Genomic DNA, 60,948 nt, shown 5'->3' with positions numbered 1-60,948 from the left:
CAATCCATCTGGACAATAAGTAGCTGGACTCTATGCTTGGTATATGTTTGCAAGGAAAGAATCTTAATTGAATTTGAACTGTAATACTGCATCAAGGTGGAGGAATCCACCAGGGGGGAGGGGTGGGGAGATTCCCAGAGCCTATGAAACTGTCACATAATGCAAAATAATTAATAAAAAATTTTAATTTGTCAATGATTGTATTCTGATGCCTTAATTCACCTTTTCAGTGAGGTCAGGACTCTCAGGAAGTTCTTGATGCCTCTTGGTACACAACATTATCTGCATGTTGGATAATTTGTGATACTAATCTGGTCTGTGTGGCTGTTCTAAAAATCCTAGGTGGTCTGTTTTTTTCTGGACACTTCTGTTATTCCAATACTGGATAGTGTCCTTAATCAAGTTTTGTCCTAGGTCTGATGCTGATGTTTCACTCCTGCAGTTTTAATTACTATTCTTCAGCTTTATTGGAGCTTTGTTCAGAATAAACTGGGAAAGTGCTTAGAAGAGATTAGTTCAACCTTAACAATCCTATTCCTGGAGTTGGAGTAGGTTCTGAATTCTAGTGCTATGTTCACCATGTCAGAATTCCTCATTCTACCTAGAGTTCATAACCCTTTAAAACCTGTGCAGACTGAGGCCAAGGAACTCTATTTGGCATTGAAGCAGTTCCAGAGCTCTGTGCACTGGCACTGCCTTTTACAAACCTAACACTGAGTTCCAATGCAGTCTTGCAGTTTCTTACTCCCTGCCCATGGTTGTTTGGATAGTGATCGAGAGGAGCCATCAGTCTCCCAGTCAGGCACTAGGTGGTTGATTCCCAGATCTCACAGTCATTAGGTCCTGTTCAATTGTGGAGAATGCACAAGAGCATCATATGAGGCTACCAAGGATGCCTGACAAAGCAAGTCCACACCCCAGAGCCCCAATCTTTTACCTGGTCGTAGGTCTGACATCCATAGTGACCATTAGAATCATTAGACGCTACCCAGTGTTGGCCTTTACTTGTCTAACACTGGCTTCCCAAACACAGTCCCTTTTGTCTGTCCAGGGTTGGAAGTGAGTGGTAAAGGCAGCCCTTGAGATACCCAAACTGTCACCAGGCTGGGTCACACCTGGATCCCACAGGTACCAGGCCCCACCAAGTCCCAGGAGTGCATGCCAGGTCCACCTGGGGTTGCTGATGACAGGTACTAGAGTGAATTTGTCCCAAGAGGAACAGGTCCCTACCCAATATAGACAAGTCCAGAGGCTCTGACTATGAATATCAGTCTTGGGGCCAAGCCTTTTGGCTTTATCAGGTGATTGGTCTCATGGTAGCAGACCAAACTCTGAGCTCCAAGACATAATCCTAAGCTTCTCCTGCCTATTCCACACAGCTGAAGCATTAATCCACTTTGTGATAACATATGGGGAGAGGAGGAAGAGGCCACCCAGCTAGGGAACGACCAAATATTTAGTCTGCAGATGTGAGCCTAAATCTTATTGCAGTGGACTAAGTAGGAAGTGTCCTCTGTTCACACTGCACTATTTGAGGTTTGTTACATATTACTTCCACCAATGCACAAAAAGCCAGCATGTTGATCTCTCACCTGGCTTCTCTAGCCCCTGTGAAAATGAATTGGTGTGTGAGTAGCTGTTCAAATTATCATGTCTGGGGAAAGGTAGTGACCACTCAGCTGCCATATTCCACCCCATTCTTTCTCAGATCATTCTGTTTTGTGAATGAAAATTTCATTTCTCCAATATAAACTCTTCTTCTTTTTAAAAAATTTTAGTTTTGTGCTTTCATCCACTAGATTATAAAGTCAGTATTGTTTAAAAACTGAATAGAAAATAAAACAGCACTGTGATAAATTTGGAAAAAGGATTATCATCCTACCATATAAAATAAGAAACAGTGACAGGCATTTGGGCAAATAAATAAATATCTTCATCCAATCTTGGAATATCTGTGTTGAGACACAGCTCTAGATCCCAATCCCAGTTTCTTGGTAATATTTTGCTCCTTGAGAGACAGTAGTGATGGGTCAAGTAGTTTGGTTCCTGCCACCCATGTGGGAGATCTGAATTGAATACCTGTTTCATGACTTTAGCCCAGTCTAGCCCTCACTATTTGCAGGCACTGGAAAGAAAGCCAACAAAGAAAGATTGTTCTAAGTTTTCATAAACAAATATTGTACATACTTATGAGATACAGTATGACATTTCAATAAATGTGTATTCAATGGGAATTATTATTTCCCTCTCTTTTTCATTGCTTAACGTGTTGAACTTTATGTTCTATTTATTTTTCCAATTAGAAAATATGAAACATCATTCAACCATTCATTAATATATGGGTAAATATTATGGTGTGTAAACTTTCCTTAAATAAAGTAATTTGAAGGAAGAGGCAAGAGCTCCAGCTGGGAGATTCAATCTTGTGGAAAAGTAAAAGTAACCAAAATACAGAAAATGTCATGACTATCAAGTTCAACTTTTTCAGGACTCAGAAAACAAGAATGGCCTCGGGTGATATACTCACAGGATTAACCAATTCAAGCTGTTGTCCCATGGCATCACCATGCCCTCTTCTGCATGTTTGTTTTATTTTGTTTTGTTGTTTTGTTTATTTTTGCTTATAAACTGATTCAATTTGTGACACCTCAACCAAGCCTAGTCTGTGCACAGCAATGATCTACCCAGTCCAATGTTGATTCTTTTTCTTGCTCTTTCATTCATCATAAAGCTTTTGTTGGGAATCAATAGCTACACTCCTCTGGTCTATTCTATGGGCAGCAAGAGACTGTAGAATGCCTAGCCTTCCTTGGTGGGGATCCAAGTACTAAGTGAGTGGGAAATTTTACTTGTTAACAAATCTTGCCAATACCAGACATGGCATTTCTGAGAGTTAAGATCATCCACTGCATATGGTTCTATGCTCTGCTTTGATCACTTTGCTACAAGCTTTACTCATATGCTTCCAAATTCTCCATGAACATTATTTTTTAACACTATGCTATACTTGGCCATGTGGCCTGTCATGCATCTTCTCACAGCAGTTGATGTCAACTGTGGAGCTTATGTTCATGCAAATATGCAGAACAGATAAATTCATAGATTTGCATGATACCTGAAAACACTGAATAAGACACAGCAAACATGAAGTCTTCCCTGGAAATCCTGGGAACTGCCATATTGACTGGAGGCTCAACCTAATCATCAAATCCTTCACATCAAGCATTAACAGCATCTCTGGAACAAGTATACTTGAGTTAGAAGCCTGGCTGCACCTCTTACAAACTGAATGACCCTAGGCAAACAGCTAACTTTTTTGCACCTTAAATTTTGCACCTGCAGCACAGTTTGTTTTTAATATATAAAACTTTTCTGGGAGACGGAGGAAGATGGCCGACCATAGAGAGCTGGTGTAGGGCAGAGTGGGGACAGAGGAGAACCGATCCTGCAGAGAAACAAACCAGGAGACACAGAATTGTGGGGATAGGTGTAGGAAGGTCACTGGAGTTCGCTGAAGTAAGAAGATCTACACAGCTTGGAGAGACAACCATAAAAAGGAAAAAAGAGGAGACAGCACGCCACAAGAATTTTGTCGAGTCGCGATCCCAGCCAGGGGGAAGGCGGCGGAATCTCAGCCGTTCTAGGGAAGACAAAGGCGGTTGGAAGGACAGGAGTCCACACCGACAGGGGCACCGACCACTGGAGTGCAGGAGACCCTAAAGGAGGCTACTGGATTGAACAAAGGGGGCATCAACCCACGAAGATAAGCAGGGGGGGGTTGCCCAGAAACGTGCCTCCCAGCAGGTCAGCAGCTTTGAGAGAGTGCAGAGGGGACTGGAGCTGCGCTCTGGGACTGGGTTACAGTAATCCCCAACTCAGCTTCGAATGGTTGACTAGCTGCAAGAGACTGCAGTGGAAACTGTTGCTGGGCTCAGCCTGAGCACTAGGAGCGGGGCAACACTGAGCAGAGCCTCCCTGGACAGAGGTGCAAGCTGGTGGGAGCACGGCTACATGACTCCTATGGCTCTGCTCCCAACAGCAGAACACCTTTGAGAAAGTGCAAAAAAAAAAAAAAAAAGAGAGAGAGAAAGAATAGCCTTGTAAAGGGGGCAGGGCAGGACTGTGAATTCGAGTAGAACCCCTGCTGTGCTCAGCTCAGTAGGAGACCCTGAAGCAAAGCTGGTTCTGCAGAACCATGGGGCAAGTTCTCCCAGCGGATAGAAGCTGAGGCTGCTAAACAAAGCCTGCTGGCCTGACAGCGGACCCGCTTAGTACATCTCCCAGTGGGACAACTCTTTTGAGTGGGAATTCCAGGGAGAAGAACTTGACGGATCTTTCCAACCCAGCCTAGGGTGTAGATTCCAAACCACAGGAGGCAGGGGCCAAAGACAGAGACCAGAGACCCCCGCAGTGTGCAGCACGGGTCCCCAGCCCAAGAGGCAAGACATGGCTGGGCAGACCTGTAGCTTGAGGGGGCGCAGGGGCCCTGAGCCCAAGAGGCAAGACAAGACTCTGCACAACTGTGGCCTGAGGTGGCACAGGGGCCCCAGCTACACGCGGCTCCCATCCCAAGCCCAAGAGGCAGGATGCGGCTCTGTAGACCTGTGGCCTGAGGTGGCACAGAGGCCTCGAACCCAAGAGGCAAGACGCAAGACGCGGCTCTACGGACCTGTGGGCTGAAGTAGCGCAGAGGTGTTGAGCTAATCAACACCCACCTCACCATCATCTGCTGTCCCCAATAGAGTAGGAAGAAGGATACTTAAGCCAACACTCCATACAGCAGTTGCTGGGTCGCACTTCCTATAAGCTACAGCACTGAGGGCAACGGCTCCAGACAAGCAAGTCAGAGGCTAAAATCCCAAAACAACAGGAGGCAAAACACAATGAGGAGAAGTATCAGAAAAAGCAATGACCCAGAAGAAAGATCAAGCACTCCCTCCCAATACAACCAAAAACTGATCTCAATATCTGAGATGCAAGATGAAGACATAGAGGAAATACCAGATAAGGACTTTAAGAAACTAGTGAAGAAATTCATCAGAGACAGTGAGAAGCGTTGGGAAGAGTCCAAGGTATTCAAAAACCATGTCACTGCAGAAATAAACCAAGTCAAAAAGGGAATCCTCGATATAGAACACAAAATTGAAAGCCTAACTAACAGAATGAACACAGCAGAGGACAGAATATCAGAATTGGAAGACATTCAGAATGAAAGGCAGCAGTTCATCAAACAGTTGGAGACAAATCTGGAGAAAGCCAATAGGTCCATACAGGAAATGAAAGACAACCTCAAAAAATCAAATATTAGAATAATAGGCCTTCCAGAGGGAGTGGAAAAGGAGATAGGCTTGCAACGGGTGCTCAATGAGATAATACAGGAGAACTTCCAGAATACCGGAAATATAAATCCAGCACAAATCCAGGAAGGTCACAGAACTTCCAGTAGATACGATCCAAACAAATCCTCACCCAGACATGTGGTCCTCAAACTGCCTTCAAGCGAATACAAGGAAACAATTCTAAGACAGGTAAGAAAAAAGGACAAGATTACTTTCAGAGGAAGGCAAATCAGAATCACAGCAGATCTGTCAGAAGAAACACTCCAGGCAAGAAGAGAGTGGGGTAAAACCTTTCAAATCCTGAAACAAAACAACTGCCAACAGAGAATAATGTATCCAGCAAAACTCTCATTTGTATTTGAGAATGAAATTAAATATTTCAACAGCAAAGAGAAACTAGAAGAATACACCAGCACGAAACCAGCTCTAGACAACCTCCTCAGGAAGGTGCTAAACCCAGAGAGAAAAAATGAAAACCAAAATCAAGGATGGCAAATGGGAAGACCCCCTACTAAAATCCAGAAGAGGATAGTCAACCAGGCAGATATTCTAATAGTCGCAAATACACACTTGCACACTTACACGCACTCATGGCAGCCCAAAATCAATTTCTCTCAATATTATCTCTAAACACAAATGGCCAAAACTCACCAATCAAAAGACACAGATTAACAGACTGGATCATGAAACAGAACCCAACAATCTGTTGCCTACAAGAGACACATCTAACCAGAAAAGCCTCTAAGAAACTGAAAGTAAAGGGATGGAAAAAGATATTTCATGCCAATGGACGAGAAAAAAAGGCTGGGGTAGCTATTCTAATTTCAGATGATATAGACTTCAAGCTGACAGACATCAAAAAAGACAGGGAAGGTCATTTTATATTGGTGAAGGGACTGATACATCAGGAAGTAATCACCATTGTGAATATATATGCACCAAATTCCAACGCACCTAGCTACATGAAGCAATTACTTACAGACTTAAGAGGAGACATTGATATGCACACAATAATAGTGGGTGACCTTAACACCCCGCTAACAACAATAGACAGATCAACAAAACAAAAACTCAACAAAGAAACAACAGAGCTCATACAAACAATAGAACAACTGGACTTGGTAGACATCTATAGAACTTTTTACCCCAAGGCCACAGATTATACATTTTTTTCAGCAGTGCATGGCACCTTCTCCAGGATCAACCACATGATAGGACACAAAGCAAACCTAAATAACTTCAAAAGGATAGGAATCATACCATGTACCCTCTCAGACCACCATGGAATGAAATTGGAAATCAGCAATTCAAAATGCCCCAGAAAATACAGAAACTCTTGGAGGTTGAACAATCTGCTATTAAACGAACAATGGATCAGAGAAGAAATTAAAGATGAGATCAAAAAATTTATGGAAACCAATGAAAACTCTGACACAACATTCCAAATCTTATGGGACATGGCCAAAGCAGTGCTGCGGGGTAAATTCATTGCAATTGGAGCCCATGTCAAGGCCCAAGAGAGGTGTCAAACACGGGAACTAACCATACACCTCCAGGATTTGGAAAAACAGCAGCAGAAGAGCCCCACACACAACAGGAATCAAGAAATCATCAAAACAAGTGAGGAAATTAATCAGATAGAAATAAAAAAAAACTATACACAAAATCAATGAGTCAAAAAGCTGTTTTTTGAGAAGATAAACAAAATAGACACCCCGCTGGCCCAACTGACAAAGAAAAAACAAGAGAAAGCAAGAATTAACAGCATCAAAGAAGAAAAAGGCAACATAACAACAGACACTGCAACCATTAAGAACATAATTAGAAATTACTACAAAGCACTGTACTCCAACAAATCAGAAGACCACCAAGAAATGGAAAAGTTCTTAGACTTCTACCACCTGCCAAAACTTAGCCCAGAGGCAACAAACGACCTGAACAAACCCATAACTGAAGCAGAGATTGAATCAGTGATTAAAGACCTCCCAACAAAGAAAAGCCCAGGCCCAGACGGCTTCACTGCAGAATTCTACAAACATTCCAAACAGAACTGACCCCAATCCTCTACAAACTCTTCAATACAAAAGAAAAGGAAGCAACTCTTCCAAACTCATTCTATGAAGCCAACATTACCTTAATCCCAAAACCCGACAGAGACCCAACTGAGAAGGAAAACTACAGACCTATTTCTCTGATGAACATTGACGCTAAGATTCTCAACAAAATCCTAGCCAATAGAATTCAAAAAATCATCAGACAGATCATTCATCCAGATCAAGTAGGATTCATCCCTGGAATGCAGGGATGGTTCAACATCCGGAAATCCATAAATGTGATACACCACATCCAAAAATTGCAAAACAAGAACCACATGATAGTATCAAAAGACGCAGAAAAAGCTTTCGACAAAATCCAACACCACTTCCTGCTGAAAACCCTAACCAAGGTAGGCATAGATGGAAAAATCCACAACATAATCAAAGCAATATATGAAAAACCCAATGCCAGCATCATACTGAATGGAGAAAAACTGGAACCCTTCCCACTGAAATTTGGAACAAGACAAGGATGTCTGCTTTCTCCGCTGCTGTTCAACATAGTCCTAGAGGTACTCGCTGAGGCCATAAGACAAGAAAAAAGAAATCAAAGGAATCCAAATGGGAAATGAAGAAGTCAAGCTTTCACTATACGCAGATGACACGATTCTCTACATAGAAGACCCAAGAGACTCAATATAGAGACTGCTAGATCTTATACGAGAGTTTGGAAGAGTGGCAGGATACAAAATTAATGAACAAAAATCAACAGCCATAGTGTATGCAAATAGCCCAAAGATGGAAAAAGACCTAACCAGCAAGATACCATTCAAAATAACAGAGAAAAGTATGAAGTATCTGGGAATAAATTAACCAAAAATGTAGGAGACCTATTTGAATAAAACTACAAACTGCTTAAAAAAGAAATTGAAGAAGACCTCGAAAGATGGAGTAACATCCCATGCTCCTGGATAGGTAAAATCAATATCATTAAAATGTCTATACTGCCAAAAGCACTATATACATTCAACGCAATCCCAATCAAATTGCCAAAACATTCTTCACAGATCTGGAAACAAGGATTCAAAGGTTCATCTGGAAACACAAAAAACCACGAATAGCTAGAACCATTCTGAAGAACAGGAAGTTAGCAGGGGGAATCACAGTCCCAGACCTCTGGACATACTATAGGGCAGTGGTTATCAAAACAGCCTGGTACTGGCAAAAAAAAAGAGAAGAAGATCAATGGAGCAGAATAGAAACACCAGATGGGAACCCACACAAATACAGCCAAATAATCTTTGACAAAAAGACAAATGACAACCCAGGCAAATGGGAAGGTCTGTTCAATAAATGCTGCTGGGACAAGTGGTTGATAGCCTGTAGAAACAAAAAGATAGACCCACATCTCTCACCATACACTAAGATCGAATCCAAATGCATAAAAGATCTAAACCTACATCCAGAAACCTTCAAACTTTTGGAAGAAAATGTCAGAAATACTCTGCAAGATCTAGTGGTAGGCCCCGATTTCCTAAAAAGGACACCAAAAGCATTAGCAATCAAAACCAGAATAAATAAATGGGACCTCATCAAACTAAGAAGCTTCTGTATAGCGAAGGAAACAATCAACAAAGTAAAAAAGCAACCCACAGAATGGGAGAAGATCTTTGCGCATGACATAGGTGATAGAGGGCTAATTTCCAGAATATACAAAGAGCTACAAAATAACCAAAATGTCAAAACAAACAAGCCACTCAAGAAATGGGCACAAAAGAACAAACCCAAATGGCAAATAAACATAGGAAAAAATGCTCAAGTTCCCTGGCAATAAGGGAAATCCAAATTAAAACATCAATGAGGTACCACCTAACACCAGTAAGACTGGCCCACATGAATAAAAGCACCAACAACATTTGTTGGTGAGGTTGTGGGGAAAAGGGAACCTTACTCCACTGCTGGTGGGGCTGCAGGTTGGTACAGCCTCTATGGAAATCAGTATGGAGAACATTCAAACAACTCAAATTCAACATACCGTATGATCCAGCAATAGCACTCCTAGGAATATACCCAAAACACTTGTTTTATGAGAAGCCAACATGCACTCCTATGCTCATAACAGCACAATCATTAATTGCAAAAACATGGAAGCAACCGAAATGCCCATCAGCAGAAGACTGGATAAGAAAGCTATGGTTCATCTACTCCATGGAATACTACTCAGCTATTAAAAAAAACAAAATGCAGTTCTTTGTGGCCAAATGGGCCAAACTGCAAACCGTAATGCTAAGGGAAATGAGCCAATCCCAAAAGGTCAGATACCACATGTTTGCGTTAAGAGGATATGATGTTATGTATAACATGTTATTTTATGTATATTATGTTATATGTTGTATATAAACTAAAACTGAATTGACAACGAGGTGATCACAGAAGATGGTTAAGAAATTGCAATTGTTTTTAACATACTGGTTACTCAATACTATAACTATTAGTTACACAACGAAGTTAATTGTTGCTGAGGGTACATTGGAGCCTTTAATTGATCGGGTTGATAGTCTGATGGTTCTGCCCTTGGACCGGACAGGGTCTCCCCAGGAAGCTGAGGAACTAGATTGGACTATGGGATGTTGGACTCTGTGTTTGGTTTATGCTTGCAAAGAGGGAATCTCAACTGTACTTGATCAGTGGACATGCAACAAGGTGGAATATTCCACATGGGGGGAGGGCGGGGGGAGGAGTGGGGTGATTCCCAGTTCCAATGAAACTGTATCACATAATACAATGTAATCAATGAATAAAAAAAAAGTTAATAGTTTTTAGAAGGGTGATCAAAGTAACATTATTTTACAGGGGACATTCAGATGAACTCAGAGCTTTTTAAGCCATCACTCATAAAAGCAATGTCCCAAGAAAGAAAGCAGGCCAGCTATCGGAGAAGGATAGGGAAAAACTTCAAATGGCGGAGTAGAGGGAACAATGACACTCATGCTCTTTTACTGTTTTTCTCCAACATAACATTTTGTCTTGCAGCTGAAATGATATGTGAAATAAAAGAAGGAACCTCCACTCCCTCCCTGCCCCAAGAATGAATGGGGCACAGGAGAAGTTTGGTCCATATTTCAAGCAATATTTCACATTATAACACCAACCAAAAGTTCTTACAGACCTGACCAAGGCAATACCGTTACTAATCTTTGGGAAAACCAAAAATGAAGTAGATTCAGGCAAGTGTTATCTCATTTTTTAAACAGGAGGAATGAAAAGTGCATAACAAGAGTAAGATTCTAGCCAAACTGTAGCACATTAAACTATGTACAGGATATATGAATCCCTCGAAAAAGACGGAAGGAACTTGTACCTGCCAGACCTTTATACCTAGAAAAGAACAGGCCGAAACACCTCTCCCTTTCTCTTTATCTCACTCACTCACCCCCTATCTTCGGAAACCATTATTACAAAAGTAGAACTGTGAGACCATAGACACGCAAATCTCTCACATTATTGGCTGGGGGACAAAAAAGACCTAGAAAAATCTACAAGAAATCAGTGAATTCCATCAAAAAAAAATAAATGTTGACTCATGAATCGATAAATTGGTGTCACTGAGAATGAAGGTTCCTTCCCCTCAAACTACACCCGGTTCTCCAGGCCGGTCCACGAAACCTAGAAATCTATGTCCTAACAACAGGATACAAAATTGAACAAATAAAACTTAAAACAAGCTGAAGTATCCAATTAGGTCTGAAAGCTCTCCTTCCCAAGTGAGGGATGGCAATGTTTTCCTGGGCAGTAGCTTATGTAACAATCAAAGTCCAGCAGGCTCTGGCTGGCTGAGCTTCATTACAGTAACTCACAGCAGATGCTGGGCGCCCCTGCACAGTCTCCAGCCCAGGCACGTCTGTCTGCACATCCTGGGTGGGTGGAGGGACAAAGGCTTTTCCAACCCTAAGGTCCCAGGACTCCAACATGAAAACCCAGTCCCAGTCTGAGACCCTGGGTGACTGCTACAAGGAGGAAGTCGCAGGAAAAGGGGTGACTACCACTGTTTCAAAACCACTGATTCTGTGACAAGCCAAATACAAAAACCTTTGTGTTATTCCTTCTAATTATCAGAAGGCACCGATCCTCCAAAAAAACATAGCTGGAGGAACACAACATGCTGGCTGACCAAAGCATGAGTTCAAAACAGGCAGAAAAATCCAGCATCTCCCTACCACGACAAAAGAAACTAGAATTGCCAAATCCGATACACAAAACATTTAATCTATAACAGTTAAAACCTGGCCTCTGACCAACTCCAAAAGAACTTTGTCTTATTTCACTTGCTCTTGAATATGTCTCTTTCAGAGATAAATGACTGTGCTCTTTGCCAGTTCTCTCCTCTGTTTGGTGTTTTGTTTACAGCTGGGCCTGTGACAAGCAAAGAGTTGATGCATCTGCTTGAATGTGTAATTTACCTCTCTGGTCAACTTAGCTTTTTTTTCCTTGACAATATTATGTCAAGCAATCACATCACAACTGGCTCTGATCTCTTTGTTGTTAGCTAATAAATTAAAGAGTATTTATTAAAAAAAAAAACTTTTCTGTAGTATGTTTGTGAAACTACGTAAAGTTTTATCTTTGCTTCCATGGATATGGTAGGAGCCTACTAAAGTTAACAAATAGGAATTTATGAGTGAACCATAGAGAACACAAGATCCAGAGAAGGAGGTCTCCACAGGTATTCAAAGCCCAATTCGCTGACTCCCAAGTCCTTCCCTTGACTATACATCAGGCTGTAGATAAACAATGGAGGTTGAGCCAAGTGGGACAGAAGTCAGGGTCCAAGAGGGCATGGGGATAGAAGCCAAATACAAAACTGGGGCAGAGGTAAGGATCTTCTATTTGCTGGTTCATCCACTCCACCCCCAAATCATTATCTAGGAAGAGTTGTGTATTTTTCACTCAATGATGTAGAAAAGGCCTAAGATTTAAAGGAAACAGAAGTCTGTCCTCAATGACACTATAACATGACACATGCTGAGGGGTGGCTGTTTGGAAGGAGTTTAGATTGGTGAAAGAGCCAGACATGAAAGAAGACACACCCCTGCAAGAGCTGACACCCAACCGATTTTAGTTGAATCATCCTCTGTGTTTTATGCTCTGAATTTCAGGCATTACACACACACATACACATACACACACACACACACACACACAGAGAAATATTATTCAGTTATTAAAGGAATGAAAGTCTATAATTTATATCAAAATGGTTGCAGCTGAATGACAACATGCTTAGTGGAATAAGCCAGACACCATAAGACAAATTCTACATGTTCTTCCTTATACATGGGAGCCAATTTAAAAAAATAAAAATAAAACAACAGAAACAAATAATGAAAAAAAATGCCTGTGTATACCACTTTTTCCAAAGGTATAATATTTTGCCCAACTTATTTTGAATCTTTGGTGGGCAAGCTGTTAAAGTTATATACTACTATGATTTTGATGCTCTGCGACTCTCATGAAGTCTGTATATTGTTTATATTGTATATATCTGCATATGATACATATTGCATATATCTGTATATATATACCATTAAATATATATATTGCAAATATCTGTATATATATCATGAAATATGTATATACTGCATATATCTGTATATATTATTGCACATTGGCAAAGTTGGCATATTTTTAATCATTTATTATTTATGGTCTTTGCTTATGCTCCTGCTGAACTGTTTTTCTTTTTGCTTAATGAACCCTTTAGTCAGTGAAGCATAAAGCCACCGACTATAAAAATAATTAAAGGTATTGTATCTCAAACATTTTTAAAACAGTTTAAATAGTTAAAAGTGAGGGTGAGCAACTTGAAGATGAACATATTGCATTTGTCCACTTTTGTATAATGGCCATGACCCAATTGAGTTCTTATTTAGTACTGTTCCCCCATGGACTCCTATACATCCTTATATTTTGTGTTAATACTCTTCTTTGCTGGTTGGACATTTTATTTCTCCAATATGAAATTTTCAAGTGAGAGTAATAAAAAGTTCATGGAAGATGTGTATTAAGAAAAAAATCAAGGATAGACATTGTGCTTCAGAATGTTAAACCACCATTTTGAATGCTCACATCCCACAACAGAGCATCTACTTTGAGTCCCAGCTACTCCATGCTCCCAATTCAGTTTCCCAGTATGCACTTGAGAGGCAGCAGATGATGGCCCACATGTGTGGGTTCCCACCATCCCTGTGGGAGGTTCAGCTGCAGTTGCTGGATCCTGACTTGGGGACAAAGTAGACAGGGTGTGAACCAACAATACAAAGGCATTTCTCTCTGTGTGTGTGCTTCTCTTTCAAATAAATAAAAATGTGTTATTTTAAAATATATATATCATGCCTGTATTTCAAAAGTCTTTGCAACAAAATAAACATATTTTCATTCTACTTTCTTCAAAGTTTTTGAAGTATGTTCAAAGTTTCATTGCACTGATTCTGTTACTGTATCTATCTACCTGGCTGTGACGTCAATAAAGATTTTTCAGATGAATGAGTGGCTCCAAGAATGAACAGTCCGTCAGAGGATAGGGAGAGAATTAACCTACTTTTATTAAAGAAGAAATTGAGGACCTGAGAAGGTAAGTTTCTGGCTAGAGAGGCAGTGAGGTTGATCTGGGGCTAGAACTTCTTGAGGTCATGTCCTTCGATCCATTTGCCAGCAGAGACACTTGAGCAAAGCTGGGAAGTGTGCAGGGCAAGCCCCAGGGAACTTTTAGAGGCTTCTAGGATAGGCTGTGATAGGGTCCAGCAGAGGATGACTAAAATCCTGTTCCAGGTATGGATGTCTGTTTTCCCTACAATTCGTCTCTTTGCTTCTTGGTAATCAGGTTCTCATCCCTGAATTTAGGGAGACAGTCTCTAGAACCAATATGAACTTGGTAAACTAGACTGGATTCCCTCAAGTTGGGGTTCATGTCTCTATTTCTTACAGCTAAGCCCCACTACCCAGCACAGGGCCTGACATAAAGAAGTTATCTATAAAATAATTCTAAGTAATACATACAGAGGAAAGTAGGTGTGTATTATCACTGTGCTTTGCTAAGACTTTTCTTTTGTTGTTTCTCAAATTGCATTCTTCTGTGTTAAGCAACTCTGCATGATGATATCCAATCCCTGCTCTCAACCTTTACCCTCCCCTCAAATAGATGGTGCAATCCTCCCAGAACCTGAATAAATTTTGTTTTGGGAGTGAGACAGAGGTATGCTCACAGGTCCGGTAGCTGCTGAACCATGAATGTCTCTGCACTGAGCCCTGCCAGGTTCCTGGGCAGCATCTCTGGGCTCTTGCAAGTGGCCTTCCTGCTGGGCTTGCTTCTGCTGCTGTTCCAGGCAGGCCAGTTCTACCTGCAACGCCAGTGGCTGCTCAAAGTCTTCCAGCACTTCCCGAGCCCTCCTTCGCACTGGTTCTTTGGGAACCGGCGAGAGGTAGGAACAAAGGGCAGAAGGGAGTGTGCGGGTGGGGGCAGCCAGGGCTCTTGGAGTCTGGTCAGCAGGTCTGCAGGATGCAGTGTTGCAGGCTGATGATCATGTGGCCTCTAGGGAATGTGAAGGTGACCTCATATGTCTACACTCATCCTAGCAATGAATAACTCCCAGTGTCACTGGCAACTATCCAGCTGTGACCCAGCTCTGGCACACACTTTCTCCTCAGGCACATCTGCCCTCTGTCCTGGCAGCCCTAAACTTGAACGACATTGACTGGCCCTTCCTGACCCAGCCTTGAGGCCGTGCCTCCCTGCCTCTACTCCAGAGGCTACAGATGTTTCTCCTAGAACTAGGCTTCATGAGATTTCTTTGCCCCTGTGACTCAATCCCATCCTCCACGCCTGGCCTTGAACATTCCTGGGGACAAAGTCATCAGTCTGATGGGATCTTTGCTCTGCAGGGTCACACTGTTTGAAGGTGATACTGGTCTCAGAAGGAACTGGGACACAGGTAGAGCACATTCTGTCAGATGAGAGTGGATCATACCGGCTATAGAGAGTAAAGAGCTCAATTGGCCTTAGACCTGAAATTTCCAGAATGGGAATTCATGAAGGGGATGGTGTGCTCTGTCTTTCAGACCAGGAGCACCGAATCACACATTAACCAGGAACATTTCCTGCCCAGTTTTTTCCAGTGCCCTCTGAAGTGTGAGCTCCTTAGCACCACATGCACCTCTGCACCACAGGACCCAGCACAGAATCAGACATCAGGGTGCTCTGCTCAGATGTGTGGAGTGACAGCAAAAAAAGAAAGGGAGCAAGTCAAGGTCTGGGGAGGAACAGCAAATACTCTAGCCCCTAACCTGTACTGCAACCCTGTACATAGGGAAAAGAGAAGTAGGCACGGGAATGTATGATGAGGGTCTCATAGTAGAAAATTGTGGATGAGCCAAGCATAAGAGGTGGAGGTTTGGGATCGGTGTTTTGACATAGCAGGCAAATCTACCACATGCAATGGCGGCATCCCATTTGGGCACTGGTTCAAATCTCACTGCTCCATTTCCTACCTACCTTTCTGCTAGAGCCCTTGGAAAAGCAACAGAAGATGACCCAAGTCCTTGGGTCTCTGCTTCCACTGGGAGACACAGAAGAAGCTCTTGGTTTCCAGCTTTGGTTCAGCCCTGCAGTGGCTACTGCGGCCATTTGGGGGAGTGGATCAATTATGTGTGGGTTCTAGTCTCTCTCTATTTCTCCCCCTCCTTCTGTAACTCTGACTTTTAAATAGATAAAATAAATCCTTTCATTTTTAAATTTTATTTTATTTTTAATATTATTTACATAGTTGAGACAAATGCATACCCATGGGGGTCTTTAATTAGGGTGGGGAAGTATGAAGAAAGGTGGGTGGGACAAATGTTTCAATTTTTTTCTCCTGTGCAAGGGGTGAAAAAGATGAGGCCATTGCTTGCTGTCAAACTACATTAGCAACTGGGTATGGGAGACAGCTGTTTAATAACACCTTAGAGGCCCCAGTGTGGGGAAGAGTGTTCTGAGGGTGTTACTTGAGTGGTTTTAATAAGTATGAGACTTCATGGGCTTTATTGCACAAGGATTGAGAAAATCCTTCCAAGGCCTGTTGGCTGATCAACTCCACCTTGGTTCCTCCACAGGTCTAGGAATATGTCATATAGCCTGGCCAGGAGAATGGTCCAACCTTTTCTGCTTTCCATCCTCTGACAAGGCATTTGCCATTCTCTGCTAGCCTAGATGAGCTGGCTGTCATGGCCCCACATACATATGGACATGCTGTCTATTGCATAGGCATCAGCAACTGAGGAGACCCAATCCTGACACCTACACTCCAAGGTTGGGCCACATATATTGTGATTTTTTTCCCAGTGGTAGTATTTGAGTTCAGCCATCTAGTTGAGGAGTCCCCTAAGAAACTTTGCCTGGAATGACCTCAGACTGGGTTTGGGTGCAAAAGGCCTTGCAGGATCAGGTTCAGTCTGTGAACTTCCTGCACCGGCCAATTCACATACCTGGTCAGTTCTGCCCCCAGCCTAATCTCTTAAACAAACTAATGGATGCTGCAGCCCAGCCCAAGCCCAGCCTACCACATGCTGTTTTCTTGCATACCAGCAAGTGCCATGGCCTAGTAGGGGTGACTCCCAACAAGGTCAACCAGACACAGTCAAACCCATGTTTTGGCTTGTGCTGCAGCCTAGCCTATTCCATTCCACAGCCTATCTGGCTCAAATGCACAGTCATGGGTATTGCGGCTTAGTTCAATCTCACGTTCTCCCACACCTGACCCACACATATGCTGACAGTTGCTGCTGCCTTGACCAGCCTGGCCTAACTCCCAGCCCTGACTCTCATGCTCACCAGTGGGAGCTGCAACCCAACCAGGGAGGGCCCACATTGTTCTCCACCAGGGCTGCTCCCAGCCCCAGATCTTGGACCAGTCAGGGAGTAGTGTGTTTCCAGGCTGATATGAGTTACACCCAGTTTCATCACTTTCAGCCAGCAGGTGCTATGACCTAGCCTAGCTACCCATCATCCATTCTGGCTTTCCTGTGCACCAGTGGGTTCAGCAGCCTAGCCCAGCCCAGACTATCCATAGACTGGCCTGTACCTAGTCCCAGCACTTATATGCTCACCAATGGAAGGAGCAGCCCTGGAAGGGATCCCCCAAAGTTCCCCTGTCCACTCCCAGGCCTAGGTCTTGTGCATGCTAGCGGGTGCCATGACCCTGCTTGACATGGTTTACCCTCAGTCCTGACCTTCGCATATGCAGGTGGTTGGTATAGCCTAGCTCAGCTCAGCCTCTTCCCAGCCCCAGCTCCTGCAAGTGTCAGATAAGTTCAGTGGTCCAGACCATCACTAGCCCCAACTCTCTATGCAAACCTGCAGGTGCTGCAGTCCTACAAAGGTGAGTCCACAATTCTCCTGCAGAATCTGCCCGCAGATCAGATCAGATCAGTCTCTCTCACTTTCTGGTGGATGCTATGGCCCATCCTGAGGTGACCTGCCACCTGCTCTGACATTCGTGGGTGGTTACTGCAGCCTAGCTCAACCATGCATGCTCTCTAGCCCCAGCTTTTGCATGTGTCAGTTGTTGGTGTGCAATGCTATTTAGCCCAGACCAGGACTCCACATTAGTGGTTGCCTTGGTCTGACCTAGACATGCCCTATGGTTTCCCACCTCTTAAACCACTCCATTTCATCCACCAGTCCAGAGGCCTGCTCCTTGGAAGACACCAGAAGTCATTCCTCCCTGATCAAACATGCCCTCAGCCACTCTCATTCTGTCTTCAGATCACTTAACACAATCTCCAAATCCCAAGCCTGGGAGCCAGGGTGACATGTGTCAGTCTGGCATTCCCCGCCTTCCCCACATATCTTTTTTTCTCAAATTTTTTTTGTTTTTATTGGAAAGTCGAATTTACAGAGTGAAGGAGATACAGAGATAAAGATCTTCCATCTGCTAGTTCATTCCCCAAGCAACAGCAACGACTGAAACTGAGCCGATCAAAAGCCAGGAGTCTGGAGCCTGGAGCTTTTTCTGAGTCTCCCATGTATGTACATGGTCCCAAGGCTTTGGGCTGTCCTTTACTGCTTTCCCAGGCCCCAAGTAGGGGGCTGGAAGGGAAGTGAAGCAGTCAGGACATGAACCGGTACCCATATAGGGTGCCGGCACATGCAAGGTAAGGACTTTAGTCACTAGGCTACCGTGCCTGGGCCCCCCACCTATCTTTAAAAAAAAAAAAATAGAATAGACAACTACACTGGCACACCTGTATAGTTACATAAATTTGGCATTACCTAGGCTCAGAGTGCCTGCCAGTATTGGCTTGTTTTCTCTCAGCAGTGTAACCCTTTCCTGGGTAAGTGGCAACCTAAGCAGTTGCCGATAGCTGGAAGAATAAATCCTTATAAAAGAAAAAAGAGAGAGAGAGAGGCTGATGATTGCAGAAAGATGACATTTTTCAGTTTATATAGAAGAAGGCCAAAGGAATACAAGCAGGATGGAGCCTAACATGGCAAATGGAAACATTCCGCCTTACACAGACCTTTGTCAACAACTCTCTCCCTCAACTTTCCCTCTTACTATCTTAGTCTATGCTAAACTATTCATTATCCTGAATACCTGCCTGTTCATTCTAACCCCTGGATCTCTGCTTACCCTGTGCTGCTGGCCTGAAATAACTTTGTCCCCCCATCTACCTGACAAGACCCAGTCCCAAGTTCTCTTGGACCTCCAAGGAATGGAGGAGGCAACATTTACTCCTATGGACTGTCCTTCTTCTGAAATAAGCAGTGTTTTCTTGTAGTGTCCTCCCTTTAGGGTGCTTAAAGGAGAAATCTGACTCATCTCTGCAACCCAAGAGCCCCCTAGTAAGTGGTGACTCAGTCACCGAATGAGCGCGTGAGTGAGGAAGGGTTCCCTAACCTTCGGTTCTTAGCCAGGCTCCTCCCCACAGTCTCTCTAGGTGCTTGGGCTTCTTCTATTGTTTGATCTCTCAAACTTCTATCTGCCCAACAATAGAGCCAATTCCAAACTAAATCCTAATTAAATTCCTGAGCCAGTGCTTGGCACATGGCAGGTGCTCAATAAGCATGTAATGAATGAAGGAAACTGTCCCACAGCAGAGCAAGAATCTTCAGAGCTGGTAACCATGATTGTCAGAAGGCAATGGGCAATCACTGGATCCATATTCAGTAGGCAGTTGCTTTGAGTTTTTGCAGAAGTAGCTAAGTTAAGAAGAGCTGACTACATGGAACATCTCAAGGAGCAAATGATTGTTGAGAATTCCAGATTGGATAAAGCTAAATTCAGACTTGAAAGCTGGAGAAAGGCTATTACTCTGTGGCAGAGAGGAGGGACAGTCCAGATTAAGGGAAGAGTGCATGCAAAGACCTGGCTATGGGGAGGGGTGCAAAGACCTAGCTGAGTGGGCAGGTCTGGCTTCAGAGATTGGTGCAAAGGCCTAACTGAGTGGGCAGGTCTGGCTGTAGAGATGGGTGCAAAGGCTTGGCTGAGTGGGCAGGCCAGGCTGTGGGGAGGTGTACAAAGGTCTGGCTGAGTGGACAGGCCCAGCTGGAGGGAGGTGTGCTAAGGGAAGGCTGAGTAGGCAGGTCTGCCTGTGGGAGGGTCAGCAGTTGAACAGCAACAGCCTCAGGGATGGAAGGAGTGGGTCATTTGGAGTTGCCAGCATGGGAGAGGAAGAAGACACGAGCAGAAGCCAGAAAGCAAAGGGCTTTGTGATCTGTGCAGAATTTTGAAAGATGGCTCCAGACTGTGGGTAGCTCACAAAAGATTTTTTCAATGAAAAATTGAAAATGAGAATGTGAAATCCAAAATCTCAAATTCACAGACCACACTATTTTGATATTTATACATCCAAGTTAACCATGATTGTCAGAAGGCTATGGGCAATCACTGGATCCATATTCAGAAGGCAGTTGCTTTGAGTTTTTGCAGAAAACTCTGCTGAGGCATCCCAACACGGGATCAGGTTCTGGGGAGTCCAGACCACCAGAAACAGCTCCACAACTCTCACTTCTACTGACGGATCCAGCGCTGCCTCTCTTGGAACATCCTTTGTATTCATTAAGAGGAATAGAATAAAATGAAGGTCGTCATTGTTTGTCTTTCCATTGGTGACAGTTCCAGATGGACCAGGAGATTGAACATATAGTGAAATGGGTGGAGAAGTACCCAAAGGCCTGTCCTCTCTGGCTAGGAGGCAGCAAAGCCCGTGTCCATCTCTATGACCCAGACTACGTGAAGATGATACTGGGGAGATCAGGTGAGAATGAAACCCACATTGCAACTGGAACAGTTCTCTCTTGAGAATGTGTCCTTGAGGCCATAGAATTTCGCAAGACACTGGCAGTGAAAGTGAACTATGTGAACCCTCCATCAGCTCTCCAACGTTCTCATGACACAGCCTAAAGATTAAAGTATTTAATTACTATTGAATATTTAAAACACCTGTGTAGGGCTGAATTTCTTAGCCTCAGCCTCTTTTTTGTTCTTGGTTTTGTAGGCAAATTTAAGTGATCTATTATATAAGCTGCTCCAGATCTCAAAACAAATTCCATATACATCCCAACCTAAGTTTAAAATGTCCAACTATTGGCTACCCTAGTCACAGGGTGGCCAGGCCAAGACCTATTATAGAAAACTAATATGCAGGATTTGTCTTATTCTTTGAGAGAGAGGACACAACGTGAATTTCTTGTCAGGTTATTTTGGTCCTGGGGAAGCTGTGCTGCTGGGGCCCTGAGTCTACCTTGTTGAGCACAACAGACTTTCAGGACAAGATAGAAGGGGGTGAGAAGCAAATGAGAAGTTACTGGGACCAACCCCAATTGCCAAGTGACAATCCTCAAGAGCAGATGGTAGCCCATATTCTGAATGACAGCTACTTAGGGGGCTGCTTCATTTGGTCATGGCAAGTTTCCTATAAAGCTTTTACTTATCCTTTCAGATCCAAAGGCTCATGGTTCCTACAGATTTGTTGTTCCCTGGATTGGTACGTACATCTAAACTAGAGCTGCATGCATTTGCCAGTTAGCTTTGTCAAGTAGCTAATTGGTTCAGAACATCATGAAGTCTCATTTTCCTCCTAAACAGACACTTACTCTTTCCAAATGCTGGCATGAGCCTTCTTGAGGCTCCTTCACATACTTCTCAATTCTTTGCAAACATTCTCAGCCCAGCATTCAAGTAGGTCCCTCAACTCTTCTCAATCTGTAATTCATATCTCCCACAACAGCCCGGCTAGGAAAATCACATTTATTTAATGTGCTGTGCCTCTCCTGCCTTTCTGTAAGATAGCTCACCTTCTGTTTTTCCCTCACCTGTTCTTCCCAAATTACCTCCCAATATCTCTCAAATCTCATCTCCAAACATATATCCACATGACATCTCTGGTCCAGGGTATGGTTTGCTCCTGCTGAATGGACAGAAGTGGTTCCAGCACCGGCGCATGCTGACCCCCGCCTTCCACTATGACATCCTGAAACCCTACGTGGGGCTCATGGTGGAGTCTGTCAAACTGATGCTGGTGAGTCTGCCTCCCTTTCTCTCCTCCATACAGCACTCCCAGCATATATTCAGACTCCTCTAATAACCATATGTGTCCCACAGACAGCCATCAGACATGGAAAAACTCTCTTAGATCATTACTGTGGAAAGATGGCTCCCTAAAGTGTTTGGGACAGTGAGGATGCAGATATCTCTCTTCTCACTTCTAAGTCTTCAGCACTGAGGGCTGGAGGAGTAGTCATTCCCACAGAACTGCAAAAGAGCCTGTCACTGTGTGAATTGCTCAATGGCAATATCAATGGTAAGACAAACACCCCATGATGTCATTCCCCACACTATGGTTTGGGACCCAGGTCATTTTGAGTTTATGATCCACCTGTGAAGTGAAATAGACACCAGAGATGTACAAATACAGTCTTATCTGCCATACCACCACCTCTTGTCAGAAATCTGATATCTCATTCATCTGTGCCCAGCAAATGTTTAATGGATGGAAAAGAAATGAGATTTCTAACACTATACCATTAGGATTGCAAACACTAGTGCCTACAGCTTTCTCCTTCTGTCTTGACAAAATTGCCTTTTTTTTTTTTAAATTTCGTTTTATGGCACAGTTTCATAGGCTCTAAGAGTCCCCCAACTCCTCCCTATTCCCTCCCCCCATGGTGGATTCCTCCACATTGTTTTAGTGGAACAGTTCATATCCAGTCATAATTCCTTCATTGTGGGCATTTACCATGCATAGAGTCCAGCATCCTATTGTCCAGATAAATTCAACAATTTCATTGGGAGACCATCCCCGGTCTGAAAGTATAGCTGATAGAATATCATTCCCTCCAATGTAAAGCCACAACACAACGTCAATAACAATTTATACCATTATGAAGTTAATTGACATGGTATTGAGTAACCGATATGCTAGAAAATGCAAGTTCTTAACCACATCCTGTGACTACTGCATTGACATTTCAATTTTAGTTTATACACAACCAGCTGCTATACACCTTAAAATGGCTATAGGGTACTATTCAGCTGTCTCATGTCTATTTTCATTTTTTATATTTAGCAGCTTATAGTATTAAGCATGATTTTTACTGAACTTGGTGAATTATAGGATAGTCCAAAGAGGCTTATAACTTAACAAGGGATATGTTAACACTTGAGGTGCAGAACAGTTTTAGAAGGGGTGTGCAGAGAAATCTTCAATACCTTAGTGAGGAGTAACTAATCTTTGTGTCCTACCTAATAAGGTGTATATGAGTCCGAGCTGACTGTTTCCTGTCTGTTCTAAGCTTTCCTTATTGGTCTCTGTCTATCTGTTCTAATTTTGTTTTTTTTGGGGGGGAGGGGCGCTCCGGAGCGACCCTGATGGTCATTGCAAGAGAGGGTGGGAATCCAAAGCTGGAACTAAGTAAGGACCGGAAAAAGTCCTCCCTCTCTCACCATACACTAAGATCAGATCCAAATGGATAACAGATCTAAACCTACATCCAGAAACCTTCAAACTTTTGGAAGAAAATGTTGGAAACACACTGCAACACTTAGGGGTAGGCCCTCACTTCCTAAAAAAGACTCCAAATGCAGTAGAAATCAAGACCAAAATAAACAATTGGGACCTCATCAAACTAAGAAGCTTCTGTACAGCTAGAGAAACAATCAACAAAGTAAAAAGGCAACCCACAGAATGGGAGAAGATCTTCGCACACAACATAGGTGATAGAGGGCTGATCTCCAGAATATACAAAGAGCTACAAAACAACCAAAATGTCAAAACAAACAAGCCACTCAAGAAATGGGCACGGGAAATGGGCAAACACTTCACAAAGGAACAAACCCAAATGGCAAATAAACATATGAAAAAATGCTCAAGTTCCCTGGCAATAAGGGAAATCCAAATTAAAACATCAATGAGGTACCACCTAACTCCAGTAAGGATGGCACACATACATAATACCACCAACACTTGCTGGTGAGGATGTGGGGAAAAGGCAACCCTTCTCCACTGCTGGTGGGGCTGCAGGTTGGTACAGCCTCTATGGAAATCAGTATGGAGAATATTCAAACAACTCAAATTCAACATACCGTATGATCCAGCAATAGCACTCCTAGGAATATATCCAGAACACTTGTTTTATGAGAAACCAACATGCACTCCTATGTTCATAGCAGCACAATCAGTAATTGCAAAAACATGGAAGCAGCCAAAATGCCCATTAACAGAGGATTGGATAAGAAAGCTATGGTTCATCCACTCCATGGAATACTACTCAGCTATTAAAAAAAACAAAATGCAGTTCTTTGTGGCCAAATGGGCCAAACTGGAAACCATAATGCTAAGGGAAATGAGCCAATCACAAAAGGTTAAATACCACATGTTTGCCTTAATTTAAGATGATATGATGTTATGTATAACATGTTATGTTTTGAATGTTATATGTTGTGTATAAACTAAAATTGAAGTGTAGGTGAGGTGGTCACAGAAGGTGGCTGGGAACTCGCATTTACTTTTAACATATTGGTTACTCATTACTATGTCAATTAATTCCATAATGATGTAAGTTTTTGCTGATGGTATGTTGGAGCTTTCAATTGACTGGGATGATACTCTGCTGGCTCTGTCTTCAGACCAAAGAGGGTATACCTAAGAAGCCGTTGAACTTGACTGGACAATAAGATGCTGGACTCTATGTTTGGTATACGCTTGCAATGGGGGAATCTCAACTGAACTTGAGCTGTGGTTATGCAACAAGGTGGAGGAATCCACCATGGTGGGAGGGTTTGGGGAGGGGTGGGAGAACCCAAGTATCTATATAACTGTGTCACATAATACAATGTAATTAATGAAGTTAAATAATAAATAATTAAAAAAAAAAAGTCCTCCCTCAAGTCCCAAAGGAATCTTACTGTTCTGTTTCTGAGGACCACTCAAGGCTCCTGGCTGAGAACTCTGAGGTCATCCATCCCCTATCGGATCTCCCACACGGGATGGAAGAAGCCCAGATCTTTCCTTACAGGAACTAATATCATCAGAACAACAGCCAGGAGCCCTGAGCAGTCCTCAGAAACACAATTGCCTTTTAACATTGACTCCAACAGTGCCTCACAACTAGCTAAGATATCAGAACATCAAAGAATCCTGTTGTCTAAAAAAAAAAAAAACAGGGCTCGGCAGCGTGGCCTAGTGGCTAAGGTCCTCGCCTTGATCCCATATGGCTGCTGGTTCTAATCCCGGCAGCTCCACTTCCTCTCTGTCTCTCCTCCTCTCAGTATATCTGACTTTGTAATAAAAATAAAAAATAAATCTTTAAAAAAAAAAAACAAGCATCACTTTACAAACATCTGCTTTACAGTCTTAATTACCTCTAAACCATATGTTATGCAAAGTGAACAATCCTAAACATACTATCTGGGAGTATAAACATACTATCTGCTGGCCAGGAGCAGAATTCAAGAGGGAAATCAAGCTCAATGCCCTCTCCTACAGGACCAATGGGAGAAGCAGCCGTCGCCTGTGGAGATCTTTCAGCACGTTTCCTTGATGACCCTGGACACCATCATGAAGTGTGCTTTCAGCCACGAGAGCAGCATCCAGCTAGATAGTAGGTCAGTGGTGACCCTTCAGATGCAGTGCCTTGTTCTCACAAGCCAATGTACACACACTTGACAGCAAAGTATGGCAGCTCCCATGCTCACCTCCACACAAGGTAAGATTCTGACAAGCCCCACAACAAGCTCTCAATAAGGTCTGCAGACCAGACCTTATCCTGCCTCAGCCACAATCCCTGATCTAGCACAGGTGGAAGCCTGGCTCCCTGCCAACTTACATAGGCACAACACGTGTCTCAATACTGCCTCTCTCCACTATGTGAGAGATCTCCTCCCAGAGCCCCACTCTGCCTCCAGATCACAGGCCCCTCCGCTCTCATCTCTTCTATATCCTCTCCTTCAGGAATTCCAAGTCCTACATCCAGGCTGTTGGGGACCTGAATGCCTTGGTGTTTGCCCGAGTGAGGAATGTCTTTCACCACAGCGACACCCTCTACAGGCTGAGTCCTCAAGGCCGCTTGTCACAACGTGCCTGCCAGCTTGCCCATGAGCACACAGGTTCTGTCCCCTCCTCTTGTTTTCCCTCCTTCACCAGGCAGAGCACAGAGAAATTGCCTGGACCCCTGAGGCAGAGCTAGACTCCTTGTTGGAGATGGGACACACTCATCCTGGGTACTTCCTGGTGCAAGGGTCAGGAGTGGAGATGGTGTGATGCCAGGTACTGAGCAAAGGATCACGGTGCCATCACACTAGTAATGGTTGAATGAGGCCCCAAACTAGCAATGTTAGCTGAGGCTCCTGGGCAGTGCTAGCACACAGAGGTCCACTGTATCAGACAATACTGTAGCGTGGGAGTTGGAATATAATGAGTTAAGCAATCACCAGAGACACTTAGTATCCCTTATCTAAGTGCCTGGGATTGGATCTCACCTCCACTTCAAATGCACCACCATGTTAATGAACCCAAAAACACAGCATTTTCTGTCTAAAGTACTTGAGTCCCTGCACCCATTTTAGAGATGCAGACGCAGATGGAGTTCCTGGCTCCTAGCATTGGCCTGGCTCAATCTTAGCTTTTACAGGCATTTGAGGAATAAAGCAGAAGATGGAAGATTTTGCTCCCTCTCTCAAACACACACACCTCTGTCATTCTGTCAGTTTTCGTTTCAAAGAAATAACTTTGAGAAAAGGGAAATAGCACTTTTTATAACTGAACCACACATCCACTTATTCCCACACTTACTCTAATGCCTAAGGGTATGGTATAGGAACAGGTAGGGTTCCTGGGGGTGGTAGGAGCTCTCAGCTCCAGCTGGTAACCTCTGCTATTCTGGAACAGACCAAGTGATCAAACTAAGGAAGGCTCGCCTGCAGGAAGAAGGAGAGCTGGAGAAGGTCAGGAGCAAGAGGCGCTTGGATTTCCTGGACATCCTCCTCTTTGCCAAGGTCAGTGTGTGCAGGTCAGCCCCAAGGCTGGTCTAGAGGCATGGGAGCAGGCACTGAGCCTGCCCTCTCCCTGTGGTCTGCCCAAGATGGAGGACGGGAGCAGCCTGTCTGATGAGGACCTGCGCGCCGAGGTGGACACATTCATGTTTGAGGGCCATGACACCACAGCCAGTGGCATCTCCTGGATCCTCTATGCTTTGGCTGCACACCCAGAGCATCAGCAGAGGTGCCGTGAGGAGATCCAGAGCGTCCTGGGGGATGGAGCCTCTATCAGCTGGTGAGTGAAGGCCCAAGAGGTGGGAGGACCCTGGCTGTGTGAGAGGTGGAGCCCTGGTGTGCTCAGCCTGCCCCTCCCCTGCACTGGCATTGTTTCAGGGACCACCTGGACAAGATGCCCTATACCACTATGTGCATTAAGGAGGCACTGAGGATCTATCCACCAGTACCAAACTTCAGCAGAGACCTCAGCAAGCCGGTCACCTTCCCTGATGGACGCTCCTTACCCAAAGGTATGCACTTCTGCCCTTACTCAGCTACATGTTTTATAGGGATACATGAGGATTGAAAATTCTAGCAGGTACTAATACTTCTAAACCTTTCTGGATCTTCCTTTCTTTGTCATTAAGAAGGATGCTGACTTGGCGATTTGGATAACATGCAGAAAAAGCTTGGCATGGTGCTTAAACAAAGCCAATTCTCAAGAAATATAGGTTATTCCCTTGACTGTATCCATGGGCTTGCAGCATGAAAATTCTAATTCCCAGAGGTGTGGAGGCCTGTAGAAAAAAATCAACTTGGAGAGAAGAAGATGTGCTTCTGTCCTTATGGGTCAAGGTGTAGGAGGCAGATCAGGGAACCTTGTGTGAGGGTCACATTTAGGCCAGTCTATGAGAAGTTGTCACGTTGATAGTGGAAAGCAACTGATGAACAGATTTTAATTCCAGCTGTTGGAAAACACCACTTGCTGGCACACCAGTCAGTGGGTCTGACCCACATCACCTTCTAGCTGCTTCCTCCTTGGTGAGATAATAAATTTTTCTGAAACTTCAGTACCTCTACAAAACAGCACAAGAGGTAGTCTTTCCTAGAGGGTTCTTGTGAATACTGGGTTGATGTGTATTTTCCAAAACTCACAGAAAATAATTGATCATGTCACTTTTCACTTTAGTTACTGCAAACTGCATATTTCCTCTACTTGCTTCTCACTCTTGGGTTCACTGTATCCTATTCCTCACCTGTGCTCAGGAGTTTTGTCAAGCTCACCCCACTTGCCTGGTAGAGGATTATCCTGTATAAAATGAGGATTTGTGCCATCCAGAAATTTAGTGCTTGCATGACCGCTTGTGGCTGAAGGAACAGCACCCTACCCTGTGGGTATAATCAGTCTTCTCTCGGTCTTTTATCTACCCTGCAGGTATCACAGTTGTACTCTCCGTTTATGGTCTTCACCACAACCCAAACGTGTGGCCAAACCCGGAGGTATGAACACCCCTGAGGAGAGTATGAAACAATCTCTCAGGAGCATCTCTTTCAGCTCCCACTTTTAGGCTCCTGTGCCCTTGAGGGTTGGAAGAAGTTCCTTGACTCCATCTTTCAGACTGCATACTTTCTCTGCAGGTGTTTGACCCTACCCGTTTTGCACCCGATGCTACTTATCACAGCCATGCTTTCCTACCCTTTTCAGGAGGATCAAGGTAAGTCTCCTGCGTGCAGTCATTAGAGCAATGTAAAATAGTGTACTGGACTCCTTGTCAGGATTTGCAGTCTCCTGTGTTTCTAGTTGGATGTTCAGATATGGCTTGCTTTATGTTTATGGGAAAGAGGTTTTAACTGAGTGTCTCTAGGTATAGTAGAGAGACGGCATTTCATGGCATAGCACTGAGGCGTTGGCTCTTTACTCTTCCTGGTGGCCATCCAAAATTCAGTAAACTTGTCTTCCAGAATCCATTGTGTTCTCATGATTTCCTCATTGTGCAATCATAACTTAGACAGTCTTGGATATACTAAACTTTGTTATGCTTCTCCAAATTTCATAAAGGATGGATCTCTCTCCTCCTCCCACACTTTCTAAATCGAGCCCACTGCCATTTCTATTTAACTTGCTAATCCTCCAACAGCTGAGCCTAAAGATTGTTTTTGGCTTTTGGTTGCTTGTTGTCCAATGTTCTTGTATGTCTTGAGTTTCAGTCACATATTTGAAAGATTACAATTCTTTATTGAAAGTACCCCACCAGTGCATCAGTCTCACACTGATTTATTTCCTTATGTATTTGGGATATTAATCCCTTGTCAGATACATAGCTTACATTAATTGTCTCCCTTCTGTAGGCTGTCTGCTCACTCTCTTGATTGTTGCCTGGATTTGGCCCAATCTCCTAGTTTGATATAATCACATTAATCTATTCTGGCTTTTTTTCCCTTTGCTCTTCAGGTCATATAAAAAAATAAGTAAATAATTGACCATTAATGTCTTGAAATGTTACCCTTTTTTCTTCTGGTAGTTTCACAGTTTAGTCTAGTACTTTGATCTACTTTGAGCTGATTTTTTTTTAAATTTTTAAGTTTTGTATTTTTTATTATATAGTTCCATAAGCTCAGGGATTTCCCCTCCCCCCACTGATTTCCCCTATATTATTACACTAGTATAATTCTTCAACAGCAATCCCAAGCACATCATTCTGCAATTAAGTATATCCTGACACTGTAGGTAGAGATATTTTTTTAATTTTAAAAACAGTTTATTTTAAAGATTTTAACAGATATACACATCTGTGGTATACTATGTCATGCTTTAGTATATGCACATACTGTGTAAGATCCAATCAAGATATATTTACCCTTTCAAGTATTAGACAGTTCTTCACGGTGAAAATGCCCAAAATCCTGTACCTTTGTTTTAGTAGAAAAACATAAAGTTACTAACATTACCCCTAAATACTTTATAATGTAACAGAACCTTTAAGCATCTTACAGCTGCCTAGCTATACTTAGTGCCCATCGATCAGCCATTCTACATCCCTCTCTACATCCCCCAGTTCTTCTCCCCAGTTGCTGATAATTATCATATTTTTGACTTCTATGAGACCACCTATTCTTCAGAATCTACAGATGAATGAGATCATGAATATTTGTCTTTATGAGCTTGGCTTTATTTGACTTGACATATGGACCTCTGGTTCCGTCCATGTTGTTGGAAATTAAAAGCTTTTGCTCTTTCATGATTATGTAACATTTCATATAGTGCATACATTTCCCAGTTTCAGTATCCATTCATCACTGGATGGACAAGTTAGTGGTTTCCATTTATTGACTATGATAAATAGCGTTGCAGGGAACAAGGGAGTGAGCATATCTCTTCAACAGATGAATTCCATTTCCCTTGAATATTCCTGGAAGTGGGATTGCTGGGTCATATGACAATTGATAATTGTGAAATCATCCATATAATTTGGACTATCTGGACTGTGGTGTGTCCTTAAAGAAAGCAAAATGATGCTGTAGGAGACACAGGAGGGAAAGGCCCAACTGGGAGCAAGATAGGGCTCAGCAGTTACTGGTCTGAGCCTTGAGGAACTGGCAGTCAGAGGTGGAAGGATGACATTCTCAGTGACCACAACACCATGAAGTAAACCAGGGACAGGACATGAGCAGGTAAGAGATGGCTGAGCAGCAGACATCTCCTACTACTGAGAGGAGAAGAGGGGTCAGGAAAACCCTGGAAAGTGAAGGCTTTGTCAAGGTCAGGACAGTGTGGCAAGTGCTTGCAGCAGAAGTATGGGTGAGGGAACAAGTCAGGCTGGACCACATGAAGGAGGGCCCTCAATGACCAGCCCTGGTTTCATTCTTAGAAACTAATGCCTGCCCAGTTCTGAAGGGTGTCTAAAGCTACATCTCACTTCATTGTCCCTACCTATCCCAGGAACTGCATCGGGAAACAATTTGCCATGAATGAGATGAAGGTGGCTGTGGCCCTGACCCTGCTACGCTTTGAGCTGTTGCCAGATCCTGCCAGGATTCCCCAGCCTGCAGCGCGACTTGTGTTGAAGTCCAGAAATGGGATCCACCTCCGTCTGAGAAAGCTTCACTAACTGGCAGGAATAAGACTGGGAACTGCAAGTGTCTTGACTGCTCACCGATCCTCCTGTCCCCTGGTGCTATGTTCTGCAGAACTGACCACATCCTGCTTTCTCTATGCCCACCTGAGCTTCTTCCACCTGAGTCTGTGCTACTTTGTCTCCTCCAGATCTTCTCACTTCTGAATTGTCAGCTGGCTTGTCAGTCTGCCTTAGTCTTAGCTGCCTCTATCTCAGAATAGCCGCACAACCCCTAATCATTGCAAACACTCACCCATATTGCCGTCTCCTCTACCTGTATTTTCCTTTTGTTCTTGCTTATATCTGCCTGGTTGTGAGTTTTTTATTACCACTATCATAATCACACAGTTTCACTGTCTTTCAGTGGCATAAATTTAGTTTCTTACGATCTTGTAGATTGTAAGTCTGGAATGAGCTATGGTGGTATACTGCCAATGCATTGAAAGAACCACAAAACCACATAACATCCAGGGCTCTGGGTGAGATCCTTCTAAACTTTCCCTTCATCAAAAGCTACATTCTTTGTACCACATGGTTTCTGGGTCTTCCTTCGTATTCAATATGATAGAATCTCTCCACTTTGTGTCTTTGTACCACCTTCTCTGCTGTGAGAATATTTGTGATTACATCATGCTCACTTGTCCATAGATCTCCTAGCTAAGAACTTAGACCTCACTGGGGGCCCTTTGTGCCCAACACAGTCCCTTCCTTACTGCCATGAAACATATTAATCAATGTCTCCCTTCTGGGATACATGTAGTGCTACCATTTGCACTCACTTCTCTTTCTATATTCTTGCTTGGGATAAAAGTCACAAGCTGTCTGTAGTGTATGTTTTCTCTTGGGAAAAGATGAGAGATGAATAGTGAAGATAGGTAAGGTAACAAGTCACTTCTAGGAAGAGAGGGAGGTGATGTCTGCCCTGTCAGACATCAATCAGTCCTGATCCAACCTATCTGCCTCCACATAACTTCACACATGTGGACCAAGGTTGGTTCTTGTAACTCCTCCATAGGGGCACAGAAAAAGATGCTCACATCTGTCAGTGGACAAGACGGGATTAATTAGTTATTGTTGCTCCAATGAAATATTTCATACAAATTTTTGAGGAAATGAAGCTTTATTTAGTGTCAAATCTTGAGGTTTAAAAGTCCAAACAGCGGGCCTGGCACGATGGTGTAGTGGTTAAAGTCCTCGCCTTGCACACGCTGGGATCCCATATGGGCACTGGTTCTAATCCCGGCGGCCCCACTTCCTATCCAGTTCTCTGCTTGTGGCCTGGGAAAGTGCTCCAGCAAGCAGAGCCAGTAAGGTGGACAGGGAAGCAGAGCCAGTAACGTGGACAGGGAGAGGGTCTGGAGATGAAGCACTGACAGGAGACCAGTGACAGTAGAAGTCTGCAAAGTCTCGCTTTATTGCTCCATCACCTCTCCTTATATACTCTTCCCCCCACATCCTCATTTAGCAGGATATTGGATACAGATGAGTCCAATTAGTCTAAGTGTTTTTAGCCACAAGCCCAGTTCCTATTCCTGCTCAGACCAACCAGCACTAATCAACTCCTTAGCCCACAACAAGATGGCCCAAAGCCTTGGGATGCTGCATCCGCATGGGAGACCTGAGAGAGCTCCTGGCTCCTGGCTTCGGATTGGCTCAGCTCCAGCCATTGCGGTCACTTGGGGAGTGAACCATTGGAGAGAAGATCTTCCTCTCTATCTCTCTTTCTCTGTATATCTGCCTTTCCAATAAAAATAATAAATCTTTAAAAGAAAAAAGTTCAAACATCATACTGCAAACTTTGATAACATTCCCACGACAGAGAGTGGAAAGCATGTGATTACATGGCTAGCCAGGAGACAGAAAGACAGGCTCAGCCCAAACTCAATATTCCACAAAAACTCCTTGGAGTCACCTTCATAGCACAAATTCTGGATGGCCTACGGGCCTCTCAGTAGTCCCACCTCCATCTAAAGTTTCCTTAACTTCCCTGCTTAGTACCACTTATTAAAGTTTCTGTCACCTCTCAACAACATCACCATGAGGACCAAGTCTTTAAGACATGTGCCACTAATGCATATTTATTTATCATTTAAAGCAAAACATGGACCAGGCCTGCTTGCTCTGCTTAGATGCATTTTTCTGCAAAAAATATTCTTCAGAATAAGGCTAAACCTGGAATTCTTATAGGTTGATAAGGATGGTCTTACAGATTTCACCTTATAGGAATTCCTATGGGACAGAGTTCATCACAGCCCCAAAGACACATAAAAAGAGCTTGACCACATCACCAGCCTTCCACACAGGCCTGCAAGCTTCTTGGGGAACTCACAGAAGGGACAGTTATCCAACAAAAGCTGGGGCTGTGGATGCTGTACACAGACCCTGCTGGGGACCTCTGTCTGCAATAACTCTAACCTTCCACTTCTCAGGATAGATTTCCCCCCAAAGTCATTAACAGCAGCCAGGACCTTCACCTCAGGCTTTTGTTCTTCCAGGTTATGAGGCAGCAAAAGTGTAGGCTGGACACTCCATACTTAGCCATGATCAGCAATCACCCTAGACAAACAGGTCCCTAGACAGCAATGGTGATGTTTATTGCAACTGAAAAGTTACACAGAGGTTCAGCCACCATGCTTAGGTGAAGAGAGCCCTCATCAGTGTAGTGGCTGTGAGGGTACCTGAGCCAGGTCAGACTCAAAGCTTAAGACTCTGTCCAGGGCCACTGCTGCCATATGTTGAGCAAGTCCTGGGCTTTGAGTGGACAGAGCAGCAAGTGGCACCCAGCTCCATCTGCTGGCCACCTGGGGTGAACTCTAGGGTTTTTGGTCTATGTAATTCTTGCCTAGGGACATCCATTCATAAAGCCAATGTGCATGTCAATGAGGAATGAATCCTGTGTGACATCCAGCGATGGGTCACTGAACTTGCAGGCAAGCATGGGGACTGAGACCTGGTGGTTTGGAGGGGAGAGTCCATAAGGCCTGTTTGGGTCAGACTGATTCACCAGCCCATATGGGAGTCCTGAGAGGGGCTATTAGCACAGAGCATTGCTGACTGCCACATGCCAGCCAACACAAAAGCTATGGTGGGGGCTTTTATGGCAGGGATAGATCCCAGTACCTGATTGAGTGTGAGAACATGTGATGGGCCACATTAGGCAGGGTCATGACACTAACTAACACACAAGAGTACCAGGTCTGGGGGTAGAATTGTGAGGGAGAAGCTGGCCCAAGCCTGTGGAAATACAAGTCCTGCTGGTTAGCTTAAGAGTTGGGGTGATGATGGACTGAGCTACGAATAACCATGGAACTTGCTGACACTCACGGGTTCTGGGGCTGGAAACAGACTGGGCAGGTCCAGGCTGCAGCACCCACATGTGCATCCTAAAGCAGGGTGTGAGGTGGGCCAGGCCACAACATCCTCCAGCTCATACAATGGCCAAGATGGAGGGGCGGGCTATGCCAGGCAAGGGCCTAGAACCTGCTGGAGCATGTGAGATTTTGGTCAGAGAGTGTGCCAAGTGAGTGAACCTGAGAACTTCTCCTATTGGGATCTCAGCTTATGTGTGCGAGATCCGACATTGGGAGAGGTTCTGATGGAGGAACCTGGGAAACTCCTCTGTTGGGACACAGTCCATGCAGGTGAGTGCAAGAACCAGTTGGTGAGGACGTGTTCCAGGCCTGGGTGTTGGGCAGCCTTGAGCAGGGTAACTCCAATTGTTGGTTAATGTGTGGGTGGGTTTTGGAGGGGAGTGGACAGGGCAAGGCTGAACCAACTTTACCTCACTGGCAAGAGCAGAAACCAGGCTGGAGCACAGGTCAAGCTCAGCTAAGCTGTCACATCTACCAATCTGCATGAGCCTGGGATGGGAACAGACAGAACAGGGCCAGGTTCCAGCACCCAGCAGTGAGTGGTGGGACTATAGGAAGGTCGGGTCAGATCAGGCTATAGCATCCAAATGCAAAGGTCATGACAGGTGAGGGACTAGGCCAAACTGGATCAGAGCAACTACTGCCACGTGCAAGATCTACAGCTGGGAACAAATTTGGTTGGGGAGCTAAAGGGATGCCCTGGCTAGGTTGTGGTTCCCACTGCTGAAATGGGAGCCACGTTCTGGTCTGGAAATGACTGCAGCATACCATGGCATAAAATGTGGACTGGGACTGAGTTCACCATACTGGGCTAGACCCTAGCACCTACAGGTGCTATGGAGGACCAGGGTAGGTGTAGGATGGGCTAGGCTAGGTTTTTGTCCCTGCTGAGCCCGGTAATGAGCAGGTAATGGACCAGGTTAGACTGGGCTGTAACACCCAACAATAATAACTAGAATGAATTGAAGGCTAGTCAGAAAAGACCATTGTTCCTGCTAGGTCAGGAGGTAGAATAAGTAGAGCTGGCCCATGGACCCACTTGTGTGTGTGAGATCTGACATTGGGAGAGGTTCTGATGGAGGAACCTGGGAAACTCCTCTGTTGGGACACAGTCCATGCAGGTGAGTGCAAGAACCACGATAAGGAGCAGCTCAGACAAGGCCAGGGAATGGTATCCACCGGCATACATTTGACTCAGATTGGGGGCAAACCAAGCAGGGCCAGTTCATATCACCCGCTGGTGAATCCAAGCACCAGAATGGAGTGTGAGTTGGGCCAGGTTCAGTCGCAACACACACCCGTATACATGAGGACTTGGACTGGATGCCAGCTAGGTTGTAACCCCACCAACCTGAGCTGGAATTGCAAGTTGATCTGGCCAGGCCAGGCTATAACATGTACCGGCAAAAAACTGAGGTGAGGCAGGCCATGTCAGACTGGGCCAGGGCACTCAACCAGCACATGCAAGACCAGGAGGGTGAGGAGGCAAAGATGATGAGAGGATATGGAAGGCTCCCCTGCTGGACCACAACCCACTGGAGAGCATGGGTTAAGATGGGGGCAGACCAGACCCAGCAGAGCTATAACACCTGTTGGCCTCATTTGAGCTGGATCAGGGAAAAGCCAGGCTGGGTTGTCTGTTCCTACTGATGCAAACTAAGTCAGAGTGGGTACGGCTTGGTTGGGCCCTGCTGCAGCACCAGTTGGCAGATGCTAGCACTGGGGCTCATTCTGTCAAGCCAAACTGCTGAACAACCTGAACAGTGCATGATCCGGGACTGGGAGTGGGACCAGTAGGGAAACATTGAGGACCTTCCTTCTTGGTTGCCACTCTGTCTGATGAGCATGAGAACCAGGTCTAGGACAGGCATGGCTACACAGAGAGTGGCACCCTTTGGCAGGTGTGTGGGCTGGATAATGGGGCTGATAGGGTTGAACTAGGTTTCAATGCCCATTGACACGTATGAGTAGTGAATGAGATGTGGGACAGACTGGACCAGTCTGCTACTCACCAAGAAGTATGGAAGCCAGGAAAAGGTGAGGGCTATGCGGGGTCACCCCAACTTACAGCTCCCACTGGTTTACATGGTCAAGTGTGCAGTGGGCAGGACTGGGATGAGCTCCAACACCCATTGGTTTTTGTAGAAGACAGGGCTGGAAGCAGAACTGACCCAGCAATTGCAACAAGCAACATAGGCTGATTAGGCCCCAGACTTTGCCGGACCTTGTACAGGCATACACACAAGAATCAGATTTGGGATCACCTCAGATGAAGTTTCTTTGGTGATCCCCCCAATCGAACTGCCAGACTCAGAACCCCAACCATTAAGAGAAGTGCAGGTTCCATGGTCTGACCATGGAGTGCATGTGTCAAAGCTGAACTTCCTCAGAGGCTCAGACAGAGCAGTGGACAGCATATCCAGGTGCACATGGAGGATATGGTGGTACATTGGACTGCACAGGATACCTGACACCACAACAGAGAACAGAGCAAATTGATCAACTACCCCAGCCAAGTGTTGGCAGTGAAAATCTGGGCAAGTGGAGATGCTAAGGTGAACTATGTCAGCCAGTGAATTCTGAAGAGATTTCACCATGCTTGGAATGGTGAGATTGGCAGCAATTCAGAACAGTTGAGCTATCAAAAGCACTTGAGCAGTGCCCTCAGAGCATGCCCAACATCAGGGACCCTAGGATGGTTGTGAGTGTTGGCGTGGCATTTCCCTTTGTCTCTCCCTTTCCCCCAGATACAGGAAGGAAAAAAATGTGGAAACAATGTTCTTGCCCACTTTGCTATAGCCCTTGACCCTCTGAGGCCTAAGCAACAATGCAAAGATTATTTTTAAAAAATTTTTAAGTTACATAGAGAACATACTATTACACCCACTTTGAAATACTGCTAACATAGTCAGCTGAAGCAACACACTAAGATACATTGCCAGAAAAAGAAATATTTTAACAGTAAGGCCACCTTACACAATTAGAAGAGGCAACTGACCTTTCAAATGCACAAATATCAACATAAAGACATTCTTGAGAAATAAAGGTAACACAATGTTTCCAAAGACATCCATAACATCTTAGCAACAGACCCCCAAAAAAGGAAAACTCAAAATACTGCCTGAAAAGGAATTCTAAATAATGATTTTGAGGAAATTTATGATATACAAGAGAATATAAATAAACTAGGAAAAAACAATACTTGGAATAAAAAGTCACATGATTATTTCAACCGATGCAAAGAAAGCATTTGGTAAAATGCAGTATCCTTTTATAACACAATCCTTAGAAGATTAGGCTTAGAAAGAACATGCCTCAACACAATAAAGTCTAGATATGAGAAGCCCACACTCAACATCATATAGAACAGGGGAAAGCTGGAAGCATCTCCACTAAGATCTGCAATCATTGCAGTTCTGGAGGTTTCAGCTAGAGCCATTAGACAAGAAAAAGAAATAATTAAAGGTACTCAAATTGAAAGAAAGTTGTCAAAATATCACTGTTTACAATGAAATGATTCTTTACATAGGGAAACCAAGGGACTCCATCAAGACACTACAATAACTGATTAGAGAGTCCACCGAAGTTTGAGGATACAAAATCAACACACAAAAATCAACAGCATTCTTATACATCAAGAATGATCTGGTTGAGAAAGAACGACAGAAACAATCCCATTCAAAATAGCTACAAAAAACCAAGTACCTTAGGATAATTTTAACCAAGTACATGAAGGATATCTACAATGGAAATTAGAAAACACTAATGAAAGAAATAATAAATATAATAATGGGAAAATCTGGGGCCAACCTTGTGGCATAGTAAGCTAAGCCTCTCCCCATGGCACTGGTTTCCCATATAGATTCTCAAGTTCGCGTCCTGGCTACTCCATTTCACATCCCTACTTATCTTTTGGGAAAATAAAGGAGGATGGCCCAAGTCTTTGGGCCCCTGCACCCACACGGGAGACCTGGAAGAAGTTCCTGCATCCTGGCTTTGGATTGGTTCAGTTCTGGCCATTGTAGCTATTTGGAGGAGTGAACAGTGGATAAAAGATTTTCTCTCTTTCTCTCTCATTCCCTCCCTCTCCTCTCTGTAGCTCTTCCTTCCAAATAAAAAAAAAATGAAGTAAAAACTAAATATTTTCCAAAAATTGGATTGTTTATGGATTAAAAGAATCAATATTATTAAAATGTCCATCTTACCTAAAGAAATTTACAGATTCAGTAGAATCCCTTTCAAAATTCCTGTGATGTCCCACATGGAACTAGAAAAAACAATGCTAAAATTCATAAAGAAGCATGAAAGGTCTGAATAATGAAAACAATCTTAAGAAACAAAAATGAAAACAGAAGCATCACAATACCAAATTTCAGGACATATTGCTGGGCTGCTATAACTAAAATAGCATGATACTGGTATAATAATGAACATGTAGGCCAACAGAACACAACAGAAACCCCAGAAATAAATCCACACATCTAAACCAACTATTCCCTGACAAACACACTAAAAAAAGATTTCCTGGAGAAGGGATAGGCACCTCAACAGAGAGTGTATGATTTCCATATACCGAAGTTCAAAACATAACCTTACTTCCTATATACAACTCAACTCCAAATGGATCAAGGATCTATATTTGAGGACTAAAATCACTAATAAAACATAAACCATAAAGTAAATAATGCAAGGCAGTGACCTATACAAGGATTCTTTGGATAAAATCCTCAAATCATGGAAAATAAAAGCAAAAATAAACAAGTGGTATTATATGAAACTAAGAAGCTTCTGCACAGCAAAGGAAAGAAACAACAAAATAAAGAAAAGACTAATAGGGTGGGAGAAAATATTTGCAAAGTATGCATCTAAAGAATTAGTAAAGAGTTAGTATTCAGAATATAAAAGGAATTAAGGAAACTCACCAACAAATAAAACTTATTCAAAGTGAGCAAAGGATATTAATAAACTTTTCACAAAGGAAGAAATACAAATGACCAATAGACACATGAAAAAATGCTCAGAACCAGTGATTATGATGGAGATGAAAATAAAAATTACCATGATGTAGCATCTAATTCCAGTTAGAATGCTTATTATCCAAATATCAAAAAGATAACAGCTGTTGGTATAACTGTAGAGGAAAGGATACCCAAATACACTGTGGATGGAGCGCAAGTTAAGCCAGCCATTATGAAAAACAGCATGAGGACTCCTCAAAAAACTAAAAGTAGAGCTACCATATGTTTGGCCATCCCACTTCTGGGAGTATATCCATCAAAACAGCATTAAATCAGTGCATGAAAGAAAAAGTTGCGCTCCCATGCTTTTAACAGCCAAATTTATATTGTGCCCAAATAATCTTGAGGGGCCAGCATGGTTACACAACAGTCTAATTCTCCACTTGTAAATGCCGGCATCCCAAATGGGTTCATGTCCCAGCTATTCCACTCTCCATCCAGCTCTCTGCTTATGATCTACAAAAGTAGCAGAGGAAGGCCAATTCATTGATGCCCCATGCCCATGAGGGAGAGCAGGATGAAGCTCCTGGCTTCTGGCTTTGGATTGATTGGCTCAGTTCTGGCTTTTATGGCCATCTGGGGAGTAAACCAGTGAATGGAAGCTAGCTCTCTCTGTCTCTCTCTCTGTGTGTAAATCCACCTTTCCAATTTTAAAAAGTGATTTCAAAAATCTTAAGCACAAAGAATAAAGCTGACTGGGCCCAGCGGCGTGGCCTAGCGGCTAAAGTCCTCGCCTTGAAAGCCCCAAGATCCCATATGGGCGCCGGTTCTAATCCCAGCAGCTCCACTTGCCATCCAGCTCCCTGCTTGTGGCCTGGGAAAGCAGTTGAGGACGGCCCAATGCTTTGGGACACTGCACCCGCGTGGGAGACCCGGAGGAGGTTCCTGGTTCCTGGCTTCGGATCGGTGCATATAGGCCCGTTGCGGCTCACTTGGGGAGTGAATCATCGGACGGAAGATCTTCTTCTCTGTCTCTCTTCCTCTCTATGTATATCTGACTTTGTAATAAAAATAAATCTTAAAAAAAAAAAAGAATAAAGCTGACTTTACATTACCTGATATTAAAATTTATTAGGGGAGAATCAAAATGGCTGAATAGGGTAAGGACACGTTTATGTGGACGGAAAAACATTTAATCAGGATGAAGCAGAGAGGACATATTTCAGGAAATAGGAAGGGACAGAACAACAGCATAGTGGTACCTGGAGACTGACCGACACAGGAAAGCAGCGAAAACAATAGTGTGGTGTTGCAGTGACTGATACTCCAGCACAGCGATCTAAACTTCAACAGCATCCGGAACTCCACCAGCAACCAGGTGGGAAGGGACTTTCACTGGGAGCTTGGGTGGTGAACCCAGACAAAGAATTTTCCGTTCTGCTGGTCCGTTTGATTTGACCAGGAGCAGAGACAGAGCAGCAGATCTCAGAAGGGCAGTGCGAGAACAGAGTGGATTTCACAGCCCAGTCAGCTCCTTAGAGCTGAATTGGGCGCCATTTTGCGAAAGGAGAAAAGGGCAAGGGAAGGGACGGAGCAAGCGCTGAGCTGGGAGTGAGCTCATTTCTGTCTCAGTGAACTGCAACGAAGTGGCATTCTACAGATTCCACCCAGGACAGGTCTGGGTAGCCCACAGATCTGACAGCCAGCAGATCAAGAACTGTAGTGGTTGTATATCAGGGGCCATTTTGGGCACTGTGACAGTAGCTTTGGGACTGCAGGGGACAACAGTGAACTGCGCATGTGTTGATCTCACAAGAACTTGCTGAGATCCGTGATTGCACTGGTCGCACAGGAAAATAATACTGACTCTGGCAGCGTACCAGTCAAAATAGGTCTGTGTGGCACCCAGACCTAACGTCCAACAGGTTCTGACAAGATCAGCGTCACCAACAACCTAATCATATAGGACACCTGATGTCTCTCTAATCCTGGGACCTGCTCCAACAGAAAGTGGGAGAAAGGTTGCAGTGACAATAGTGCAGCCTCAGCACGGTATCACAGGAGGTGGAGAGTGGTGAGCCAGAAGCTGGGGCTACGGAGAGCATGGTGGAAATCTGATATAAGAACCCAGACCTGGAACTCGCTGGAGGTTGTGGCACAAGTGGCTGCAACCAAAAAGTTGTGTGCCAATGGCAATAAGTAAAATCGCATTGTAGACCTGTGGGTGACAAAGCTTAGAAACCTGCCCCAAGGAATTCAAGACTCTGCTAACCAGAAGTGCAATGAACAAGAGCAAAAGAAGAGACAAATGCACAATGAATATTACCAAAGACTCCTCTGCAAAGGAGCAAAACCCTATGCCAACCTCAGAGTTAACTGAGGAAGACATCAAGAAAATGGAGCATACAGAATCCATAAGACTCATTTTAAAGATTCTGATCAACAATGAGAAGCTCATGCAAGAGTTCAAAGAATTTAAGGAAGCAATAAAGCAAATCAAGGCTGGTATATCAGAAATTAAGAACACAGTAGAGCAAATTAAGAGTACAGTGGAGAGTCTCCAAAATAGAATGAAGCAAGCATAAGAAAGAATTTCAGAATTAGAAGGTATTTCCTGTCATCAGAGGGAAGCAAACAAAAAGCTGGAAGCAGAGCTGGATCAGGCCAAAAAAAGGATTCAAGAATTGAAAGACACTATTAAGAGGCCAAAGGTAAGAGTTATGGGAGTCCCAGAAGGTGCAGAAAGAGAAGCTGAGTTTGCAAATGTATTTAATGATATAATAAAAGAAAATTTCCCTAATCTGGAGAAAGAATTGGGAAACAACATCCAGGAGGGGCACAGAACTCCCAACAGGCTTGATCAAAAGCAATTTTGACCACGACATATGATAATCAAGCTTTCTTCAATTGAACATAAGGAAAACATCCTTAAATGTGCACGTGAAAAAAAATCAATTGACATATAAAGGAATGCCAATTAAGCTCACAGGAGATCTCTCACAGGAAACTCTACAGCAAAAAGAGACTGGAGCAACGTATTCCAGATTCTAAAAGAAAAAAATTGTCGGCCTAGGAGAACATATCCAGCAAAGCTTTCTTTTGTCTTTGAAAATGAAATAAAATTCTTCCACAGTAAAGAAAAGCTAAAAGAATTTGCCTCTTCCAAACCTGCCCTACAAATGATACTTCAAGATGTTCTCTTGACAGAAAAGAGGAATAGTACCTACCAAAACCAAAGGCAAATGTGAACAACATCCCAGTGAAATGACAACAGAAGACTAAATCAATGAACAACCCATTGCTAAAATGACAGGACCAAAGTAACACCCATGTATATTAAACTCTGAATGTAAATGGCTTAAGCTCAGTCAACGTCATAGATTAGTGCACTGGATTAAAAAACAAAACCCATCTGCTTAATGTCTGGAGGAGACACACTTCAACAAAGATCAGTGGAAACTCTATCACATGGGTTTTGTTGTTTTCTGTTGTTTTCATCTCTTCAAAACACTTCCTTTTGATTAAATCATTCAATGACTCATAGATCATACAATAGCATCATTTTCTTCAATAAGGTTCTTGATTTCCTTTTTAATTTCTTCAGCGACACATTAGTCATTCAGTAGCATGTTATTTAACTTCATGGTATTGTAAATTTCTATTTTCCTTCCTGTTGTTGATTTTGTTTTGTGGCTTTTCATTTGAGGGGATGTATAGTAACTGTGTAGTGGAGACTATCATATCCAGATGTGAGGATACGATGCAGTATGCATCTCTACTTCCAGATCAAAGATGGACTCCCAATGAAACTGTTAATTGTATCCTGACAATAGGATGCTGGACTCACTGCCATTGTTCATGCCCGCAATGATGGACATATGACTGTTTATGAAGAATTATACTATTGTAATAATATAGGGGAACTCAGTAAAGGGGGAGGGAACTAGGGAGAGGGTAAGAGAAATCCCAGGACCTATGGAACTGTATCATAAAATAATAATAATAAGAAGAAGAAGAAGTAAAAATTTAAAAATATTTATCTCAGTTGTTTACCTGATTTATTTTTATTAATTATACATAAATTGATTAGGGAAAAATGCAATATTAGACAAGAATATGCAACTGTTTAAGTTACTTCTTGTCAAAGCAAAAACCCAAAAAGTTAAATTGCTGTATTTCATTTGCAAAAGGCAAAGGGCACTTCCATTTACACAATTGTTCATTAATCATTCTTGTGCCTACATTGTATTTAATGCCCACACATTAATCTATTTTCTTTTCATAAATTAGCAATATTCTTTCAAAGTTTTTTAATCACATAAACATCATTTTGTTCATGCTAGGCTGGGTCAGAGCAACCACTGACACACACAAGATCTGTGGCAGGGAACATGTCTGGTCAGGGAGCAAAGGGGTCACCCTGGCATGGTAGCGGTTCCTTCTGATTAGTGTGAGAGCTGGAATGGGGGCAACAATCTGGGCTGGACATGACTGCAATGTCCCTTGGCATGGATGTGGGCTGGGTTGGGGTGTGCCAGACTGGGCTAGGCCCCAACACCCACTGGTCTCATGAGAGCGTGTAGGACAGGCTGAGCTAAGTCTCAGTAACTACTGAACCACACGAGATCTGTGTCTGAGTACCAGGTGTGCCTGGGCCGTAGTACACAACAGTAGGAACCAGAATGGGTGAGGGCTAGAAAGGCAAGGTCACCATTTCAGTCAGGACAGGAAATGGAATAAGTCAAACTGGACCAATAACCCACTCGTGGGTGCGAGATCTCCTACTGGGAGAAAAGACCTGATAGAGGAGCTTGGAGAACTGCTGTGTTAGGATGTAGTCCCTGAGCTGAGCGTAAGAGCAAAGGATGGAAGCAGCCCAGACTAGACCAGGATATGGTGCCTGCCAGCATGCATGTGGGTCAGGTCTGGAGGCTAGCCGGTCTGGGCCAGTCCATAAAACCCACAGGCAGATCTGAGAGCTAGGGTGAGTTTCATGACAGACCAGGTCAGGCTACAACACCACCAGTAAACATTAAGGCCAGGATTGGAGGGCTGGCTGGGTTGGGCTGGATGGCAGCACCCGCCAGTGTGAGCTGGAACTGGGGCAGACCAGGCTGGGCCAGGCTACAACACCCAAGGTCAAATTTCAAGGTGAGGCGAACCATGCCAGACTGGACTGTAGCACCCACCAGCACACACGCTGGTGATGTGGAGTGCAAGCCAATTAGGGGAGTAACGGGGTCGCCCCTGATAAACTACTGTTCCCATTGGTGAGCACGAGAACTGGTATTGAGGCAGACCATGTCGGACAGGGCTTCAACACCTGTTGGCCTGCAGGTGAACTGGGTTAGAGAAAGAGCCAGGCTGGACTAACCAACTGTATCCACCAGTGCATGGATGAACCAGAGCAAGGGCAGGTTGCTTGGGCCTTGCCACAGCATCAGCCTGCAGTTGCTGGAACTGGGGCAAGTACTGTCAAGCTAGACTGCAGAACCACTTGGAGAGTGCAAGAACTGGGGTAGGCAATAGGTCCAGTAAGGAAACTGTAGAAACTTCTCTGATTGGCTGCAGCTCCCACTGGTGAGCATGAGAACCAGAGTTGGGGGCAGGCCTAACTGAACAGGTGATGGTACCCACTGACATGAGTGTAGGCTGGATTGTGGATTTGATTGTGTTGAACTAAGCTCCAATGCCCAATGATGTGTACTAGAGTTAAATGGGATGTGGGACAAACCGGACCAGTTCACTGCACATGCTGGAACACACAGGAACCAGGGCTAGGGGCAGGCCTGGAGAGCTTTATTGTAGGTCACTCTGACTGGGCTACAGCTTGCACTGGTGTATGTGAGGGCTGAGTGTGTGTTGGGCAGGTTTGGGCTGGGCTGCAGCACCCGTTGGTTTGTGTAAGAGACCAAGTGGGAGATCAATCTGACTTAGCAATTACAGCTACCAGTATGTGTATGCAGGCTGATGTGGGTGACAGAATGAGCTGGACCCCATACTGGTGGGTGCATGCAAAAGTCAAGTCTGGGATTATTTCAGACAAGATTTCCTTAATGATCCCAAATAAACTGCTGGACTGATAACTCCAGCCATAGGAAAAGTAGCAGGCCCCGTGGTCTGACCGTGGAGTGCATGTGTCAGAACTGGGCCTCCACAGTGACTAAGATAAAGCAGTGGATGGCATACGCAGCTGCACATGGAGGATATGGGAACATACTGGGGTCTGCAGAAGACATCTGGTACCATAGCAAAGGAACAAAATAACAAATTGGTCAACTACCTCAATCAAGCATTGACAGCAAATATTTGGGTGAATGGAAACTCTGGGGTGACTATGTCAACAAATGGACCTTGGAAGGATAACCTCATCCTCGGGTTAACGAGATTAACAGCAACTCAAAACTATTGAAACCACTTGACCGGAACCCTCGGGCTCTGGGATGACACTGGGTGGCTGTTGCCCATGTACAGGTACTGGAGGGGTTGGGACGCTGGATGTGGCCTCTTTCCTCATCTCTCCCCCTTCCTCGGATGCAAGCAGAAGAAAGGGAAAAGTTAGAAACAATGATCACACCCACTTTCCCCTAGTCCTTGACCCCTCCCACTGTGGTCAACTACATAAACATCATCAAAAACAAACAAACAAACAAATAGAGGTCATTTTGTTATTAAGTTACATTTATAGTTTATGAACTATGTGTCACAATTGACACCCTAAAACACCTGGAAGAGAAAAATATAGCCATTTCTGGTCCGCAAATCCTGGCAATAAATGTATGCTAACAATCCTGAAGACATTTGCATTTCCTGAAAACTTAAAACTAGCTTATTTATCAATGATTTCCTTAAGTCATAGAAACTGAAAGGTATTTAGGACAGTTGCCATGAGTTTTCAGCAACTTTAGATACATTTAATTTGTGAGTACCTATTTATCATTAAGCAAACTAAAATTGGTGAACATATGACTATATGGTAGAAAAATAACAAACATTTATAATGCATACATACAAAAACATGGAACTAATACACGGAAGTACATTTCACCACTCTCATTGTAAAGTAAAAATCCCTTTTCACTCAGTTAATAGAGATTAAGGAGAACTAACTTTGAAACATGCTTTAAATTTTTTTTGTTAGCTTTCACAAATTTCTTAAGGTCATCCCCAAAGTCTTAAAGTGAATATATTGTTTAGCCTTTGGGAATCTCAGCTGCTCCAGGAATTTAGTGTAACAGATTACAAAGAGGAAAGCAATATAGAAGCTTATATATGATCTAGCAGCCCTTACAAAGAAATAAAAATCTCCATAAAGCAGTTAGAATCAGTTCTCACCATCCAGGATTAGATAAAAATAAATAACTATGAAAATGCAACTGGATCATGTGAGGAAACTAAAAGATAATAATTACTTTAGTACAGTCTATATCAAAGACAAACCACAATGCCTCGAACCAAAATGCTACACACCATTTTGTTCCCAGTCTCCCAACCTCTCTCTCTTAGCTCAAAGTCACTCCTGTACTGCTTTCACTAAAATTAATTCACTGGCAACACAACACCAGTCCTTTCATTGAAAATTTTAAACAAGTAAAATCAAGATCTTGACACATTTCTTTAAAGAATTATAACAGGAGATGAAATGTGACTTCACCAGGACAACTGAAGATAAAACACAATTAGAGCAGTGGTTCTACCATGAGGTGGAAAAGGTCCTGTCTAAGCAAAAGTTGACAGACATGTCAAGAGCAAAGGTCGTGGCAATAAATTTGTGGGATGCCCCAGGCATTTGTTTGCTGACTTTCTGGAGTGTCCAGGGAAAACAGAATCTGCTTATGGGGGGAGTGCTTTGAAAGACTTAGCCAAAGCTTTGGCAGAAATCACACCAAGAGAACCTTTCTTCATCACAACATTGCTCCAATCCATTTGTCTAATGAAAACAATTTTCTAAGAACTTTAGAAGAAATAATTAGACCTCCACTCTACAGTCCAGACTTATTTCTTTGTTAACTTATTTTCCTTTCTATTCTTAAAAATCACTTACAAAGCTCCCACTTTTCTCCAACTAAAAATGTAAAGACCACATTGACAGGGTTACATTCCAAGGACTCTCAGCTCCTCAGAATGAGTAAATGGCTGGTATCATGTTTTACAAAACTGGCTTGAAATTTATGGACCTTATGTAAAGAAATCAGGTTGATACTTCCATTTCAATCTTTCAATTTTCCATATCTGAATTCTCCTGTCCATACAGGGCTATTAAAATAAGATTTCAAACAGAAGCCAGCATTTCATACTTTTGGTGTTTTGTGTGTGTGATTGTTCTGAGAGAAAGTATGCCTTGTCCTTCTTTTGGTGCCCGAAACAACGCGGGTGCTAGCTAAATGTTATCTGTTACCACTTTATGAGCCCAAGCTTTAAAAACAACTCAACAATCAGAACCAGAAGCAGAGTCACAGCCAGCATGCAAAACCAAAGTCTCATACTCCAAGTGTGTTTCGTGCCAAGGTGAAAATCAGGTGCTGAGCCAAGTCGGGCAAGAGTCAGGGTCAGGATGGCAGTAACTATAATCAGGGGAAAAGTGAATCGAGTATACATAAACACATGTCCCTTAAGTTACATAATGCACCACCCATCACGAGGCAAGCCAAAGGAGAAGGGCGTCAGGAAAAGAGGTTTAGCAGGAGTGGGAAACTCTCTCTCCAAAATCGCCACTTGTGCACCAAACAAAATAATCATCTTTAAAAATTAAACTTTGCGTAAACTCAGATCTCATCTGCAGTTGCATTGGCATGACCAGCCCAAATGATGTCACAGGCTTTCTGTGACTTGCAAACCAGACATTTCCTACTCCTGGTTTAGGCAGATAGAACAAAGTTGTGAGGAAATTCATGCTCTCTGTAAGAACCAAAAGTTTTTGTTCTCAAAATACATTTTGTGTTTTATTCTTTGAATTATGGGCATTTGATTTGACCTTGGGGGATGAAGGTGCAAGCATAAGTGAACATTTTCTGCCCTTTAAATATGATCTCCATGACTAGTGCCTCTCCATCTATCTAGCACTCTTTCCCTGGCAAGCTCTTACTCATCCTTCGAGACTTCATTTTTCTATGTTAATTCTCTCCTTCTCTGAATGTGCCTTTCATTCTTCCAGCTCATTCTCAGCAAGGCCAATGTTAAGAGATGATTGAGGGACCGCTGGCTGAAACCTGAGGACCAAAACAGCTCCATCTCACTTGTTCCAATTCCTGGCCAAATTCCTGGAGCTGACCGCTGCCACCGTTGAGAAAGTGCAACTGAGAAAGTAGCTTCTCTCAGGCAGAATCCCCTGCTGGGCTCAGCTAGAGAGGCCAAACCAGAGCCGGCTCAGCTGAATCGGCCTGACAGGTTCTCCCAGCAGGAGCCCACTCAAAAAAACTTGCCTGCCATTTTGGGAAGTCATTGCACAAAGCCCCTCCAGTGGCAGCTACAGACTGCAGGAGTGCTGAAACCTCTAGCACTGGTGGCGATATTGGTAACCTTGGCGGGACTCAGCAAAGACAGGGACAGCTAACTAACACACACTCCCCCATAACGAAATGCTGCGGTACCGGAAGGGCACTAGGACCCCGAAGTGCGGTAGCTGGCAGCTGTGACAGCAAGGGTGAAATCCCCAGGACCACAGCTAAACTAAATTCTGGGCCAACCCAGGCCAGGGGAAAGAGGCGGTGGCCGGCGCCTAGACACTGAAACAAACCTAAGGCACTGAAACCTAAGGCGCTGAAACCTGAAATCCAGAAGGGAAACAAAAAAACAAAAACTCCCTAGGCCAGAAGGCAAACAAAAACCTAGGCTAGCAAGACCTCAGGCCACCCACTAGGTGGCAGCAGAGGTCAAGAGTGAGAATCCAGCAACACCTTGGGCCACAAATATGGGACGGAATAAGAGAGTTAGTGACGTAGACACAGTTTGCTCCACCCCAAAAAGCCACCATAAAGCCTGGTCAATCGCAGAGATTACAGATGAAGAAATTGAAGACGTCTCTGATAAGGAGTTCAGAAAAATAATTCTAAAACTCTTCAGAGACAATGAAAAACGATGGGACGAGCTCAAAGATTTTAAAAACCACATAATCACAGAAACAAAATCACTCAAAAACGAGATCCTAGACTTGAAGGACAAAGTTGAGAGCTTAGCCAACAGAATTACAGCAGCAGAAGACAGGATATCCGACTTGGAAGATTCCCAGAATGAAAGCAGGCAGATTATTAACCAACTAGAGTCACAACTACACAAGGCAACCAAGACGATCCAGGAGATGAACGACAACATCAAGAAGTCAAATATCAGGATAATGGGGCTCCCAGAAGGAGTGGAAAGAGAAACAGGCATACAACCAGTCCTTGAGGAAATTATGCAGGAGAACTTCCAAAATACCTGGAACATGAACCCAATCCAAATTCAGGAAGGCCAGAGGACTCCCCACAGGGTGGACCCAAAACGATCCTCCCCAAGACACGTGGTAATCAAGCTACCCTCCAATGAATACAAAGAAAGAATCCTAAGGTTAGCACGAACCAAAGAGAAGCTTACATTTAGGGGCAGGACCATCAGAATCACTGCCGACTTCTCAGAACAGACACTCCAGGCAAGAAGGGAGTGGAACAAAATCTTTCAAGTACTGAAAAAGAACAACTGTCAACCAAGAATACTCTACCCAGCAAAGATTTCATTTGTATATGAGAACGAAACTAGATACTTCCACAGCAAAGAGAAATTAGAAGAATATGCCAACACAAAACCAACTCTACAAAATCTCCTTAGAAATGCGCTACTCCCAGAGAAAAAGGAAGCAAGCCATAAGCAAGGATGGCAATCAGGGAGATCTCAATAAAGTCCATCCACAGAAACGACAATCAATTACCAACAACCTCAAAAACACAGGCATATGGCACGGCAAAATTATAATTTCTCAATATTAACCCTCAACACAAATGGCTTAAATTCATCACTCAAAAGGCACCGATTAGCAGACTGGGTTAAAAATCAGGACCCAACTATATGCTGCTTGCAAGAAACACATCTAACCAGAAGAAATTCCAGGAAACTAAAAGTGAAAGGGTGGAAACAAATATTCCATGCCAATGGACGAGAAAAAAGGCTGGTGTGGCAATCCTATTCTCAGATGATACGGACTTCAAAGTAACGAATGTCAAAAAGGACAGGGAAGGGCGCTACATATTCTTGAAAGGGAGGATCCAACAAGAACCAATCACAATTCTTAACATTTATGCTCCTAGCCCGGATGCACCTAGCTACGTGAAACAACTACTTTTGGACTTAAAGGGAGACATAGATGAACATACGATAATTCTGGGAGATCTGAACACCCCACTAACACCGATAGATAGATCAACGCAGCAAAAGCTCAACAGAGAAGCCACAGAACTCACACAAACAATAGAACAACTGGACCTAGTAGACATCTATAGAATATTTCATCCTAAGCCCACAGACTACACCTTCTTCTCAGCAGTGCATGGCACCTTCTCCAGGATAGACCACATAATAGGACACAAAGCAAGTTTAACTAACTACAAAAATGTCAGAATCATACCATGTACCTTCTCAGACCATCACGGAGTGAAACTGGAAATCAACAACTCAAAATGTCCCAGGAAACATGTAAACTCCTGGAGGCTGAACAATATGCTATTAAACGAACAATGGGTTAGAGAAGAAATTAAAAATAAGATCAAAAAATTTATGGAAACCAATGAAAACCCAGATACAAAAGTCCAAAACTTATGGGACACTGCCAAAGCAGTGTTACGTGGTAAGTTTATTCCAATTAGCGTGCACGTTAAAGCCCAAGAAAGGCAACAAATGCAGGAATTAAGCACACACCTTTAGGAACTGGGAAAGCAACAGCAGAAGGACCCCACAAACAAGAGGAAACAAGAAATTATCAAAACAAGACAAGAACTAAATCAGAAAGAAATTTGAAAAAACCATTCAGAAAATAAATGAATCAAAAAGCTGGTTCTTTGAGAGGATAAACAAAATAGATACCCCACTGGCCCGACTGACAAAGAAAAAACAAGACAAAGCAAGAATTAGCAGCATCAAAGATGAAAAAGGCAACATAACAACAGACACTACCACCATTAAGGAAATAATTAGAAATTATTACAAAGAACTATACGCCAACAAATCCGATAACCACTTGGAAATGGAAAGATTCCTAGACTCCCACCACTTACCAAAACTCACCCCCAGAAGCAACAGAAGACCTGAATAAACCCATTACCGAATCAGAAATACAATCAGTGATTAAAGAGCTCCCAACAAAGAAAAGCCCAGGCCCAGATGGTTTTACCACAGAATTCTACAAAACATTCCAACCAGAGCTAACCCCAATCCTTTACAAGCTCTCCAAAACAATAGAAAAAGAAGCAACTCTTCCAAACTCATTCTATGAAGCCAATAGCACCTTAATCCCCAAACCGAATAGAGAATTAACAGAGAAGGAAAACTACAGACCGATCTCCCTGATGAACGTTGACGCTAAGATTCTCAACAAAATCCTAGCCAATAGAATTCAAAAAAACATCAGACAGATCATCCATCCAGACCAAATAGGCTTCATCCAGGGAATGCAGGGATGGTTCAACATAAGAAAATCCATAAATGTGATACATCACATCCAAAAACTGAAAAACAAAAACCACATAATAGTATCAATAGATGCAGAAAAAACCTTCAACAAAATTCAACACCACTTCATGTTAAAAACCCTAACCAGGGTGGGGATAGAAGGAACAATCCACAATATAATCAAAGCAATATATGAAAAACCCAATGCCAGCATCATACTAAATGGAGAAAAACTGGATCCCTTCCCACTGAGATCTGGAACGAGACAAGGCTGCCCACTATCACCACTGCTATTCAATATAGTCCTAGAGGTACTTGCAGAAGCCATAAGACAAGACAAAGAAATCAAAGGAATCCAAATGGGAAATTAAGAAGTTGACTATTCGCAGCCGACATGATTCTTTACATAGAAGAACCAAAAAACTCAATACAAAGACCCCTAGAACTCATACGAGAATTTGGCAGAGTGGCAGGATACAAGATAAATGAACAAAAATCAACAGCCATAGTGTATGCAAACGGCCGCAAGATGGAAGAAGATCTAACCAACAAGCTACCATTCAAAATAACAGAGAAAAGCATGAAATATCTGGGAATAAATTTAACCAAAAGCGTAGAAGACCTTTATGAAGAAAATTACAAAACACTCAAAAAACAAATAGAACAAGACCTTGAAAGATGGAACAACATCCCATGCTCCTGGATAGGCAAAATTAATATCATTAAAATGTCTATACTACCAAAAGCAATATATACATTCAATGCAATCCCAATCAAATTACCCACAGAATTCTTCTTCAAACTGGAAAAAATGATACACAGATTCATCTGGAAACACAAAAAACCACGAATAGCCAGAACCACTCTGAAAAACAGGAACTTAACAGGGGGAATCACTGTACCGGATCTATGGACATACTATAGGGCAGTGGTCATCAAAACAGCCTGGTACTGGCACAAAGATAGAGAGGAAGATCAGTGGAACAGAATAGAAACAACAGATGGAAACCCACACAGATACAGTCAATTAATCTTTGACAAAAACACAGACAACAACCCAAGCAAATGGTAAGGTCTGTTCAATAAATGCTGTTGGGACAACTGGTTGAGAGCCTGCAGAAACAAAAAGACAGACCCACATCTCTCTCCATACACTAAGATCGAATCTAAATGGATAAAAGACCTAAACCTACATCCAGAAACCTTCAAACTTTTGGAAGAAAATGTCGCAACACTTAGGGGTAGGCCCTGACTTCCTAAAAAAGACTCCAAAAGCAGTAGAAATCGAGACCAAAATAAACAATTGGGACCTCATCAAACTAAGAAGCTTCTGTACAGCTAGAGAAACAATCAACAAAGTAAAAAAACAACCTACAGAATGGGAGAAGATCTTTAAACACTACATAGGTGATAGAGGGCTGATTTCCAGAATATACAAAGATCTCCAGAGAAACCAAAACACCAGAACAAACAAACTGTTCAAGAAATGGGCACGGGAAATGGGCAGACATTTCACAAAAGAACAAACCCAAATGGCAAACTAGCATATGAAAAAATGCTCAAGTTCCCTGGCAATAAGGGAAATCCAAATGAAGACATCAATGAGGTACCACCTAACTCCAGTAAGGATGGCACACATACATAATACCACCAACACTTGCTGGTGAGGATGTGGGGAAAAGGCAACCCTTCTCCACTGCTGGTGGGACTGCAGACTTGTACAGCCTCTATGGGAATCAGTTTGGCAAATACTCAAACAACTGAAAGTCAACATACCATATGATCCAGCAATAGCACTCCTAGGGATATATCCAAAACATCTCCTACACAAGAAACCAGCATGCACGCCTATGTTCATAGCAGCACAATCTACAATCGCAAAAACCTGGAAGCAGCCAAAATGCCCATCAATAGAAGACTGGATAAGAAAGCTATGGTTCATCTACTCTATGGAATACTACTCAGCTATTAAAAAAAATGAAATGCAGTTCTTTGTGGTCAAATGGGATCGACTGGAATCCATCATGCTAAGAGAAATGAACCAATCCCAAAAGGTTAAATACCACATGTTTGCCTTAATCTGAGATGAAAAGATGACAACTTGGAAGATAGTACCTATATATTGTAATATTAGTGCAATCTCTAACAACCTGTATCCAATGCAATAAGATAACGCGATATAATCTATAAACCAACAATTAATGTCAGAATACTTAAGATCTACATCGAAAAACTGTAAAACCTACTATACCCTCAATACGCTAAGTTAACCTGTAATGGGGAGGGAGTGCAGGGAAATCTTTCAGGACCATAAAGAGTGAGAAAAAAGTACAATATAGCCTATCAAGATCAAATCTGGTAATTCATAGACAACAGACTCAAAGCGGCACTAAACAACAATAAAACTGCTATACCAATGCATGAGGGGGGAATCGGGTGCAATCCTGACAACCTCTAAACAGGAGGTCATGTGCGTGGAGCAGGGGGGCACTCCAGAGTGGAGCAGGTGGTAAGGAGGAAGCTTGGATCCCAGCCATGAAGACTCCCAGATCTTCACCACAAACTATTAATATGAGCAACAAGGACTATATCCCAACTGCCAAGGAGGCCACAGGGAATTGGATGTCCTCGGAGGCCAAGTACTCTGAGGTCACCCACCCCCAACTGGAGCTTCCGCAGGGGATGGAAGAAGTCCAAACACTACCGCGCAGAAACCAACATCATCAGAAAGACAGTCAGAAGCCCTGAGCAGTTCGCAGAAACAGAAGAACAATAAATGTCCTTCGGGACCAGGGAGGAGAGCTTTCTCTGGTCCGAGCCTGGCTCCACCTCTGGACCCCCGCCCTCCCTCGCAATGACCATCGGGATCGCTTCGAAAACCCCTCATAGCAAACAAACAATCATACAAACTAAAAAAAAAAAACTAAAATAAATAGACAAACAACAGAAAGTAAAGCTTGAAATTTGACAGGAAAGAGCTGGCATGGATTGGCTCATGCCTCGTTGGCTGGGACACAAAGATTAGTTACTCCTCACCATGGTGTTGAGGATTTTCCTGCACAACCCCCCCCCCAAAAAAAATGTTCTGCACCTTAAATGTCGACAAATGTCTTGTTAGAGTTACAAGCCAGTCTAGATTATCCTAAAATCTGCCAAGATCAGCAAAATTTTACTTCAACACAACAAATGGCTAAATACTAAAATGAAATAGACACGAGACAGCTGAATGGTACCTTATAGCCATTTTAAGGTATATAGCAGCCGGTCCTGTATATAAACTAAAATTGAAATGTCAATGAGCTAATCATAGGTTGTGGTTAGGACTTGCTTTTTTTTTTTTTTAACATGCTGGTTACTCAAAACCATGTCAATTCCATAATATTGCAAATTGCTGTTGATATTATATTGGGACTCTTAATTGACTGTGATGATATTCTACCAGCTCTAACTTTGGACCAGAAATGGTCTCCCCAAGAAACTGTTCAACCCATCTGGACAATAAGTAGCTGGACTCTATGCTTGGTATATGTTTGCAAGGAAAGAATCTTGATTGAATTTGAACTGTAATACTGCATCAAGGTGGAGGAATCCACCAGGGGGGAGGGGAGGGAGAGGGGGAGGAGTGGAGGGATTCCCAGAGCCTATGAAACTGTCACATAATGCAAAATAATTAATAAAATAAGTAAAAGTCATTCATAGCTTCATATTCCTGTTTTTAAGATATTGAATTTCTGTATGATTAGTTTTTTCCTTAGAAAGATTCCTGAGAAAATATTAGGGTACAAGCACCTGTGTTGTATGCATGTAGCCTGACGAAGTTCCACAAATTGACCACAACTGATGATGCACAGCTTGATCAAACATGACTGGCATCTCCATTGCACTATCTGCTATCTTTTCTACATCTAGTCATTGTTTGACAATATATGGTATAGGTGACCTTGTCCTGCTGTTGTACGTATTCATGACATTTTGTATATCAAACATATTTTAAATTTTGGTATCTGAAAAAAAAAAAGATTCCTGGAGCTGAACATCTGAAAGCAACTGAAACTGGTAATACATGGCTTTAGCCCCAAAGAACAAAACAGGGTGATTGGCATCATCATGTCTCAGCTTGTGCTCTTAACAGACAGTGATCTGTGATCCTGGCTCCCCAAGCAGCCAGTCCACACCTTTCTGTTCATTTTCTCTTTTTTTTCAACCTCATAGTAAAATCTGCATTAATTTGCTTTTGAAAAATACAATCTTTTATTTACTTTTCTAACCATTTCCTAATATTGTGGGATTAGGGAAGATGAATACATTTTGTGCTAGTCAGTAACTCACACATGTAACTGGAAGGACAAAAGATAAGGCTCTATTCAGTGGATTTGCTTCCATTTCCATTATTGCTGAGGCAGTAACCCTGAAAAGGCATTCGTTTTTTTGAGCAGAATTTGGCTGATCGGCCATAACCAGTGGCATCTCCTGGATCCTCTATGCTCTGGCCACACACCCAGAGCATCAGCAGAGGTGCCATGAGGAGATCCAGAGCGTCCTGGGGGATGGAGCCTCTCTCAGCTGGTGAGTGAAGGCCCAAGAGGTGGGAGGACCCTGCCTGTGTGAGAGGGGTGCCCTGGTGTGCCCAGCCCTGCCCCTCCCCTGCATCGGCATTGTTTCAGGGACCACCTGGACCAGATGTCTTATACCACCATGTGCATCAAGGAGGCACTGAGAATCTATCCACCAGAGCCAGGTGTTGGCAGAGAGCTCAGCAAGCCCATCACCTTCGCTGATGATGGACACTCCTTACTCAAAGATATGCACTTCCCTCCCGCGCTCAATTACATGTTTTACAGGGGCACATGCAAGATCTGACATTTCCATGAGCCTCTGCAGCTCTGAACCAATCAGGTTTCCCTTTGTCCCAATGACTAAGTGCTTCCTTTGTGGTTAGGTTAAAATATGGGAAATGCCTGGCATAGCTGGACCACCACAATACCTCAACCATCATTGCTTCCTTTTCTTACTCATTAAGCATATTTTCCAGTGTCAGCCATTTGCCTGATTGCCTATAAGCTTCCTTTCAATTCTGATGTTTCAGATCAGTAGTATCCTAAGCTTTATCACACTCCAATTAACCTTCTTCCTGCTGTAGGATCTTACGATGCTACAGCTAACTCTAATTTGGCAGCACTGACATTCTTGGATCCTAACACTTCACATGCCAAATCCATTCTCCTATATTACAGGATTCAGTGCAGATCCTGTCCTTTGTGTGTGTTCATTCTCACATCTAACTTTGACGTCCTCCTTATCTGATATAACGTGTGGATGCCTGCTTTGAGACAAATGCAACGAAGTGCATAGATGGGTGGGCAAATATAATGCGATTCAATGCAACTCAAAGCAGAAACTTTTCCATCTGAATGCTCACACCACTAAGCTCTGGATGTGGCCTAAGAACTTATTCCCTGACACTGGCATTCCTTCAAAGGAGGGAGGGGATTGTAAAGAGAATCAGACGGGGCTGAGAGAAGCATGATTCTTTCCTTATGGGGTCAGAGCAAGTGAGGGAAGTGAGGGCACTCAAGAGGCCTGTGTCATGAGTCAGACTAATAGCAGGGGCAGTAGATGACTGGATAGGAAACCTTTGCCGTGGCAGGAAGCCCTGGCAAACCTCTGATTGTTCACCTCTCCTTTGCTGTGAAGCCATGCCCTGTCACAACCTAGCTATGTAGTAAGACTATTCTCTCTAAACCTCAGTTGGTGCTTCTGGAAAATGGAGATATAAGAGCACCTCCTTTGGAGGTTGATGGTGAGGACTGCAAGAGTTCATGTGAACTGTTCAGTGGTTCTGGGGAAATCCTTCATAAACATGAGCTCTTGCCTGCATTACTCCAGGAAATGAAAGCTGATTCTTTCTCTCTTTCTTTTGTTCATGCTTTTTTGCTTCTCACCTAGGCTCAGGTCCCTTACCAAGCCCAACCTTCCACTCTCACAGCATGATCATTCCACTCAATGTAAGCACTTGTGCTTCTCAGGCCTGCTGCTCACGCATGATCCTTGCTGGCTGAGGCTGTGATCCACCTTCTCTATCTCCTATCAAACCCACAGATATCATAGCACACTCTTCATTTATGTCCTTTGGGTAAATCAAAAGTGTGGCCAAACCCAGAGTTAGGAGGCATCAGAAGGAGGGCATGAGATGATCTCTCAACACCCATACAGCCTCTTCTGACTCCCACCTCTGCAAGCCCTGTTCCACACATGAGTTGGAAGCACAGCCTTGATTTCCTTTTGCCCCAGCCCTGGTGCTATTTCTGCAGGTGTTTGACCCTTCCTGATTTGCACCAGGTTCTGCTTGCCACAGCCACACTTTCCTGCCCTTCTCAGAAGCATCAAGGTAAGTGTTCTGTGTATGCTGATGCAGCCAGGGGGTGATGGGAACCCTCTGGGAACCATTCCTAGTGTCTGTGACTCTTATACTCCCATAGAGAAATCTCTGATCTGCTATTGTGTATCAGCCTTAGTAAGAAGGAGGTCTTGTGTGGGTGCCTCTGTAAACAAAAGGGGATATTGTGAACACATCAGTCATAATTCAGTGGTGGGAGTTGTCCCAAACTTCCATGTATTCAGGTAATTCCCTCACTGTGGGAGTGTGACTTTAAGAATAAACTGTTGTTGATTCAGCTGTGGGTTGAGGCAAAAGGAGCCCTCTGCAGTGTGGCGGCTGTGGGGGTGCCCCAGACAGGCCAGACCCAATGCTGGGGACTAGGGCCAAAATCACTGCCACCAGGCGGTAACCAAGTACTAGGCTTGGGGCTGCAAGCTCTGGGGGTTTTAGGATATGTAATTGCTGCCTAGGGACATTCATGGATAAGACCAGTATGATTGTAGGTGAGGAATGAATCCTGTGTGACTCTCAGCAATGGGGTCACTGAACTTTCTGGCAAGCATGGAGACTGAGACCTGGTGGTTTGGAGGGTACAGTCCATAAGATCCATTTGGGCCAGACTGATTGACCAGCCCACATGGGAATCCTGACATGGGCTGTTAGCATAGAGCATCACTGACTGCCACATGCCAGTCCACATGAGAGCTATGGCTGAGGGCCTGTCTGGCAGGGCTAGGTACCAATACCTGACTGAGTGGTGGAACGGAGGACGGATCACACTTGGCAGAGTCAAGACACTAATCAGCACACAAGAGAACCAAGTTCGTGGATAGATTCTGTGGGGGAGGTATCGACCAACCCTGTGGAAATACAAATCCCGCTGGTCAACTCGCAAGCTGGGGTAGTGATGGGCTGAGCTAGGTGTGACCATGGAACCTGCCATCACTTATGGATAAAGGAACCAACAACATTCTGAGCAGGTCAAGGCAGCAGCACCTGAAGGTGTATCCTAAAATAGGATGTGGGGTGGGCCGAGTTGCAACTGGAAGGGGGCAGACCAGGCAGGGCCAAGTAAACCTTAACTCACAGGGAAGAACAGTAACCAGGATGGAGCACAGGTCATGCTGAACAAAGCTCTTACACCGACTGATCTGCATGAGCCAAGGATACTAGGTCACAGCATTGAAGGCAGAAGCCAAGACAGGTGAGGGGCTCTGCCAACTGGATCAGAGCAACCACTGGCACATGCATAATCTATGGCTGGGAATAGGCTCGGTTGGGGAGCTAAGAGAGTACGCCCTTGGTGGGTTGGGGTTCCCACGGGAGAATGCGGGAGCTGGAGTGGGGACTGCATTCTGGTCTGGATATGGCTGCTATCTCCCTTGGCACAAGTGTGAACTGGGGCTGGGTACACCTAACTGGGTTAGACGCCAGCACCATCTGGTGCTCTGGAGAACATGGGTAGATGCAGGATGGACTAGGCTAGGTCTCTGCACCTACTGAGCGTGTGTGAGCAGTGTCTGGGTATGGACAAGCCTTGACTGGGTTGAAACATTCAACAGTAAGAATCGGAATGGATTGAAGGCCAACAACGAAAGGTCACTGTTCTTATCAGGACAGGAGGTGGACTAAGTAGGGCTGGCCCATGGACCCACCAGTATGCATAAGATCTGGCAAAGGGAGAGGTTCTGATGGAGGAGCTTGGGAAACTCCCCTGTCGGGACACAGTCCCTGCAGGTGAGTGCAAGAACCATGACAGGGAGCAACCCAGACCAGGCCAGAAAAAGATACCCGCAGGCATACATTTGGCATAGGTCGGGGGCAGACCAGGCTGAACCAGATCACATCACCTGATGGCAAACCTGAGCACCAGAACAGAGAGTGGGTTGGGCCAGGTTCGGTAACGAAACAAACCAGTGCATATTATGGAATGCCAAGGTAAGGTGAGCCGTACCAGATGTGGCCGCAGCACCCCAACAGCACACATGAGAACCAGGGAGAGAGGGGCAAAGCAGGGAGAATGTGGGCTCCTCTGCTGGACAACCACTCCCACTAGAGAGCATGGGTTGGGATGGGGCAGGGCTACAACATCTGTGGGCTTCATGTGAGCTAGATCAGGGAAAAGCCAGGCTCGGCTGACTGTTCTGACTGGAGCATGCATAAATTAGCATGGGTGAGGGTTGGTTGGGCTTTGCCACAGCATCAGCTGGCAGAGGCTGACACTGGGGGTTAATTCTGTCAAGTTAAATGCCAGAACCACCGGAGAGTGCATAATCTGGAAGTTGGAGTGGACTAGTAAGGAAATAGTGGGCACCTCCCTCTTGGGTTACTACTACTCTCACTGGAGAGCATGAAAACCAGGACAGGGGCAGGGGTGGCTAGACAGAAAGGCACCTGCCAGTATGTGTGTGGGCTGGATAGTAGGTTGGTTGGGTTGAACTAGGCTTCAATGCCCATTGACATGTAGGAGAGCTAAATGGGATATGGGACAGACTGAACAAGTCTGCGGTACATACTGGCATGCATGGGAACCAGGGTAAGGGGCAGGCCTGGTGGGGGTTATGGGGAGTTGCCCCAACTAGGCTGTAGCTCCCACTGCTTTGCAT

At 43.8% G+C, this 60,948-nt stretch overlaps 1 protein-coding gene across 4 annotated transcripts; it reads left to right on the top strand.

The window, feature by feature from the left end:
* The first annotated feature begins 14,658 nt into the window (after positions 1–14,658).
* On the top strand, positions 14,659–31,672 carry LOC101530008 (cytochrome P450 4A5-like). 4 transcript variants are annotated; one of them, XM_058660856.1, is made up of 12 exons: positions 14,659–14,853; positions 20,533–20,668; positions 21,353–21,397; positions 21,804–21,931; positions 25,397–25,515; positions 25,862–26,016; positions 26,798–26,904; positions 26,991–27,181; positions 27,280–27,413; positions 28,319–28,383; positions 28,522–28,598; positions 30,824–31,651. In XM_058660856.1, the coding sequence occupies exons 1-12, from the start codon at positions 14,659–14,661 to the stop codon at positions 30,990–30,992; spliced, it is 1,521 nt and encodes a 506-aa protein (XP_058516839.1). In that variant the 3' UTR covers positions 30,993–31,651. The 4 variants fall into 4 exon arrangements, with proteins under 4 accessions (XP_058516839.1, XP_058516838.1, XP_058516840.1 ...); XM_058660855.1 differs by having other exon boundaries at positions 20,527–20,668; XM_058660857.1 differs by having other exon boundaries at positions 20,527–20,668; positions 25,958–26,016; positions 30,824–31,650.
* The last annotated feature ends 29,276 nt before the right edge of the window (positions 31,673–60,948 follow it).

The sequence above is a fragment of the Ochotona princeps genome, chromosome 2 (assembly GCF_030435755.1).
Source record: "Ochotona princeps isolate mOchPri1 chromosome 2, mOchPri1.hap1, whole genome shotgun sequence".
In the NCBI taxonomy this organism is placed as follows: Eukaryota; Metazoa; Chordata; class Mammalia; order Lagomorpha; family Ochotonidae; genus Ochotona; species Ochotona princeps.
Note: the sequence above shows the minus strand (reverse complement) of the source record. Positions and strands in the feature narration are given on the sequence as shown.

Excerpts from the sequence above, each read along its gene's own strand:
- LOC101530008 (XM_058660855.1), top strand. The coding sequence starts at position 14,659 with ATGAATGTCTCTGCACTGAGCCCTGCCAGGTTCCTGGGCAGCATCTCT. Across the intron at positions 21,398-21,803 it reads ATTTGTTGTTCCCTGGATTG|GGTATGGTTTGCTCCTGCTG; the intron begins GTACGTACATCT and ends TCTCTGGTCCAG. Across the intron at positions 28,599-30,823 it reads CCCTTTTCAGGAGGATCAAG|GAACTGCATCGGGAAACAAT; the intron begins GTAAGTCTCCTG and ends TACCTATCCCAG.